The 72,089-nt window shown below is 42.3% G+C and overlaps 2 protein-coding genes across 2 annotated transcripts; one reads left to right on the forward strand and one right to left on the reverse strand.

The window, feature by feature from the left end:
* Positions 1 to 24,385: 24,385 nt before the first annotated feature.
* LOC131476139 (ADP-ribosylation factor-like protein 4D) lies at positions 24,386 to 28,031 on the reverse strand. Its single transcript, XM_058654661.1, has 3 exons — positions 27,840 to 28,031; positions 26,016 to 26,692; positions 24,386 to 25,182 (listed from the first exon to the last, which is right to left on the reverse strand). The coding sequence occupies exons 2-3, from the start codon at positions 26,457 to 26,459 to the stop codon at positions 25,018 to 25,020; spliced, it is 609 nt and encodes a 202-aa protein (XP_058510644.1). The 5' UTR covers positions 26,460 to 26,692; positions 27,840 to 28,031; the 3' UTR covers positions 24,386 to 25,017.
* Positions 28,032 to 32,096: 4,065 nt separating this feature from the next.
* Positions 32,097 to 37,994, forward strand: LOC131476040 (primary amine oxidase, liver isozyme-like). The gene is made up of 5 exons (XM_058654496.1): positions 32,097 to 33,927; positions 34,348 to 34,466; positions 35,815 to 35,981; positions 36,575 to 36,707; positions 36,811 to 37,994. Exons 1-5 carry the CDS (start codon positions 32,370 to 32,372, stop codon positions 37,099 to 37,101), a joined length of 2,268 nt encoding a protein of 755 aa, XP_058510479.1. The 5' UTR covers positions 32,097 to 32,369; the 3' UTR covers positions 37,102 to 37,994.
* Positions 37,995 to 72,089: the final 34,095 nt, after the last annotated feature.

Here is a 72,089-nt window from a genome sequence, read left to right on the forward strand (position 1 = left end):
TGTCTCACGCCTGCTGATTCCTCTTCTCTCCAGTGCAGACCTCCACTTCTCCAGGCTCTCTGGTTCTGTGGAGCAAACAACACTTTTTAAGAAGATTTGACTTGAATGTTATAAAGTGAAATACTAAAACTAGAACCTTGATGAGTATGAAGTGAATGAACGTCTCTCGTCATTGTTGCTGAGCAGATTCCATCGCATACTATTCTGGTGTTTCCCTGCGAGGCATTAATGATTTACATCCATAACCATCACCGTGGTCGTCTCGCTGCACTAAAAAAACAACAACATATTACTTTGTGTGTTTCTGTTGAACTGAACCTGTGTCACATGATCCACTCTATGAGAGGCAGAGTGAGTGTGTGTGTGTGTGTGTGACTTTGTCTCAGCAGAGCATTTGTGAAACGTGAGCTTTCAGAACAGAACAGCGGGTGTGTGTTTATATGAACCCTGTTTTTCATTTAAACATAATCACACGTGAAGCCTCTATAAACCCATTTACAAATGTGTGTGTTTGTAGACACACACACCTCCACTCCCAGCTGCAGCACGTGGGGGTTGGACTCCTCGTGACTGCTCTCACTCGTGGAATCCTTTCAGCAAGACACACGCCACTTTACACTGCCACTGTGTGCACCACAGACGTGTGTGTGTGTGTGTGTGTGTGCGTTCATGTGTGTGCACGCTGAAAACGGCATTAAAACAGAGCAATCGCCCATCTGTGAGCTGTTACACATAATGGTATGCATTGAGGTTGTTCAACGCCTCGTAAAATGTGTACATGTTCGTTCGCCTGCTGTGGAGGTGAGAAAAAAAACGAGGGAGGGAAAGAAAGACAGAAAGAAAGAAAGAAAGACAGAAAGAAAGAAAGAAAGATAGAAAGAAAGAAAGAAAGAAAGAAATGTGATGTGTGGCATTTATAAGATGTTCATATCCCAGTTTCATGTAATAAAATTCAAACTCAAATGAGCATCTAGTCTGGTGAGTGAAAGTCCAGCTGTTTACAGTTATATCACTATAATCCATCAACAATGTTCATGAAGGAATTTCAGAATAAAGGTCTGACCGAGTTCACGGCCCCTTTACTGTAATCCTAAACGCTGACACATGAAGATAATAAAATGTGTTCACTTCATGTATTATTATTATTTATTATCATTGTTAATATTATTATTATTATTATTCATGTATTATTATTTATTATCATTGTTAATAATATTATTATTATTATTATTATTCATGTATTATTATTTATTATCATTGTTAATAATAATATTATTATTATTATTATTATTATTCATGTATTATTATTATTTATTATCATTGCTATTATTATTTTGCTGCTTGTTTGTTGTTGTTTGTTGTTGTTGTTGTTGTTGTTGTTGTTTTTCGGGGGTTCATGTCAGCGTGTTGCAGCAGACGTGCTGACACCGTGTGACTGTGCCAGTGTGTCACACAGGGACAAACCCGTAGTTGTGTGCTGAAATACGATGACATCTGTAATCACAAAGCACAAAGGAGTCTATGTTTGGGATGATCATGTTTTCTGTGGACTCCACATGATGCTGATCTGAACTCTGACAATGATTTGAATTAAATTAAGAAATGAAGCCAATCACTGATGCATTTGTTATTTCCTTTAACATCCTGGTGCTTATGACTCATAAAAGTGATAGTCAACAGATTAAAGGTGGCTGTTTTAGTTGAAAAGGCCAAGTTTGTTCTCTTTCTTTGTGTTAATTGTTCATTTCAACAATTCGTCCTCATTGTGTCTCGTGTGTGTTTACACCTGTACTTACAAGTGGTCGGAAGATATCTGATTGCAATCTGATCACAGAACACGTGTTTCATGCCAGGTGTGAAGGGGACCTTTGTCACAGTGAGCTGCTATAGTTACTCTAATTAGACGTACATGGACGCAGTAAAGCCAACGTTGAAGTGCTGAAAACTTGTATTCTCTTGAATGGCCATCAGAGGGCGACTCCACTGGTTAGTCTTTTGAACATAATGAAGCATTTCCCTGAGGAGTTCATGGTATTTATAGTTTCAGGTCTTCTTCAATAGAAGATACTTCAATAGAAGATGCCACCCTCCCCACCTGACTGGTCAGGCACACCTACGGCACCTTGGCAATCAGGTGGATTGCCTCAAAGCTGCAGGAATGGAAGCAGACGGGGCCAGTGGGCCAAACCGCCAGACAGTGAGAAGCTGTTGGTCGTGAACGAGAGCTGTGTGCTGCGCTCTATCCTCGACTTGTTCATATTCGCTCGTAGTGTTAACCCTTGGTTTTTCTTGCATGGCCCACTTAAAGTGTTAAAGGAAAAGTTCTTGTGTAATATTTCTCCACAGACTACAGTTCAGGATTTTGTATCCCAATGTAAGGAGCGTTTACGTAATGCTTCTGCGCTGGCTAAAGTGGCACTCTACTCCTCGCAGGAGAGTATGAAAGAACGGTTTGATCTGAAGGCAGTTAAGCGTGAGTTTGAACCTGGTGAGAGAGTTCTGGTGCTGTTGCCGACACCTGGCTCTGCCCTTACTGCCCGTTTTTCAGGCCCATATGTCATAAAAAGCAAAGTGTCCGACACAAACTATGTCATTCACACACCGGAGCGCAGACGTAAGGTGCGGTTGTGCCACATTAACATGCTAAAATCCTATCATTCCAGAGAGGCCAACCAGGGGGAGCAGGAAAAAACTCCGGAGACTGCTGCCCCTCGTGAAACAACTACCTCCTTGGTTTGTGTGGAATCACTGCCTGACGATGGGTTGAATGTACTAGGAAGTGACCAGCAGAGTGGTAGGCTGTCTAACACAGATTTCTTGGCGAAAATAGACACCCATTTGAACTATCTCCCTGTAGATCAGCAACGAGATATAGTCTCTTTGATGCGCTCCCATCCGTCCCTGTTTAGTGATGTACCATCTAGCACCAACGTATTAAAACATGACATCGATGTTGGTAGTGCGTCTCCCATTAAACAGCATGCGTACCGATGTCCTTTAGCCAAAAGAGAGCTTATGAAAAAGGAAGCTAATTACCTATTGGAAAACGGTTTAGCTGTACCTAGCTGTAGTCCTTGGAGTTCCCCTTGTTTGCTGGCTCCAAAATCTGATGGCACCCCACGCTTTTGTACCGACTATCGGAAGGTTAACGCTGTTACAGTGCCAGACTCATTTCCCTTGCCTCGCATGGAGGACTGTATTGATAGTATTGGGCCGGCCATGTTTATTACAAAGCTCGATCTGCTGAAAGGGTACTGGCAGGTTCCACTAACACCCAGAGCCTCTGAGATTTCGGCCTTTGTAACCCCAGACCACTTCTTACAGTATACCGTTATGCCATTTGGAGTGAGAAATGCGCCTGCCACGTTTCAGCGTCTAATGTGTCTAGTGCTAGGAAATGTCAAGAACTGTAATGTTTACCTAGATGATGTCGTTGTGTACTCAGCCGATTGGGCCAGTCACATTACTAGCTTAACGGAAGTGTTTCAGAGACTTGAAGAGGCGGCCTTAACTCTTAACCTAGCCAAGTGCGAGTTCGGTAAAGCGATGGTTACGTACTTGGGAAAACAGGTTGGCCATGGGAAGGTCCGGCCCGTGGATGCTAAGGTCTCAGCCGTGCTGTCCTACCCGGTTCCCATGTCAAGGCGTGAATTACGGCGTTTCTTAGGCATGGCTGGTTATTACCGGTGTTTTTGTAAAAACTTCTCTGTGGTAGTTAACCCTTTAACCAGTCTGTGTAGTCCCAAGGTTCCTTTTGTATGGAGTACTGAGTGTCAGTATGCCTTCGAGGCAGCAAAGTCTCTGCTCTGCAGTGCACCTGTCCTGGCCGCACCTAACTTCTCTCGCCCTTTTAAGCTGGAGGTTGATGCGAGTGCTTCAGGAGCTGGTGCTGTGCTGATACAGGATGGAGAGGGTGACGTGTGCCATCCAGTATGCTACTTCTCGGTCAAGTTCAAACACCATCAACTTAACTACTCCACCATTGAAAAAGAGACCCTAGCTATGCTACTTGCACTTCAACATTTTGAAGTGTATGTTGGTGCCAGCTCATCTCCCGTGGTTATATACACTGACCATAACCCTCTTGTCTTTCTTGCACAAATGTATAACCACAACCAGCGACTGATGCGTTGGGCCCTGTTGGCGCAAGGTTACAACCTGGAGATTAAGTACAAGAAGGGGACCGACAATGTGGTGGCTGATGCTCTGTCCCGTGGGTGAGGAACAAAAAAAAAAAAAAGTTTAAGAAGATAATATTTCGGTGTAGCATGTTAGTGATAACAGGTGTGTGTGTATAGTGTTTAATGTAGCAAACTATAAGTTTGCACTTATGGGAGTGCAGTGAGTCGTGAATTGCATCAAATCGAATAAACTCTTAGTACACGTTTGATGCGTCTACACACGTGTATCTCACTCAAACTTTTACCCTCACCTAACCCATACAAAAACACTCACGGACCACCTAACTCAACTCAACCCAACACAATATGCCAACTTCACCAGTTCACAAATTACAACGTCCTCAAATTGAACACAACAACATTTATGTCGCAGGCAGTTTGAGAAACACTGACATTTAAAATTTTAAAACATGATATGACTGAATCAAATGTTAGGACGTGTTTGCTATTGCTTAACTCGACGGCCATGAAAACTGAAGTGAAAGGACACGTTTTAAGTTTGTGAGGTGTAATGTAAAAATAATACAAGACACACTAATGCAACAAATTAATTCTCCCATTTATCACCAGTTACTGACTCTTTGACTCTTAAGCTAAGACAAGTCCCTTTATCTGGGTCCAGTGTCTTCAGCTGAAATTCCTGATTACTGACCCTTTTATTTTCCATTTCAAGTGCAATATCTCAAGCACAGTCCTGGTTAACACTGTAAATACTAAGCTTATAATGAATATATTCTAGTTACTTATGTAAATACTCTATATTATATTCTATCTTTATAATCTTAATAGTTGATATCTTTTTATATTGTACATTCATAGATGTGAAAATGCACGTTTGTTAGTTATTACCTTTACTGTGTTTGCCGCTGTGACACCGTACGTTTCTTCATCATGAAACTTATCTTATCTTAAAACTAGAATCTTAAAAAAAAAAAAAAAAAAGGACAGCTCCAGGAGGACGGAGTGGCTTGAAGTTAAAAAAGTGTTTTTACATTCTAGCGACATGTGTTTGAAAATCAAGTACAGGAGTTTGGTTAGTGCCTGGCTTGTGATTTGACTTTGGTTTTGTTTTGTCTGTTCACGTCTGCTCGTGCTGTGTTTCAGGGTCTGTCCTGTCCTGGCAGCTCTTGTTTTGACTGGAGTTCGTCTTGTTTGTGGACACGAGGAGCCTGTTTTTCTCTGCTGGAAAACATACACAGGAAAGAGTAGTTTTATTACCGTCATGTGTATCCTGCAAAATCCACTTCATCTGTGTCTTGTGCTTTAAATGAAGAAATCCATTTCTGCAGATGTCATCAATCTAAACGATACTGTAAAGCTGTAAAGCAGTCAACCCAGGCCAGATTCACATGTAGAGCAAATACAACATTTCTTCTTCTTCACACATTACACATGTTAGAAAATAGTGGCTGAGAACATGTGAAGATTGTTTTAAGGCGTGTCTAAAAACATGGCTTGATGACGCACCAGAGCCATAGTTAGCGTAACTCCCTGATGGAGCTTTATCAGTGGTTAATGTGTTCACTCGTGACTAACCGCACCTGCCCTGACTGTCTCTGATTTACTAGCTCAAAAGTCTTTGTCTCTCAAATGTGTCTTGACGCACAAACTTTTCATCATTCACATTTGGTTGCTTTTTTAACACACTTTCATCACTTTACACATACGTGAGGCTGCCATAAAAAGAGTAGAGATCACTTAAAGCCATGGTGTCACAGAACATGATGTTTGTGATTCAGGCTCAGACGTTATCAGTCTTTATCTGTCACATGTGTCACAATCACAACACGTCCTGTTCCCATATCAAGGAAAGAGCACTTTCTGTGTATGTTTCTCCATTTTGATTGTGAAATATTGGACCAGTGAATCTGTGCTACACACACACACACACATCATTCAGCAGACACTTTTATCCAAAGCGACTTACAAGGTAATTGAGTACAATCAACCAGGGGTGGAATCGAACTTGCGACCATGATGTCTTTGGCACACAGGGTACCGGTCTTAACCACTGAGCCACTCCACACACGCATGCGCGAGTGACTGTAAAGCAGTTGTTTACCAGTTGTTTACTGAATCAAATCTAGAATCAGTTCATTAAAAGCATTAGTTCAGTTCTTCCACCATGACCGGAGCACAGACTCTGTCTGACACAGTCACTGCTGATCATGAGTGATGCCACTCATGATCAGCAGTGCTGTCGCTTAACACACCAGACTCCTCTGTCGCTAAACGCACCAGACTCCTCTGTCTCTAAACGCACCAGACTCCTCTGTCGCTAAACGCACCAGACTCCTCTGTCGCTAAACGCACCAGACTCCTCTGTCTCTAAACGCACCAGACTCCTCTGTCGCTAAACGCACCAGACTCCTCTGTCGCTAAACGCACCAGACTCCTCTGTCTCTAAACGCACCAGACTCCTCTGTCGCTGAATACACCAGACTCCTCTGTCGCTGAATACACCAGACTCCTCTGTCTCTAAACGCACCAGACTCCTCTGTCTCTAAACGCACCAGACTCCTCTGTCGCTGAATACACCAGACTCCTCTGTCGCTGAATACACCAGACTCCTCTGTCGCTAAACGCACCAGACTCCTCTGTCTCTAAACGCACCAGACTCCTCTGTCGCTGAATACACCAGACTCCTCTGTCTCTAAACGCACCAGACTCCTCTGTCGCTAAACGCACCAGACTCCTCTGTCGCTAAACGCACCAGACTCCTCTGTCGCTAAACACACCAGACTCCTCTGTCGCTAAAAGCACCAGACTCCTCTGTCACTAAACACACCAGACTCCTCTGTCACTAAACACACCAGACTCCTCTGTTAAATATTGAGATTTTAGACATTTCCCTGGTAGTTGTTGGAGATGAACCCACGTTTTTAGGATTGTTAAGTCTTTTTAACTGATCTACAGGCTTGATTTCGGTGTCAGACGTCTCTTCCTGTGACGGCACTCTGACCAATCAGTGGCCGGAAGTCTGGCGACATCATGCATAGTATAGCAAGTGGAAATGCAACTTAAAGCGTGCCGTGCCAAGGCAGGAGGGCCAGTGGAAACACACCAACAGTGACTGAATTGAAGTGAAAGCTGCAGATGGATCGTCAGTCATGGGCTTTTGTCTGTGTGATGCAAAACTTTTCATAGACTAAAATATCATGTTGTGTGAAGTATGAATTGTAGTTTCCGTGTACACAAATGACAAAAACGATGTTTATTATGTTCAGCAATATTCAAATATGGTGGGGCTGGTTGTGAGGTTGGACTTTTATTTTGAAAAACAAGAGCTGTGGCATGAGTTGACCTTTAAAAAATAGTTTGGTGCTGCTAGAATCCATTCTTAACTGAAACAATAATGTGTTCACACTGTGCACGTGAACCCTCTCATTCATCATTGTCTGTCTCTTTTTTACAACCTCCCTGCCCCTCCCCCTCCCCCCTCCCACACACAGTGGGCACCTCCCACTGAGACTGTCCCCATTGCAGGAGATTAAACATGGGGGTGGTGGGGAGTAACACTCAAACACATGTTCTTGTAGATGAGACATAATGCAGTTTTACCCTTACCTTAAACCTCACAGTCAAATGTAAAACCCCAACCCGTAACCTAAACCTCATTCTAACCCTAACACTAAAGATCACAAAGCTCTTTAAAGCTGTGAGGACCAGACAAAGTGTCCTCACAAGGTCAGAGTGTCCTCACTTGCTCTGGTTTATACACTTAGTGAGGACAATCATAGACATAATACATCCTCTGGATCCTATTTTAACACTTAACCTAAACCCAATTCTAACCATAACTCAAAATTCAATCTTAATCCTTAAAAAGCCCTTTAGATTTCTGACACACACACAGACATGTGTCTCCTCTACGAATCCTTAAAGGTCATAAAGTGAAGGATGCTGATGCCTCGGTGCTGACAGGAGGTAACACCTCCTCCTCCTCCTCCTCTGCTGCTCTCTGCTCCTCTGTTGCAGTTAGACTTTGAACATTTTGACGCTCCTGCTCGTAAATGCTCGACATGCATTGTTTGGAGGAGAGCAGACATTTTATGGGATTTGTTTAGGATCCATTTAGTCAGGGGAAAAGAAAGGGACATTTCTAAAAAGCCTGATGTTGAACTGGGGATTTGTTTGTCGGGAAGCCTCAGATGAAAAACTCCTTCTCCTGAAAACATTGACTTGTTTAGTTTGATGTCTTTTGTGTGAGAGTCAGGAAACCACACAGAAACAAATGTTAAAGATCTTTTTCTTTGACGCTTTGCAATGTTCTTTGTAAACACAGCATCATTTCAGGAAATGTCTTCATCCACATGAAACATCTGAATTTACTTGGAACGTCGCAGTACATATGCCAGGCCTGCACCCAGGTGGAGAAGACCATGTTGATCATGTGTGCTGTGTAAAAGCTTTAATAGAATAATATACATTTTAATGTGTAGAATCCCAGAGACAGAGACAGAATGATGGCAATGAAAGAGAAAATACCAAACAACCTCAAACACAAGAAGAAGACGTCTGTGAACATAGAGACAGCAAATGCATGCGCAAGGGAGAGGCGGGATTATGACATCATCGTTTTCCAAAGTAGCATATGGGTTGTCTACACGAAAAGGTGTTTTCAGATCAAGACTGCAAAGACTCCCAAAAGCAAAACAATACATTCAACTCAGTGTGTCAGAGTTCATGTTCGTGTTTGTGTTGGTCCCGAAGACACTGATTCCAGAAAGTCAATCTTTTGTCTGCTGTGCTGGTTTTTGGACTCGTTGTCTGTTGAAACCTCACTAATTACAACACAACAGGACAATAACAATAGACGCTACATCCACACCGACTCTATCTTTGGTGCAAGAAAATACATTGATTTACATTTTCATGTTGTAAGAAAAATAATCTGCCTCTGGAGTAACTTTCACTTTAGAGAATATTTAAAACTAGCTTCTAAATGTAGCCACTTTCAAACTTTAATGTGCCTTAAAATGAGGAAAATGTAAGATAATTGCACTTATCACAATGAAATGTTGGGCGTGCGTGTGCTGATGTTAAAAGGAAACTCACATCTGCATTTCCTGGTCACACCTTTAACAGGATCTGTCCTAAACATGAAAGGCCTGTAAATTTAAAACAAGTCTCACAAGTCTCTGAAAGCTTTCTTTTCAGAACGCAGTTAGAGATGCCACATCAGCTTACGCCTCAGACATTAGGTTGAAAAACTGTCTTCTTCTTTAGGCCCTTTAGGGAGATCATCTGCCTCCATCTTGTCCCTGTGTGTCCTCTTACACCAACTGTCCTCGTGGCCTCCATCACTACATTCATGAACCTTCTCTGTGGTCTTCCTCTTTTCCTCCTGCCCAGAAGCTCCATCTTCAACATCCTTTGTCCAATATAATGACTGGGAGTAAATCACTGGCAGTAAATACAGAACTGACAGAAGTTCAGTTCTGTATTTACTGCGGGTGGAGAGTTGGTCTAACTGCACACACACACACACACACACACACGGTCAGTTTTCCCCGCCCCTTATTTTACGATTGACTGACTTTATTTACTTTTCATTGACAATCTCCAAACACAAGAGTGTGATGACAAGGATTGGGACAGTGAATGTCTTTTTTTTTTTTTTTTTTACTTTTAATCAAGAATAGAAACATACAGACATTTAGCCATAAGGATATACAGAAATGAGTATATACAGATTAATAAAATTAAAAATAAAAATAAATAATGCAATTTAAATAAATAAACAAACAAAAAGAAAAGCCATAATGTCTTACATAGGGACTACGGAGAATAATTCATCGCTTTTTTGTTTGACATAGAGGTTAAAGTATCTATGTAAAGGGACAGTCAAAGTCAGCACAAGAGAGAGGTGGGACTATGACATCATCGTTTTCCCAAAGTAGTGTTTTGAGGTTTTCAGGCCTCCAAAAGACCGTTTCTATCCGTATTGAACCCCACACGTTTCTGTGTGGACGGGCTCTAAAACTTGACTAAATTGTGATTTAAAAAGAAAAAGAATGTTCAAGGATTCCTAACAAAGTGCTTACATGAACATGTCTCATTATAATAATATTGGAACAGCGCCATGCACTGTGTGTACAAATAGGTCACTGGCTGTGTACAGAGTACATATATTACGTCAGCCTTGTGAGCAGTAAATAGTACACACACGTCATCGCTGCAGACTGTTGGAAATATTAGAAAAGCAGCAGAAATTTACAGCAGTAACTCGAATTACCGTCCAGTGAGTGCGCTCAGTCCTACTGCACTCCTTTACATTTGAAAGTTCAGAACAATTATTGCAGTCAGTGGAATGATGATGAGGATACACTTCCCTCGATGAATGTGTGACGGCAGCAAAGATGGGGAACGTCGATAGATGACAGCAACAACGATGAATGGATGAGGTCCCAACTGTGGACTTCACTCAGAAAACCATCCTGCACAAATGTACAGTAGAATTATTCGTCCAAGTTTTAAATATGTTATATATCAAATCATAGCATACATTATCTCAAGACTCTGTACATGGACAACATCAAGGAGAGCAGAGAAACCCAACAGTTCACACAATGAGCAAACACTAGGCATCAGTGGAGAGAACCAGACTCACAGATGTGCAGCATCTGCCTCGACCGGTCGGGGTGAAAGGAAGGTGGAGACCAGGAGCAGATACACAACAATTATATCACGTTCTAAGTTTATACAGGACAGCACTGAGTCAGTGATGACATGTTTATAGGACTATGATGTCATTTATATGAGCAGCAGCAGAGACTGTTGGTAAAACATATTCTGACAACAACTTTAATTACAGTATAATAATAATAATAATGGTGATGAAATGTATGATAATAGTAGTCTTGAACATCAGAAGCCACAAAAACAATAACATATCTCACAGTATAGATCTGTTTTCTACTACAGTCAACATTAATTACTAACTTTTTATTAAACAACTCAACAATGTAGCTGAAGCTGTTAACAACTAAATTGAGTTTAGCCACGTGAAACGTGTCGTCTCAGTACTGCACTTAACTAGCCAGCATCCATGGTAACTAGCCAGCATCCATGGTAACGAGCCAACATCCATGGTAACTAGCCAGCATCCATGGTAACTAGCCAGCATCCATGGTAACTAGTCAGCATCCATGGGTAACGAGCCAGCATCCATGGTAACTAGCCAGCATCCATGGTAACGAGCCAGCATCCATGATAACTAGCCAGCATCCATGGTAACGAGCCAGCATCCATGGTAACTAGCCAGCATCCATGGTAACTAGCCAGCATCCATGGTAACGAGCCAGCATCCATGGTAACTAGCCAGCATCCATGGTAACTAGCCAGCATCCATGGTAACGAGCCAGCATCCATGGTAACTAGCCAGCATCCATGGTAACTAGCCAGCATCCATGATAACTAGCCAGCATCCATGGTAACTAGCCAGCATCCATGATAACTAGCCAGCATCCATGGTAACGAGCCAGCATCCATGGTAACCTGCCTCATCAGATAAGATGATTTACCAGATAAACAACTACCCAAATGAATGAAGTCCACAGACACCTACTGTGACTCTTGTTCACACTATCCTGACTGGTTTTTATTAGCATACAAGGCTCCTGGGTGTTTTAAGTTATGCTACTACAGTTAGCATGCTAGCATGCTAGAGTTTTTCAACAAAGTCACAGCTCCTCAGTCGTCTCCTAGGTTTCAGGATTTTATTTCTGCCTTGAAACAAAGACCACTCCGCTCACCTCGTCTTCAGCTGCAGTGAAAAGAGTCAAAGCTACAGTCTAATCGATCTTGTGTAAAACACAGCGTGTAACTATCTGGAATTAATTGTATGTTTGAAAATAATCCCCAATCTAAACATTAATGGTGGATTCACAAGGTAAATTGGAGATGACCTGTGTGTTAAATTGCCCTGGTTACACAGAGAGACCCAGAGTGTGTGCAGGAGTAGGAGATGGACGTCAGGGTTAGAGGAATGCAGACATCAACACCAGCCATGCTACATTCTTTGAATACCAGACACACTCCCTCCACCTGCTGCTGCTGCTGCTGCTGCTGCTGGTGTGTGTGTGTGTGTGTGTGTGTGGACAAGAACCTCACACTCAGGACACCAGTCTAAACAACTCAAGGTCACTTTTCACTGCTAAACATCCACAATGAATTCTACTAGTGTCTCAAATGATAACCAATCAGAGAACGACAGTATATGAAGAGAAGAGTCCACTTCTTGTGACTCCCACTCTTCATCATGCTGCTGCTGCTGCTGCTGCTGCTGCTGTGTGGCGTGTTTCGCTGGAAACAGCTGTTCTGGATAAACATGCAGGAACATAGAGAACATACTGTCTGTACATCATGTACTACATGTTTAGATTTTACAGGAAATATCATGGCGAGCATCAGTAGAAGCTCTGAGACTGATGTGATCTGATCCAGCTCACTGCTGAGGACAAATACTGATCATGGAATAAACTCAGTCTATGGTTCAATCCCATTTCCCCCCGCTCTCTGCCAGTTTAGCTCGAGCCAATCAGAAGACGAGCAGAGACATGACATTATTGTCATCATACAACTGAGGGTTGATCAGAGCCCACGATAAGACCCGTGCGACACACTCCACACAGAAGGATCCCAGACCGGGAATCAAACCCACCACCTCCTCGCTGTGAGGCAACAGTGCTAACCACGACGAGCCACTGTGCCACCGTGCCACCCCCTTTTTAGAACAGGTTAGAAGTGCTATCTGTTGTTAGCAATACCAGTCATTAACAATGCTCTATATGTTATTTATAGCATAGCAACAGAACTACTGTGTGTGTACGACTGATTTATTGTGAAATACATTTAACAGACGTGCTATTATGCACGTTACTGGAAGGTCCTCGGTTCAAATCCTAGGAAGGACCAAGGGCTGGAGTGCCTCTGAGCAAGGCACCCAATCCACCATTGCAGATAAGTCTGTGACCTCAGAAATTCAGAGTTCTGACTACAAACAAATCTCAGATGTTATGTGTGACTACGACAGACTCCTGGTTTAGTGTCACACAGGTGCAGAACATGTGTGCGACCATCACAGCGGTGTCCACGCACGTGTGTAATCATCTTTATGACACACACACTTATCAACACAACATTTTTTCTTTCCTCATCTCCACAAGACTGAAGCCTTCTGTTATGTTCGGCTCTGTCCATCTGACTCAGCCTCTCCTCAACACACACACACACACACACACACACTCACACGCACACACACTCACACATACACACACACACGCAAACACGCACGCACCCACACACACACACACACACATATATATAAACGCTCAGATTTAATTTTCAACTGTTTTTATCATTACATCATAAAAGTCCTACCAGCTGTTTCCCACATGGGATATACAGACTCACTCTGTGTGTGTGTGTGTGTGGGTGTGCGTGTGCGTGCGTGTGTGTGTGCTTCTGACCATCTTTTTCCAGACAGATGTTGTGCAGCTGTCTGGGAGACATGGAGTTGTTGTAGCTCAGACCTCTGAAGCAAAGTCAGACTGTCACACATTTGAACTCTTTGCTGGTTAACACACTGTTACTTAACTAACTGGAACTTCTTCTTCCTTCATGTGAAATGTACAGTGAACAGTTTGGCAAGAGCATTCTCCTGAAGTTCACTGTCATCTCCACCGTCTTCAGCAGGTTCAGCTCCAGGTGGTTCTGACTGCACCAGTGGACCAGATGGCCCCCCTCCTGCCTGTATGTGGACTCGTGATGATTCTGGATCAGACCAATGACGGTGGTGTCGTCCTCAAACGTCAGAGTTTAACAGACGTGTCTCCTGAGCAGTGAGGAGAGCACACACCCCTGATGGATTATTGACGATGATGTGAAGCTCCCTAGCCTCACCTGCTGCTGCCTGTCCATCAGGAAGCTGGTGATCCTCTGACAGGTGGGGGCAGGAACAGCAAGCAGGGTGAGCTTCTGGTGGAGGATGTCTGGGATGATGGTGTTGAAGGCCGAGCTGAAGTCCCTGGTTGGTCGAGGTGATGCAGGATAAAGTGCAGTGTCATGTTGACTGCATCATCGGCCGACCTGTTAGACCGGTAGGCAAACTGTAGGGGGTCCAGCAGTGGCTCAGGGATGACCTTCAGGTGGCTCAACACCAGTCAGGGCGACCAGGACGTCAGGAGCCAGTTGTTCGGCTCAGACTCTCAGACAGGAGGCTTTTTCCTGGTCTTCTGCCTCTGAACAAGGACGTTTTTCATTCCTAATCAGAATCTTTTTGATTGGATTGAAACGCGGCTCAGTAGACACGGGTCTTCATGGTCGTTGGCTCTGATGTGGCTCTCACCACACTGCTGTGAACACCTCTTCCATTACTTCTGCTTTAGCGTGTCTGCTGCAACATTGAGATGAACAAGCACAAATCTAACATTGTTCAGTCACTGCTGATTCAGAAAGATGTAAAAGTGTAACCATGGTAACATTATCACCAATCTCTGTGGTGTAGTGCTGTCTTCTGGAGGACCTCAACACTCAGGAAAAGAAAAGGACAAAGTCTTGTACTGGCAGTGAGGAAAGTATCAGTTAATGAAGACAGATGTGTGCAGGAACCTTCCAGAAGCTTGAGAAAACAGCTGATATTTGGTTGAGTCTGATTCACTGTCTGGAGACTTTAAGTGTGACACTGATAAATGTTCTCAGGCAGCAGCAGTGACAATGAGCCGCAGCGAGGGAGGATCATAAAACAACATATACAACCAATTCATGCACGATCTCTAGTTAACAATGATCAGACTTTTTCAGGGTGAATGCTCTGTTTCAGGGTGAATGCTCTGTTTCAGGGTGAATGCTCTGTTTCAGGGTGAATGCTCTGCATAGTTTAACATAACATCTCATTAAAGTGTAGCATCATTTTAAAGCACATGTTGTGAATCTATGCTCATTGTGGAATATCATGAAATTATGCACACGCTGCTTTTGGACTGTCCTGTCTTTTCAGAAATGCACGAGAGCAAGAGAATAAAACATTAAAAAAGCAATTTCAATTTCATACAGATATTTTCTGCATGCATGTAAATTATATGTGTATATATTCCTTATAATACCCCATTCTCACTGGTCAAAAAACCCATGTAAGCCCAGGTTTGAACCGGCTTTCTGTCATTACATGTTAAATTAGCATTCACTCTGCAGTGAACATGAGTTTGGTTCATTAAAGACAGTTAGGGACATTTCTGGGACATTTCTGGGACATGGTCGGCCGTGAACGATCCTCCCAACATATTCTTTGGAGTTGACGGATGAAACTGAAATGGAACAGCCTGCGTCGCTGTGCTGTGACATTTTAACGACACCCAGTCGATGTATGTTGTCACACTCTGGAGGACGCAGTGTCACATATAACATAATGCTGTGTCTTTAATCTGCAAACAATATTAATGTGGTTATTAAAGGTGGTTTTTAGTACTAAAATAATGGAGGTTTTTCTTTTCTAAAAATTCTAATTCAGTTCAATTCAACTCTCATTATTTACATATAAATATTTACTCTCAACACGTGTGTGAAGGGCCTTCATCAGATCAGCCAGTACAACCTGAACCCACAACCAAAACTACAAACACTGATCTGCTCTGTGCCCAGAGGGATGTCTCTGTATATCCCAGTATCTACTGTACGTAGAGCCTGTTTCCAGCTGGCAGGCGGGTGTGTTGGGTGTGTTGGGTGTGTTGGATGTGTCGGGTGTGTCGGGTGTGTTGGATGTGTCGTGTGTGTTGGTGCAGCAGCCCATTATCATCAGCATTGCTGTGACGTAGTAACCTACACACTGTGCAGAGCTGACACACCTGAATAACTTGAATGAACTGGATCTTCATGCTGTGACATGAGCATCATGGAATGCACGGAGTGACCTTTCCTGTCTTTACTCCCACATAGTTTTGTAATTGGTGATGAGACAAGAGACAAGCATGTGGAATGCTGGACTTTTAAAAAGAGGAGTGGTTGGAGGAGATACTGACATTAAGGGGAAAGTCTTTTAGCCACTATTTTAACAATATGTTCACCCCATATTTTTGCTGTAAGACACTTTTCCAAGTGCCAACCATGGATGTATTATAAGAACTGGATAGAGCACCACCCCCTCTGCCTTGAAAATATTGTTTCCAGTGGCCACTCGTGGTACTGCAACAAAAAATACTCATGTGGCCCAAAAAGCAATTTTCCCATTGACCACAATAGTAAAAGAGACTGTAAAAGTGTCCACAGGACACCTGGAGACATGGACACAGGCATGTATAGATCTTTATATTCTATTTTTTTAATTCATGGAGTTTCATATTTGTAAAACCTTCCTAAAGGTTAATCTTATTTCCCAGAGTGACATCACAGCGGTGTACGAGCACAGCGAAGCGCGGTCATGTGACGTCTCAGAGACGGCGTTACTGTCAGGGATCCGTACGATGTGAAAACCTCTGGTTGGTCATGAACAGAAATGAAAACAATACTATCAGCGCTGCCACAGGTGTATACAGTGGTGAGCGGGGACAAGAAACATGGAGCAGTAGAAATCAATGTTACTGTTTCCTCCATCAGTCAAATCTAAAAACTGCTTTGCTGAGAACACAGAGCGAGTGGTTAGAATGTAAAATACACACTACATTTACATGGTTTCTGCTTTTTCTTACCTTTTCTGACTGGAAACTGAAAGTCTCATGTTCCACAGAGAAAATCAACTATTTTATTTTCAGGCAGTTGTTGATCCTCTGCTGCCTGAAGTAGAAATGGTGTTATTTTGTGACTTTGCTGTTTGAAATATATAAGTGACACAAATGTAGTACATAAAGCAGCAGTCGACCAGCAGTTGTGCGTGTTGTGGTGGTGGTGTGGTAGTAGAGTGAGTGGTTTACAGCACAAACATCCATTCACTGTTGGAAAAGTCAGTCTTGCAGACTGTTGGCACGTTTATTTTGCGTTTCCACTGGCGATCGTACCTGGTACCAGATCCTTTTGTTAGTATCTGCTCTGGCCAGGCGAGCTGAGGCGATACTATGCATATGCATGCATGCACTGTCCATGGGTGGAAAAGGGGCTTATGTGTCTGTGACTCACACAGCGACTTAATTATTGTGTTCATGGACCAAATGAAAGAAAACCCTGGAGCATGTTTGTTTCCAGATCTTTGTAAAAGGTGTTCTCCCCAAACAGTTCCTGCAAATGCTGCTAGTTTCAGGGAAGTTTGATTTTGAAATATCTCAGTATCATGAGTGACACATTTGTTCTTTTCTTGTGGGTAAACTTGCCCCGAGGCACCACTGAGATTGAACCCAGGATTTCTTGTTCAGACAGTGACCAACAAAACCATTGAGAAGATGAGCAGTGCTCTCAGGTCTCATGTCATTCAAACACAGATTTGAACTACACCAACAGCAGCTTTAACATTAATGCAATAATAGAGATAATACTAAGAGCTGCACATGTGCTTTAAAACATGCTTCTTTCATGAATGAGTGAAAGAAGCAAACATACCAAACATGTGGTCTGTACCTGTAAGTGTGTCAGAGCAGCTTCACATACCAGCCTGTGACGCTGCTACACGTCCAGTTTAAATCATCTAGAGATTGATTCACTGTTAAACCTTAGACCTAAGAACTCTAGTGCATGAGAGAATTGAACCTGTTTATTACAGTTTGTGTTGCCTCATCAGAACGTGACAATATGATGGTTTGTGTTTTCAGCTTTTTCTTCAACAATTGGTTTATTGTGGTCAAGCAGAGATACAGTGAACCAAATCCCCATAATCCACTCTGATACAACACAAAGAAGGATGAAGTCCTGGTTTCCATCCACGATGTCAACAATCATTAAGAATCGTTGGATAAATGAGACAACACATGTGACATTAGAAACTAGTGTAGAAAGCTACTGTTGCTGTGATGCATGATGCTGTTGACGCATGATGTAGAAACCTGTCATAACACACCACAAGTTTTTCTACACAACTCTGCGATGAGACGCATGGAGGACAAATGTCCTGCGGGGACACAAACAAAAGAAGACACAGAGACACGGAGTCACTTTACACATGTCTCTCAGAGCCTGTGGGTCTTTCATTATATTAACTGGGAATGAGTTCAACATGTTCCAGTTGAGAAGTTGTTAGCTATTGTTAGCAATGCCAGTCGATACGTGCTATCTATGGTCGACATGTCAAACAGTACTTTGTGTAAGACTGATTTACTGTAAAACAAATATGACAGCAGTACTCGAAACAGTAAAAGTAGCTCCAAGTTTACGAGTTCAGGAGGTCACAAAGTTCCTGTGTAAGGAATGACCGATGAGTTTCTCTCAAACTAAACTCTCCCTGTGCTGAGATGAAGACATGAAGCACACACACTCTGGGGAGGCTAAAAACAAACGTTCCCAACAATATGTTCACTGCTTTAACTTTTTCATGGAAATAATGTCACAAGTTCTCCTGGTTTTTAACATGTCAGCATATTGAAGTCACTAGTCAACGAGTGACTAGTGACTTTACACCAGACTCCTGTAGTTGTTGGAGATCAACCCACGTGTTTAGGATTGTTAAGTAGTCGTAACTGATCTACTGTTCGGCTTGTTTTGTGTCCACACGTCTCCAGAGTACAGACTCCTACTCCACAGACTCCAGCGGTCTGTGATGTCTCTTCCTACACCACTCACCACAGACTCCTCTGTTAAATACAGAGGAGTCTGTGGTAGTTGTAATATATCCTGACTGATGCCAAGTAAACTGACTAAACTGACTTTAACACATCGGTACTTGAGCTGTACAGATGTGTACAACTACAATTTAGCTCTCTATATAGGTGTTTGAAACGTTCATTTAAAACGTAACTAAACCCCTAAACTACTTTTTTGAGGGTGTCTAGTAATGTTATTTGTTGATCCACGTGTAAATCTTTTCAACATTTGAATTTTTTTTATGAGCTTTCTTTCTTCCTCTTGTGTCACTGCTACAGTCTTTCTTCACACACTCGTCCAATCCCTGCCCCCACTCTCTGCCCCGCCTCCTCTCCCTCACGTCCATCTTCTCAACATATTTCATATTTCAAAATCAGGCAATGTCAATGGGTGTGTGTGTGTGTGTGTGTGTGTGTGTGTGTGTGTGTTTTTTTCCAAAAAAAATGGAATATTTTTGTGCCATTCCATTCCCATTGTCATAATAAAGTGTTGATTCTCTGTCGACCAATGGACAGACAGTTGTCTAGCTCTGCCTTTAACGTGCCAGACCAGAGTTGTAGATAACTCCAACTATTCTAACTGAACTGAGCTTGAGCATCAGTGCATGAATAAATCCTGTAGACCATGATGTAAAGTCACTGTTCTTGTCAGTGTGGGGAATGAGGTGAAGAGGTTAATGAGGGTGTTAAGAAAGTTACCTGAAAAACATTTAAAAAAAGCTGCTGTGGCACGATAAAGCTGAGCCGGTGAACCCTGCACAGCCCCCACTTCACAAAAGCCTGAATTATCACTTCAAGAAGATATCACAACTTTTAGATGATAGAAAAAGCGTCTACATGTCTCACTGTTTGTATGAAGAGCTTCAGTAGCAGCAAAACACAGGGATTAGTCACCAGGCAGGAGTGGTGCTGGACACATGGACGGCTTTGTTGTGACGCGTGGCGACATCTGGACTGTGGTCATGAGGTCCAGAGGGACGTGTAATCTTAACCTCAGATCATGGAATACAGCTTTACCCTGAGAATAAGCCTTGACTTCTGTGTTGGACACTGTATGTTATTGTATAGATATAGATTTGTTAGAAGCATAAATGACAACTCTATGGCATGACCCAAGTCTTTTTCAACTCCTGGATCTGAACCTTCCTCTAGATCCTGACCAGAATGTAACAGATTATTCCTTCACTTCCTTCATTTCTCCATCCATCCACAACGTTTCCTAAAAAACAACAACATGTCCGTGGCAGAGAATGAATAAGTGAAATGTTATCAGCAACAACTTGACTATAAGCTGAGAATTTAAACTTCCTCAGTCTCGTAATAGAAATCCCTGGTCTTACTTTGATGTACCTCAGACAACCACACTTACAAATATAACAGAACTATCCCTTTAAGGGTACAAAGATGAAGGGCAAGAGGTGAGACTGTGTTCTACTGACAGCAGTGTGGAGGAGGGAGACATGTCGGTGCCAAGGAAAGAGGATGAGAAGGAAGAAAAGAAACTGTCCATCAGAGAGATGAACACAGGTGTGAGGGCATGATTAATTCCTCTTTATTATTTCAATTATTATTATATGTTATTGTACAGACTGAGCTCGTTCTGAGGTTATATTGTTAATGTGTTCATTCCTTGCCAGTAAGAAGCCAATCAGAACTCATACGCAGAGAAAGAGACAGATTTGACAGCATGACACAGCTCTCACTGTTCATTGTGCTGACTCACTAATCCTGCTTCTTACTTATTGCTCTGACAGCTGAGTCGCAGCAGCAGGGAGGCTCCAATCAGGATAATTGGATTGAATAAGCAGCAACTGGGCACGGAAGGGTTTGATATCATCACAACAAAAGTCCTGCTGTGAGCCAAGATAGTAGATTCACTGCTGTATTCACAGCTGCAGGGAGGGAACACGGTCTCTTAGCTTGTATCAGATATTTTTATCACTGCAGAACTATGTGCTTTGGGTGGAGTGATCTGCTGCTGGTACCAATGAAGCAAGACACAAGTCAGAAATACCAAACATGCCTCTGTCTGTTATCTGCGGGAACAGCAGCAGCAGCAGCAGCAGTAACAGCAGCAGCAGCAGCAGCAGCAACAGCATATTTGTGGACAGCAGCCAAGTACACTTGCTGTAACACTATTGCTTAGGGATGTTCCATATTGGCTTTTTTACCGATTATTGTTGTGCCGATATTGTCCAACACTTAATTTCCAATTCTGATACTATGTCAATACTAGTATATGTAAGCTTTTTTCCACAAAACTAATTTGAGGTCACATCACGTATATTCTGTCGTAGAATTAAAACATAATGACTACTTTTATTGTGATGCCACAGACAAACACTGTCTGTACGAAGTAAGAAAAATCATGGAAAAAGTGCCATTTATTTATCGGTCAGTTCTGTTGGAACCTCACCAGAGCAAGTACCAGGTACCAGGTACCAGGTACCAGGTACCAGGTACCAGGTACTATCTATCACTAGACCAGTGATCCTCTGTCTCTAAAAGTTGTTTATTGTGAACTTGACTTAGTTGAACAGTTAAATTTGCTAATTGATGCAAAATGAAAAAAGTCATAGATTGTGAGTGTTGAACCTCATTCCCACACATTTAAACTTTTTATCGGGTTTGGCTCCGATCACCATCGTTGGGAATGAAATCACAGGTTTCTTTCTCGTCATCTTCATTCTTGGCAGAGATACAATCTCTTGCATCATTTCTGGTACAACACTATGACTGGCCTTCATCTTCTGGCTGTTCATGCTTTTAGACACAAAACATCCAAGATTCATAGTGGTGTTGTTTTCTTCTTCCTGAACTTCAGGGTATAAAGGTTTGTTATTGTTTATAGAGAAATAAACATTTTAACTTTCTTGTTTCTCAGCTGTAAATTATTTCTTTGTCAGGAACAATAAAGAAATGTGTTTTATCAGAAGCCTTCTCTTTGTGTGTGTGTGAGAGGTGTGGTATCAGTGACATGTGGGGGGTTGGGCGGTGATGTCATCTCAGTATCTACAGCTGTGGGACTGCATGGATGTCTCACTGGAAAACAGGATGAGCAGCTGATGGACAGTTCCACTACATTAAGTCCATCAGGGCCAGTGTAGGGTTAGGGTTCCATCATGACATCACGTTAGCGTCTGGTTTGTGTGTCATTTTGTGTCAGTTTGCTCCAAAATGAATCCAAACGTACACAAGTAAACACACAGTACTGTTTCATTTGTAACTGCAGACATGTTGCTACACTGTTCACATGTAGAGCGTTGTTATTGACTGGAACGTGAACTCTGGGGTGAATGAAATGCAGTATTGTATTTGTTATGTCTTCAGGACTTTTCCTGGCATCAACATCGTTGAAGCAGAAACTCATTTCTGAGGAACTGGTGAAGTTTAAGCCTAAGATGTGACGTTAGTCATGAACTGGTTATGGTTAAGGTTTGATTAGGTCTGCAAACTGCGGCTCGAGAGCATGTGGCTAAGTTTTATATAAATGTATATATATACATATATATATATATATATATATATATATATATATATATACATACGTGTATATATGTATATATATATATATATATATATATATATATATATACGAGATGTTATCTTCATTTCATGGGTTTTGTGGCTCTTCTCATACTACAGGTTTAGCTGGTTTAGTCTGTCCAAATGAATGGACGTCAATGCCGTGTCCTAGGAAGATAGCTGTGTGTGTGTGTGTGTGTGTGTGGTTGGTTTGTTTGAAGTCTTAACCAACAGCCTCACTTTGATTTCTCTTTGAAAATCCTCATGAAAAGCTGAAAGCCTCTTCTGTTTGATCCTCCAATAACACGTTAAAGATGTTTGTTTATGACTTCAGTGCTTCTTTCTTTCCTTTTTTCTTTTATAGTGTAGCAGTGAGCAGTTTAAATGATATCTAATAAAATGAACTGTGAATGAATAAATAAATCATTCACTGAGGCTTTGTAGTAAAAAACAAATATGAAATTTCATTTGATTGGTGATAAAAAAAAAAGCTGCCTACACTTTAACACATGATGATGCACCAACTGTGAAATTCTGACCAATACTGATGTCTAAAATAATATTTTTGCTTGTTGGATTTTTGAAAAAAGCAAAGTGTCAAGTGTTGCTTTCGTCTCGTCACACAAAATTCAACCATAATGTTAAATGCATGATTTGTGTATCAGTGAATGTCATGTTATGATAAGTCAGTGCAGTGTGAATCCTGGAAGGTAAGACTGTTAAAAATGACTGTGTTGTTATCACTATTGGTCAAAGTCATCACGTATCATCACCTGCCCAGTGATCTTGTTTGTCCTGGTTCGGGACCGGGAGTCCACTGGATGCCAGTGTTTCTGTCAGAACTCTTTCTCATGTGTGACCTTTGCTTGGAGAGGAGTGGGATTTTTATCACTACTTGTAGCATTTAAATATACTTGAATCCACTAAAGTGGGAATATCTGCACCTGGATCATCAAATAACATTACTATATATATATATATATATATATATATATACACATGTACAGTAACATAGATACTAGGTATGAGCCAATATGCTACTAAGTATTGGTACCGGTTTAATACTGGTCAAAATGACTGGATCAGATACCTGAATGTGAAATCCAATACAATCCAAAAGCTCTAATACAGTGTATATATTGCATGCTTAATGTAAATAAACAGCAACAGCATTTTAGCTGAGTCATGTTGTCGTCTGCTTATTTCTTCTTTATGGAGAACATTTGTTACAGTTTTTGTGTTTTTATGTCTTTAAATCAGTTGTGATGTCTGTGTGAGACATGAAAAACTAGACATTTTAACTGGATTTCACCTTAAAAAAGTGGTTTTAAAAAGTCCACGTTAAAGGATTTTTGTACTTTGTCTCAACTTGAATCTTTCCAGATAGACTGCCGGCTTTCTAAAGTAATCTGAGGTGAATCATCTTGGAGTGGGTCTCCTGGTCTACCAGCCTAACCATCCATCCATCCATCGTCCACCACGTAATCCTTACAAAACTCACTGACAACCAGAGCATTTCTGCTGCTTTTATACGAGTTGAATTTCAAATTACCTCCAAAAGTGGAAAATAAAATATTTCATTTGTTTTTTTTGCTGCACAAACTTTCAGAAAATCTATATAAAATCTGGATTACACGAAAATGACTTTTTTCTGCCATGAACAAGGCTTATGTTCAGTATGGCTTGTTTTTATGCATGACTGGCTAGAACTGAGACAGGCGTGACTCAGGCGTGACGTGTCCTGACTGCGTGTGTTTGGGTTTGACATGTTTGCTCACCTGTGTTGACTCGTGGCTCACGAGTAAGAAATGAGGTCGACAAGGGAAAATCTGTCCAGTTTAAGCTACTGTTGCAACTTTCAGTTTCTCTTCGATTTTAAAAAGGATTGCATCGTCTTCGTTCTCTACCATCTGTGTGAGGAATATGACGTAACACAAAGGACACAGTTTCCACAAATAATGCCAAAGTTGCTCAATAATTTATTCATTTGGTAACGTCATACGAATCGCTATGTGCACAATGTAAAAACTATTTACCCCAACCCTGAAACACACCCACATGTGACCTTAAAAACGTGTGTCTCTGAATTGGGGAGCCGCCGCGTGTCACGTGTGGAAATGTCACGGCGGTCGTACAAAACATTAGACACTTTCAAACTAATGAAAAATGACAGTTCGTCTTCTTTTGATCCACAAAAGTGTTTGCTTACTCTTCCTGAGCAGGGTGAACGTGGGCGAGAGGGAGAGTGAGCGAGGTTCAGCGCCTGCAGGATTCTGTTGAACTACAAAGTCTATACACGTGATGGTACAAAGACAAATATCCTTCAATGTTGGAGTCAGTGTTTGTTACATATTGCACTGGTTTTCTCTCCGTTGTTCCCTCAGGAGTTGTGTCCGTGCACCGCAGTCCATCCAGGACTGAAGGTGAGGAGAGGGACGAGTGTTCAGGAGGAAGGAAACGCTCACAGAGGAAGCAGGTGAGGAACAATGCCGCTTTTGTGAAGCGTTGTCAGACTATTCTTGTGGTTTCACCCACTAAAGTTTCAGGAAACGACCTGTAATCCCCGGCGTCACTGTGAGTCCACTTCCGCTTCATCTCTTCTTCTTGCTGTGCCGGAGCATCTTCTTCCTCTTCAGGATCATCTCGTAGAGTTTCTCAAGGCCCGGCTGCAGACCCTGGCCGTCCATGGCCGAGCAGCCCTGTGTGTGGTGCAGCGTGGACGAGCTGAGCTCGTGGAGGGCCAGCACCTTCTCCACCTGCAGCACAAGAGACACGAGCGCTGTCAACGTCACGTTCACTCCCTGACTGTGACTGCTTGATTTCTTGGAGGGTTAATTGATTTACTGACAACAAATACTTTTATACATGCACATTGGATTCGGATATTTTCATACAATACAGCTGAATTAAACTTTATTTTTGGATTCTTCATTAAGATAAAATTATATTTTTACAGTGTGGATGTACAAACATGTCTCACGACATGTTTTTGTGAGTGGCGGAGCTTAACATGAAGGTGTTTTTTAAATCTTTAACATCATTTTTAAACAACGCAATGAGCAAAAATAAAGAAAAAAGGTTTTATCGTTCAAATTTCAATTGATGTTAAAGAATTCTTATCTGTAAATTCTCACCCCTTCCTTAGTGTGCTCGATAATATCTAATCTACAGTAAATACTGAACGGACGCTTGACGTTCAGTTAACCTAATTATTTCTTCTTCTGTATTTATCTGCGGCTGATCTGCCTGTGAGCTACGTTCTGTTGTTAACTACAATAATTAGAGTATCTTAATCCTCACTTAAAGAGAAGTGAAAAAACCACTGACTGGTTTTCATCCATGAGTTCATTAACCTGGAACGAAGGTGGCTTAACTGTGACTGGTATAAAAAAGTCATGTGATCCAGAACAATAAGTGTCACATCTATAAAAACGTGAAGCTGGACCCAACTCAGCCCACAACAAAACTACAGTCAGCCATGTTTAGGTTTCATTGTTGCTTGACCGTAGTGAGGAAATAAAAGCTCATTGGCCTGTAGCAGTATCATGGTGCATGTGACGTGAAGTAAGTATTGAGCCACAGTGATTACCTCTGAAGCTGACATGGCTCCGTCCATGTCCTGTTTGTTTGCCAGGAGCAGTATGGGGACCCCGCTGTTCTCTGCAGACCTGGCGATCCTGTGGAGCTCCACTTTGGCCTCCTCCATGCGCTCCGCCTCTGCTGCGTCCACCACAAACACCAGCCCATCTGTCCGTCTGGTGTACGACTTCCAGAGGGGCCTGAGTTTGTCCTGGCCGCCCACGTCCCACACCTGGAAGGTGGTGCTGTTACTTTTGGTGTTCCCCATTGGCACCTTGATCCGCTCCATGTTGAATCCCTTGGTGGGGATCGTCTCCACAAACTCCCGCAGCTTGAGTCTGTAGAGGAGCGAGGTTTTCCCTGCAGAGTCCAAACCGATCACAACCACATGCAGGGACTGGAAGCTGGGGAGGAACGAGCTGTTGGGGGCAATTTCTGTGAGCTGGTTTCCCATGGTCAGGTCCTGTGTAGTATAATTTTTCCTCCGAAGAACTGAAGTATTGCCTTTATATCCTGGAATCCTCCTTGACTTTGTTTGTCCTTGGCCACAAATTGAATGTTTCAGGAGAGACTGTGAATGTGGCAGGAGGGACAGGGAGAGGTTCACACTCCTGGCTTCACTTCAAAGGCTGGTGATAAGACGGGTGGTGATGGGGGACAGGCAGCCTTGCTGCAGTCACCAAACACCTGAGATTGAAAGAGATGGGGGGAGGAAAACATGAGTCAGCGTTTCAGTCTGTCAGGAGAGTGCAACTGTAATCTGTAGTAATGAAAAATCTCTGTCATTCACATAGACAGACATGTTAATTATATGCATCAGTACAATAGTACAGCATTTCAAAACACCTTTAAACACTTTTAATGTTTTACTTTACTTTTTAATGTTTTATACAATTTGCAACTAATTACTTTTTTGTTATGAGGATGAAAGTCAATTATTCTCTAGATTCATTGATCCTTAAAATGTCAATTACCGGGGACATATCTAAAATCTCAATATTTAAGGGAGTTGTCTGGTGTATTTAGCTGCATCACAACCCTGCCGCTGGGGACCATAGGTGGAAAAGGGGCTATAGTTTCTGGCCATACACTGTAAAAAGAAAATGGTTGACCGACTTTAAAAATGAGGTATATTCAAGCTACATTTACCACGTATTAAGAAGTAGTAATATTCTTAAGTTTGTCAAGAAACCTCTACAGTTCCTTCAGCTTACCCTCAACAACATCTCTCAACATGATCATTGATAAGAACATGTTGTTTACAGCATCACTGTGAGAGGAAACACTGATACACACAAACTGCATTCTCAGCAGGGTTATAAAGGTTCTTTTTTTCAATACAATAAGAGAGGTGCAATAATAATCTAAAACTCTTCTGTAAAATATGTTCAAGAACTCCACTACTTTGTGAATCTGTAAACGTCTGGAGAGCTTTTGTTCTTGACTGCACAGTGTGTGTGTGTGTGCGCGCGCGTGTGTGCGTGTGTGTGTGTCGCTGCACAGAACTGGAAAATCAAGGCTCAAAGAAACACTCACACAACACTGAGTCTTCTGCTAAGGCTAGTTTACCAAGTCCGGTCATGTTTGTTGTAGCGCAGTAAAAACACAATAACCGGTCAGTAATAATAACACTAAACCTTTTGATTGTTTTCCTGTTAAGTTATTTCGTTAAAAAGTTGAACATTTTGATGCTAAATTACGAATATAGTCCTTCTCTTTGATCGTCCGCCCGGCGGAGGAACCCTCTCTGAAGTCGCGAGCGTCTCCGCGCGACAAAGTCACAACACTCCGGTTTTAAAAGCACTTTAAAGTCCAAATTGTTCACAAAACTCACCTGCCAGCAGCGCAGTGCTCCCCACAGTTCCCAACATCGTTCAACTGCGAATAAATGTCAGTAACCAAAATAGATATCCAAGGATTAGCGTGAAAATAATCCCGACCGGTTTGATTTAGGCTGCACGGAGCTCAGCGGAGATTACAGGCGTCAGGAGAGCCGACCGAGGCACACTGGAGCGAGGGAAGAGAGAGATCCGGGGAAAAGCACTCCCAACCCCCGCTGCTGACGTAACACGGCCGCGAGGGAGGGACCGTGTAGAGGGAGATCCTGCTGGAAAATAAGATGGGGGAGCAGCGACCCCTGTGGGTCATTGTCAGTAGCACTATTGTTCATCTATCTCTGTTGTTTTTTAGTTGGTATCCCATCAAGCATGTGTCTTCTTTAACTTTAATTTCCTTCTTTAAGCTGACAGAGTATAACTTCTTGTCTGAAACTGATGATTCACCATGATCGCTGTTGCTTACTGTTGTTTTTGGGTTCAGTTGAATGTTTGCATGCAATAGCGATTCAACGTCCAAGCCCATTATTTGGATGTATAATTAGTCGACTTTGAGACATTTGATCTGGTACAAATTCAGTTGGACTAACGTGTTTAAATCTATTTTAAAAATCCAGTTTTAGTCAAACTAGTTCAATAATTCTATCTTCTAACACAATGTTAACGTACTGACTGTCATGTTTGTTTGCTGACTGCTAACATTTTGATTTATGAGTCTGAATGTCATTCTTCTTTTTGTTTCATAATTCATGAACATGAACAGTGAATTTTCTTAAATGTTTTTGAGTGACAGTGACTGAAAGCTGTGTTTGTGTGTATTCTTGTGTCATTGCTTTTAGATTTGTCTAGTTTTGAATGAAAATCCTTTTGTACGGACTTTTATAGCATGTTTTATAACCATGGTCACATACATTAAACACATTAAAGTACCAGATTGTAATATTTAGGTGACGTTATTTTCATTTGGCAGAAGTTGAAGATAAAATAATGACACTTAATTCATACAATCATCTGATTGTATGAATCGTTGTTTTTCATTATCCCCAAATGAGTTATGAGGTGCCCGGTCAACTCTATGTTAAACTGAGAGGCATAGTTTGTAAAAATGTGTTTCAGAATGGTGAGGAGGTGAAAATGTTCTGAGGGTGGAGTTTGCATCGTCGGCACCTCTGACCACAGAGAAAGCACATGCCTCAGTATCCTGGTTTCTGTCAGAGTGCACACATTCACACCTGACTCTGAAACCAGGATGTTTACAAGTGCACAGTTTGACCAGGATCCTCCACATACCTGTTCACAACCACGATACCATTTGTTAAATAGGTCAGCGATGACAAGATTCCAGCCTTGAACAGAGTGTGGTGTTTTCTCTCCATACACATAACACATGTGATAGAGAGGCAGAGGTTCACAAACACTGGGTCACGGGAGATTTTTTTGGGTCCCCAAACACATTTTTCCAAACCTTTTAATGAACATTTATGTGAATATGCTTTAAATAATTTACCAGACAAGAAATGATTTGTTTACCAATTCAGAATGATATTAGGTTTTACAGATTTGGCTGTAAATGAGTTACTGATTTACAGCCAAATGATTAGTTGTGTGTGTGGAGCATGCACAGTTTGTCTTGAAGCATTACAGGGCATTATTTTGAACTTAACAAAAATCCTTTATAATAATTTGACTGTTTTATGGACTGGAGATGTGATCAATGATCCCTCTGTCGTTTCCACAACTTCAGCATTTTGTTTTCAAAAACTTCAGAGTTTGTTTGAGCAAGAGACAACACAAGAGTTAAAGGAAACTTCACCGATCTGCATTTAGCTTTGTATTTTTGAAAGACTGTGCCTCCCAGGTCCCGCCCCCCTACGAGCGGGTCTAAAAAGTGCAGAATTAGCGTTATAGTTTCAAGCCTCGGACCAAGTAATAAAGTTAAACATGGTAAAATGATTATAAAAAAGTAGAAAGATTGAAGACTTAAACAAGTAAACATTAAAATATAGGATTTAGGTTAATTAATCAGACTTTTTTCTTGTGATCATGCAAAACAATACTGAGAAAATGCAGCTAACTGCAATTATTGGTATATACCAATAATTCAAATGAACAATTAAGTTATTGTTCATAAATTACTAAATAATTAAATTTGCAGGTTAATGTGTCACGCATCAGAAAAAATAGCTGTTTTTGAATAATGTAAGCAAAAAAAAGTTCTTCAAACTTCTAACTTTTATTCTGCTTCTCCACCTGCAACACTTACTGAGTCTCATGTGGAGAAGCCTCACAGTGGAAGTGGCTGTGACGCCCCCTGCTGGTTGCACTAAAACACTAACACTTCATTGTGAGGAAATGCATCCAACTTCGACAAACTGATAAGTAAAGAAAGTTTCAGTAGAAATGAAACAAAAACACTGGTGACCTTACATCTTATCTTACTACTGTAGATTAAACTATGCTGAATAATTCATTTCAGATTACAGTTAAGTTAATTCTGATGTATTTTGAACCTATGATGGTTGTAATTCATTTGATGTTCCTTAGGATGGTAGTACTTTGTTGATGGTGTTTGAATTAGACCTTGTTTATTTATTGTTTTGTTTTACTTGAAGTTTTCCTTCTGGTTGATTTTGCCATGAAAACAATACTCATGTATTCCACATACTCATCTCTAACTTTCATATACTCATGTCTATTTATTCATATGTAAGTTCATGAATCCCTGCATCCGTATGCTAATACAAATGTTCTTGCTGGAAAATGTCTACCTTGATGTCCCTGTACCCAGGCAGGGGCGGTCCTAGACCAGAGCTTGATTGATGGGGCCCCTTCCCCACGAGAAAATAACTCATGTCCAAAGAATTGCACATTTATTCAAACAATTATAATACAAACAATATAACAATATGTCAGTCATCAGTCATCATCTACCGCTTTATCCTCTGACAGAGGGTCACGGGGGGTGCTGTGCCAATCTCAGCTACATCGGGCGATAGGCGGGGTACACCCTGGACAGTTCGCCAGTCCATCGCAGGGCCACACACAGATAGAGACAAACAACCATTCACTCTCACACTCACTCCTATGGTCAATTTGGAGTGTCCAATTTACCTATCCCCACATTGCATGTTTTTGGACTGTGGGAGGAAGCCGGAGAACCCGGAGAGAACCCACGCACACACGGGGAGAACATGCAAACTCCATGCAGAAAGGCCCTTGTTCCAACCGGGGCTCGAACCCGGGTCTTCTCGCTGCAAGGCGAGAGTGCTAACCACTACACCACCTAGTGGCCCCATAACAATATGTGCAAAAGAATAAACCTGTTCAATAATAAATATGCAAAAAACGTTTAACTTTAGTAGTGCAACGCCTGAGAACAAAAAGTGCACACTAAAGAATCAAGACAAAAAATTAAACTAACAATAAAACATTGTGTGCAAAATTAAATATTGTAAAATAAGATTCATATAACCTATTAATCAAAATATAATATACAAAATAAACAAATAAGGTTCAAATTCATCCCAAGTGAATAGAATAATATATTCTACTACACACACAATATCACACTTCATTTACATGCCACCTTTCTGCCTTCCTTGCTGCAAAGTCATCTATAACCTCCTGAGGTTAGAATTGTCATTTATAAGTTTAATTTATTTTGATGTCAACGTATTGTTGTAGATCCTCACTAGATGGCGCCCTAGGCAAGCACTTATGTCGCCTGTAGGAAGGACCGCCACTGTACCCAGGTGTAGCTGAGTAGGTTCCTCCGCCAACACCTTACCTGGAGCTGTGAGCGGGGTGACCGGGCAATGATTGCGAGGCGGGGCAGCGTACAAATACCCCCAGGTTGAATTTTTGCCTAGGGCCCAAGAAACTGGACATTTTTGTCAATAATCGTCAAGCACAGGTGACTCTGGTGTGGTGGGAGGGATGGCCTCCAAATCAAATTCTGCTTAGAGCCCCCTAAAGGCTCAGGCCGGCACTGGCCCATAGTGGTTGATAGAGCACCGCCCTCCTTAAGCCACACGAAAAAAGAGAAATAATAGTTGTTTTGCCGGTTTAAGTTTTAATAATAATGTCCAATCAGCAGCCCGAATGTCGCTGTGACATTCAGCATCCTGAGTTTCACCCCCCCCCCAAAAAAACAAAACAGTAGCCCCTGAACACTTGTGAACACTTGGACATATTCTTTGTTGTGTACGCAGATGGAATGTCACTGTGCAGTGTTTGACTTTTTGGAAACATTGGATATTTTAATTGTTTGTTTTCTTCATTTATTAAATATTAGATCACGTGCGTAAAACAGTCCAATAAAATAGGCTTTGGAGGGAGCAGATTTTGGGAGGAAAAAACAACACTCCAGGCAAGGCGGAGGATTAGGAGATCCAGAGAGAAGGAAAAAGGAGGGGTTTGTTGAGGGAGCAACTCTGCTCTCCAAAATCGCCTGACCGCGCACTCTGAGCCGGACGCATCCTCTGCGCGCTCTCTGTCTCCAAGCTCGTGTGTAAAGACAAAGCTGAAAAATGAACTCTGCAGTGAAGTGGTTGCTTATCCTCTTCGCTCTCGTTTCCATCATTCTCAACATCATCCTGATCAGCATTTACTCCAACACGGCGCCCAAATGTTCCGCGCAGCGCGTGCACCCGCTGCGAGGCAAGCACGACGAGCGCAGTCTCGTATTTGCGGACCTCACACAGGAGGAGTACGCGCAGGTCCAGCGGTACATGCTCCAGCAGAAGGACCTGGACATCTCCACCCAGCAGGTCACTGAGCCGGGGGCAAACTTCTTGTTCTTAATCGACCTCTCTCTGCCCAAAAAAGCGGACGCGCTGGCTTATTTGGACGGCAAAGGTCCTCAGCCGGTGAGGGAGGCGACGGTGGTGGTCTTCCATGGCGCACGGGGCTACATCAAGGAGTACGTGGTGTGGCCTCTTCCCAACCCGAAACACCACAGAGATGTGACCACTGAGAGGTACAAGAGGGAGCTGCCCATCAATGCGCGCACGGTCACCGTGGGAGAATACGTCCTGCTCTCTGGGTTCATTAATAACAAAGTGTTCTCCAAACTCAGCAAGCTCTTGAAAGAGAGCTTCGACGTTAACGAGGGCGAGACGCTGTATACTTTTGAGCAGGTGCCGCGCGGACTCAGATCTGGACACAGGACGTCGTGGCTGAACTGTTTAAAGGACGTGAGCGGCGTGTACGTCAACCCCGTGGGTTTGGACCTGCTCATCAACCACGAGAGCGTTAATGCATCCCACTGGAAAGTCGAGCGGTTGTTTTATAACGGCCAATACTTTGACAGTGTGGAAGAGCTGAAGCGGAAATATGACGCTGGGACTATAAAGAAAATAGTCTATAAGGACTCTCCAAACCACGCCTCCCTGAAAACCAGGACCAAGCCGCTGCAAATGGGTCCGCAGCTGTTTTACGCAGAGGGGAAGCGCTACAGCATCAGCCACAACCACGTCCTCTACCTGGACTGGAGCTTCGCTTTCGGGCTCAGCTCTCTCACGGGCATGAGGGTGTTTGATGTGCGCTTCAGTGGAGAGAGAATAGTCTACGAGCTGAGCGTGCAGGAGGCCACGTCTGTCTATGGTTCTGCGACACCAGGCATGATGATCACAAAGTTTGTGGACTCCAACTTCGGAATAGGACGCTTTGCGCACGAGCTGGTTCGTGGCGTGGATTGCCCCTCGGCAGCCACGTATGTGGACACATATCGCTACATAGATGTGCCAGTTCCGGTCCGATACAGGAACTCCATCTGCGTATTTGAGCACAACATGGGTCAGCCCCTGCGGAGGCACTTCTCGGATTTCTCGCACCACAGTTACGGAGGCATGGCTAACAGCGCGCTGGTGATGAGAACCATCACAGCCATTGCGAACTATGACTACATGTGGGACTTTGTCTTCTACCAGAATGGAGCAGTGGAGGCGAAGGTGCACGCGACCGGCTTCATCGCTTCTTCTTATCTGGTGGACGGCAGTCTGAGATACGGACACCAGGTAGCAGAAAATGTCCTGGGAAACATCCACACACACTTCGTCAACTTCAAAGTGGACCTGGATGTCACGGGTGAGTGGCAGAACGCAGGTGCGGCACAAGCCTTTTTAGGGCCCAAAGCACAAACTCATAGTTTGGACCTGGTACTCCTAGTGACGCATCAGATTCATGCCCACATCCACACACGACTGCCCCACAGTCTGTGTTATCTTCATTTAGTAATAATATACAATATAAAATAATATTCATGGCTGAAAGTCGTGAGGCTGAAATAAGTGTGGTCGAAATTTATGTAAAACTGCTCATGTGGAGTGAAAACAAATGGGTTGTGTTGACTTCTGTGTGAGCAGCCTGAATAAACACACATGACATCTATATCTATATTTGATTGTTTATTATGTTTTTTTTGTCTTTACTCTCAGAGTGAGCGTTTTTATGTGTCCAGCTGGTGCCCAGTGACTTTTTTTTATATATGTTTTGTTTCCTTTGCAGGAGTGAAGAATGTATTCCAGACCAAAGACATGCAGTTTGTGAACATGTCACTGCCATGGCGTCCGGATCGTTACGCCATGATCCCAGAGCTGGTGGAAAAACAACTGAAAACAGAGAAGGTCTTTGTCTTTTGTTTCTCTACCTCTGATGTTCCTGTCATTGTGATCCAGAGATCAGTTAAAAAGATGCAAAAACCCAGAAAACATTGAGTCCAAACACAACCCGTGAAACTGTAGTTCAACAATTCACATATTTTTTAACTGATTCTAATGATTCAGTTACACTGAAAACAACTAGTTTGTGTCGCTTATAAAACGTCACAGCTGCGCTATGATGACCCCGCCCACATTTAGGAGGTGCTATGAAGTAGTGGAAAATGACGATACCAGACCGAGTAGAGCTGAGTAGTTACTACTGTATAATGGAAACGTGCAGTTAGAGTCTAAGATATATGCTGCGTTCATTTCCATCAGAACTCGGACGTCAGAGCTGGGAGTGATGTCACCCAGCTGTGATGTTAGCAGCTGATAACAACATTGTACATATTATTTTGTGCATCTAAAATATGAACAGTACTATGTGAATGAGTTATTTACAAGCTAAGTGCTACTCGTGTTTGTATGGTGGCAGCCATCTTGGTATCCCATCAGGCTCGGTGAGTTCATGACAGATTCACTACAGATGGACACATCGATAGAGGTGCATTCAGTGAACCTCGTACATTTCAACACTTACCACACAGAAACTCCAGCCTTTTGCAAACACATTAAAGGAACCTCACTTCTGCACACACACACACACACACACATTGTCTTTTCACTAAGCGTGTTTTGTGGACACATTCAAGGAACATTGTGAATGTGATCATTTCTGTAAACACTGATGCAGTCCACTAAACAAAGGCCTGCACTTCCTCAACCAGAGTCATTCTAAGAGGCTGATCACACACAAAACACTCACCATGTGTGTGTACATCCTGTCCTTCACCAGCTGACTGGTCTGGAGTGGACAAAGACCAGTTTGACCTACTTGTTTGGTCCAAATATGAAAAAACCTGCTGTTAGCGCTGGCTGCATTCAGAAAATCTAAATTATTTTCATATGGGTGAAATATGGACATTTATTTTCTCTTGTTTGAGCTGATGAAGGATCTTTTTTCTCTATTGAAAAAGAAAACCAGTGCCGAGAGTCGTGCTTGTCTTTGATTTTTGATCTTTGAGGAATCTTTGATTTTAGATCTTTGTGGAATCTTTGATTTGAGATTATGCACAAACTAGAAACATACAGCACCATATCTGCATCACGACTGTTTGTGCATGTGTCTCTAATGTAGTGGATCTTTTTCTGTGCACATGTCACTACTGCAATAATATTCATGTACAGTATATGGTTCATGTTAGAGCCAAAGAAAGAGCCCGACTCTTGAATCCTGAGCGTACGCCTGCTCTCCACTGTGACACTTCCACAGGAGGCCGCCCTGCGTCACCACACTAAGACTCCTCGCTACCTCCACATCGCCAGCAACAAGACCAACCGCTGGGGTCACCAGAGTTCCTACAGGCTGCAGGTGTACACCTTTGCAGGGGACAACCTCCCAGAGAGTGAAGCTGAGGAGAAGGCCATGTCCTGGGCCAGGTGAGACATCAGCACAGTGCTTACATTCAAGAAAGAACACAATCTCAAGGTTGAAAGAGTTAAACTGAATGTTACCATTGAACTGTCATTCATCTCACTATCCAGTGAAACAGTGGGTAGCCTTGTTGCCTCACAGCAGGAAGGTTACCGGTTTGAATCCTACATTAATCATTTACATGAGTAACTGTGCTGTTATAGCTGTAACCATAACAACATTCACTCTGATATATTAAGATGTTACTGAGATAAACTTTCTTAGAAATCCGATCATGACGTCATCAGTGTGTAGATTTTTTCCAAACTCGGGTAACAATAATAACGCACATAAAATAAAGGCCTAATTAAAACATGTGAGCAAACATTAGTGGGCGTCACCCAAGCACTGCTTTGTGTATATGTGTATGTGTACAGTGTGTGTGTGTGTGTGTGTGTGTGTGTGTGAACAGTCAACCAAAGGCATGCAAATAAATCTAAAAGACACACAAAGTGTGAACATCGCTGAAGCCATTAGTGCAACAGAGCCAGGAGGATTGTGGGTAGTGTGCACTTGTCCTGTCATAACCAGTATTGGAACCTTGTCTGTCTTGCTCCAGGTATAAAGTTGCTATCACTAAACATAAGGACTCAGAACAGACCAGCAGTAGTGTGTACAATCAGAACGACATGTGGAATCCTGCTGTCGACTTCAGCAAGTACATGGAGGACGACGAGAGCATTGAGAATGAGGTGTGTGTGTGCGTGTGTGTGTGCGTCCAGATGCATCTACTGCAACAATAACAAACCAGTTTACATCAGAACTAACTTGTGTGGTGTGTGTGTGTGTCTGCAGGACCTGGTGGCCTGGGTGACTGCTGGGTTCCTCCACATCCCACATGCTGAGGACATCCCAAATACTGTAACCGTGGGTAACGGGGGCGGGGTCCTGCTGCGGCCCCACAACTACTTTGACGAGGATCCGTCAGTCAATTCTCCCGATGCGGTGTATTTCAGTGCAGGTGATGAGGACAGCTGTGAGAACAACAGGATGGCCTGCCTTGCTCAAGAGACCTGCAGCCCTGTGCTGGAGCCGTACACTTATCACGGCTTTGAGGGAGTCGTGAAGTTTGAGGACTGGCAATGATTCACTGATCACTGCTGGGTATTTGCTTTTAACACCTGAGGATTTCACAGATGGACATCAGTATACACTGTCCTCATATCAGTAAGGTTTGGTCAGCTGTGTCTTATTTTGGATTGATTCTAAATTGAGAAGATTGATACCATTTTAATGGTCCATGAAGTAGCAGAGCCAGCATTGAGGGATCCGTTTATCTTTGAAGGAAAAATGTGTCGCGTCGATTCATGTTCAGAAGCTGATGACACGAATGAAGACAAATGAAGAATAATGAGATCCTTTCTTGTATGAAAATGCCACCGTCAGCAGGGAGGTGCTTGGTTTGTTCCAGTCTGCAGTCTCACTATTAGATGTCACTAATTCTTACACACTGGACCTTTAAATAAAACATTTGTTTTCTTTTTCTGAGCTCTTCTCAGGCTTTTTGACAATCATGAACGTTCCACTTTTTTAAAGTGGAACATTTTCTCATAAATATTGTAATGTCCATGTCATTTTATTGTGAAATTCCCTCTTATTTTGAAGTCTTTTTCGTCCCTTGTCTGTGTGCACTTTACTTTTCCCCTCTGTGATCACCTGTGTCTTATTCGTCTCTCCCTAATCCCTCAGCATATATAACCCCCTCCCTCTTCCTTTGTCTGATCGTGAGTTTGTTTGTTTGTCTTTGTCTTCCGTCGTCAGTGTGACATGCACCGAGCTGTTCTCTCACCGTCCAATGGGATTTATTCTGTGGATTTTTTGCACCTCTGTGCTTCGGTGGATTACTCTCTGTGTTTGCCTGTTTTTTTGTGTGACTCTGTCTTGACTGTGGATCTCGCTGCCATCTATTTGAGGATCCTCGGGTTTTGTACCTTTGCCTCTGTTTTTGACTTTGCAAATAAACTTTGTTTCTTACCTCCGCTCTGCATCTGGGTCCAGTCCTGTGCGTCACAAATATGAGGAGAAACACCAACGTTCCACAGCTCATCATTGAGAGAATCTGTGTCTTATCATGGATCTCACTCATTATTGGACTGCAGACTGTGATCAGGTCAGCAAGTCAAACATCTGGGACTGAGCCAGACTGCTGCAACAGCATTCACATCAGCCAAGTCATTATGTGTGGAAAAGAAAGCACAGTAAAGAACTTTTTTAAGGATCTGCCTTCTTGGAAAAGGGGTACATAAGAACAGAAAGGGGTGTTGCCCGCCCACATGAGTGGAAAAACAAAAAAAAGACAGGAAGCAACCGACATACAACTTTAAAAGACAGTCAGTGTAAGTCACGTTCAACCATAGCATGACCTCCATGCAAAAAACATACTAGTTATGTTGTGAAAAAGTAATTCTTCTCCAAATATAGGAGACAGCACCTAATACAAGAGACAGAAGCAAAGCAATACATCAAATACAGACTCCTGCTGGGCCCCATGAGGCAGAAAAGTAGAGTTTCATCCTGTTAAACACAGAAATCATGTCCAGGGGACCAGCGTCAGAATTCTTGAAGGTGTTCCCATTATTCTGAGCAGTAAAAGAAAAACACAGTTGACAAAAAAAAGCATCTGTTGATGAGAAGCAGGCCCGGCAGGAAACAGAGCTCAGAAGATTTATGACAAGACTCCAGAGAGCTCTGACTCGAGATACGCACCAGTCCTCAGTTAGGACTGTTAATAGAAACCGTGTGTGTGTGTGTGTGTGTGAAACCCTGACTGTTTAACCTTCACATATTGAATGAAACGTAGAGAAATGAATCGCTGGAGTCTGCCATCTGGAAATAATTGAATAGAAATGGCTTCTATGGCAGGACACGACGATATGGAAGATAAACAAACACAGCAGTGAGAGCAGCATGACATGAATGAAACGCTTGGAAAGTCTTTTGTAGATAAGCAAAACTAAACTTGTACAATTTGTGACAAATGTGCAACAACAAGAACAAAATCAGCATCAAGGGAGCGTCATGGTTTGGAGCGTTGCTGCCTTCACAGGCAAAAACTGGAAAGTGACTGTGTGCGTGTGCGTGCACGCGCATGCGTGTGTGTGTGTGCGTGTGTGTGTGTGCGTGGTGCAGGAGAGTGGACGGTGACACAGACCTCAGAAAGTCTGTCATATGATGAGATACAGCTTCCAACATGTATTTTCAAGATACATTACACTTGTAAATCCATATGATTCCATGGTGATTCCATTTGTGAGCATCCCTACTCTCTGAGTCCATGCACACCATATCGACCAACTAACCAACCTAATGTAACACAATTTAGTTCTCAAAAAATACAAGAGCACACAAATGATTGTGATCTCCTGGTAAGAAATCGCTGTTTTGGAATGGAATGTGTGGAACACTAGATTTACAACCACCCTCATTTTAGTCTGACAGTCATTGCACAAGCGTTTCTCCTCTTTCCTGGGAACTGGTTCAAACCCAAATACTGTATATTTATTGTCAGAGGTCTTAGACAAGTGGGAGAAAAGCAAACAAGTCAATCCACGAGAAACAGCTTATTCACCAGCCAATTACAACTTAATGTTGCCACTGTGGCCACATTGACTTGTTTAAATGAGTCTAATCTAATAAACTTCTGTAGAGGTGAAGAGTGTTGTCGCCTGCCAGAGGGCGTTAACTTTGTTGCCAGAAGTTGTTTCTTTGGAGAGTAATAATCCATCATTGATACTATGATTTTCAAGGATTGTTTGGGGTTTCATTCATAAATCGTGTCACTTGAAAAAGATGTCACACAAAATCTCTTCACTTTGGAACAATCTTGAACAATGCATTGACAGACAGACAGACAGACTGACGACTTTATTAATCCCTTTGGGAGGTTCCCTCGGGGAAATTAACATTGGGAAATAATGGTGTTTGGGAGTCTAGCGGCGTGTTTCCAACGGCTCAACTCGACCAGCCTCGCCTCACCCCGGGCCGGCACGGCACAGTTATTTCATAGCATAGTACCTGGACCTGGTACTTTTTTAATACCTGCTGTGGCAAGGTTCCAAGCAAGCTGAGGCGAAACTATGTGCTGTATACTGGTATATTTTTGAAAGAGATCTGTAGTTGAGACAATATCGTTTCCTTGCGAACACTATTTATCCCTTTAAGCCCTAAGTCTATTTTTTAGGTCTCTGTTTGAAAATTGCACACTCATATTGAAATGAGTATATCTCTGCAACCACAAGGTCTATTTGAATACTTTTAGTGAAGGGATTTGTTCAGATGTGTAAATATCAGTGTAAGTGTTACTGGTGAAGAGTAAATGAAGATGGCACACAAAAAAAATTATTCAGCTTCACCTAAAAGAAAGAAGCAATTTCAGGGTGAATATCTCTGTGGAATGATGGAGAATCAGCTGTAAACTCACTCAAATCAAAGAACAACCTGTGAACATCATCTCTGCAAAGTCTGACTCAAGTCTGACTTTGACTCAAGTGAAGCAGAACAAAATTAGAGATTTTAGAGCAGAAGTTACAGACGAGGACTCATTTGGCACATTTTGGAAAAAACTGTGCCATTAGTATTTAAACCATGTATTAAACTTTCTTCACTTTTATATAACTATTAATGTTCAATAAAACAATTTATGGCCTTGTTTCAAACTTCCTGCAGACTTTGATATGTTTTCATTCCAAAAACAAACACCAGATGGCTCCATTGAGCAGTGTCTCTCTTTGCTGGCCTGTATCTGAGAAGGGTCTAGCTGCAGACCACTCAACGATACACCCCTCACACTCAACGAAACACCCCTCCACTCAACGAAACACCCCTCCACTCAACGAAACACCCCTCCACTCAACGAAACATCCCTCACACTCAACGAAACACCCCTTTACTCAACGAAACATCCCTCACACTCAACGAAACACCCCTTTACTCAACGAAACACCCCTCCACTCAACGAAACACCCCTCCACTCAACGAAACATCCCTCACACTCAACGAAACACCCCTTTACTCAACGAAACATCCCTCACACTCAACGAAACACCCCTTTACTCAACGAAACACCCCTCCACTCAACGAAACACCCCTCCACTCAACGAAACATCCCTCACACTCAACGACACACCCCTCCACTCAACGACACACCACTCCACTCAACGAAACACCCCTCACACTCAACGACACACCCCTCCACTCAACGACACACCCCTCCACTCAACGACACACCCCTCCACTCAACGACACACCCCTCCACTCAACGACACACCCCTCCACTCAACGACACACCCCTCCACTCAACGAAACACCCCTCACACTCAACGACACACCCCTCCACTCAACGACACACCCCTCCACTCAACGAAACACCTCTCCACTCAACGAAACATCCCTCACACTCAACGACACACCCCTCCACTCAACGACACACCCCTCCACTCAACGAAACATCCCTCACACTCAACGACACACCCCTCCACTCAACGACACACCCCTCCACTCAACGAAACATCCCTCACACTCAACGACACACCCCTCCACTCAACGACACACCCCTCCACTCAACGAAACATCCCTCACACTCAACGACACACCCCTCCACTCAACGACACACCCCTCCACTCAACGAAACACCCCTCCACTCAACGAAACATCCCTCACACTCAACGAAACATCCCTCACACTCAACGACACACCCCTCCACCCAACGAAACATCCCTCACACTCAACGACACACCCCTCCACTCAACGAAACACCCCTCCACTCAACGAAACATCCCTCACACTCAACGACACACCCCTCCACTCAACGACACACCCCTCCACTCAACGAAACATCCCTCACACTCAACGACACACCCCTCCACTCAACGACACACCCCTCCACTCAACGAAACACCCCTCCACTCAACGAAACATCCCTCACACTCAACGACACACCCCTCCACTCAACGACACACCCCTCCACTCAACGAAACATCCCTCACACTCAACGACACACCCCTCCACTCAACGACACACCCCTCCACTCAACGAAACATCCCTCACACTCAACGACACACCCCTCCACTCAACGACACACCCCTCCACTCAACGAAACATCCCTCACACTCAACGACACACCCCTCCACTCAACGACACACCCCTCCACTCAACGAAACACCCCTCCACTCAACGAAACATCCCTCACACTCAACGACACACCCCTCCACTCAACGACACACCCCTCCACTCAACGAAACATCCCTCACACTCAACGACACACCCCTCCACTCAACGACACACCCCTCCACTCAACGAAACATCCCTCACACTCAACGACACACCCCTCCACTCAACGACACACCCCTCCACTCAACGAAACATCCCTCACACTCAACGACACACCCCTCCACTCAACGACACACCCCTCCACTCAACGAAACACCCCTCCACTCAACGAAACATCCCTCACACTCAACGAAACACCCCCTCACACTACCCGACACTCTGATTGGGTCTCAAGAGACTGCGTCTGAAATGTGATGACGTTTACGTTGACTGAGTATGAAGAGAGAACCCGAAAAGTAACACGGGAAAAACACGGGAAAATGACGGAGGAAAAGGTAAGAATGGATAAAAAACACATTTAGATATTGAACACTGGATGAATAGTCATTATTTGTATCCATTAAATCAATTAAGTGCGGTTTATTAACCAGTAATGTCTGCATGCTGTAACGATAGCGATTGTAACAGCAAGCAAGACGCAGCGATTTTCTCCCTTTTTTTTCTTTTTTCCCTTTTTTTCTTTTATTTATATGTACAGGTTATAACATTGACAATATAACATTGTCTCATTTTCAACCAAGAAACATATAAGATAAACTATATGATCTCTATATATTAGTATTTATCTGTTTTTTAATCTTTAAATGACTCTGAGAAGTTGCACACAGCTTTGCTCATTTGAAAACGTGTGACCTCAGTTCTACAATTGTTAAGATAAAAGATTTGATGATGAATAATATTTTTCATGTTTAGAAATAAGAAGTTCTGTTGAATCACAGTCAACAGTGTCATTTGATTTGATTTATTTTAGTTAGCCTGCATATATTTTAGGACAGGGAAAGTCTTACAGGCAAATGCAGTCCAGTTCATTACTACTTGATTCTGGATTAAAAATGTTCCCATGTTAAAAATACAAAATACTATTTTAATTTACATTTTCTCTTATAGAGCAACACTACGTTCAGTGATGAGCAGACCCTGAGCTGAGGAGATGCGACTCGGACACTGATCTGCAGAAAAAAGGGGAGCTATGCAAAGCTTGTGTCCCATCTGCAGGGACAACAAAGGTCAATGGTGGAGTACGGTGGTAAGTCCTAAATTATCAAATATTTTTTCATTTCAACGCTGAAAGGCTTTAATTTCCCCATGAGCCTTATATTAAATGTGATGTTATTTCTGTTTGTCCTGACCATGGATAACTGTGACCATCAAACTATTCAACTCATCCATTTGAGTATCAGAAACTCAAAATAAGTAAAGTAAAGTAAACTCATGCTGGAGCACTTTCATCTATGTGTACTGTACTTCATGTGTGTAGAATCTTAAGTCCATGTGTATTTTATTTTCACTCTTGTTATTTTCAATTTCAAGATTCCTGCATTTTTATAGATGCCCCTGATAATAATGATTGTTCTCAGAAGTAATGTAACAATTTGCCTCTCAGACAGGGTTTAAAGAAATATTGTTTTGTGTGTTTCTTGAAACGTCTGAATCATTTTTCCTATCTGTCTTTTAGGATACAGTGTATACAGATGCCACCTTGACTGTGTGAAAAGCAGCCACTACCACTGTTGGTTTTGCACAACAATCATTGCGACCAAACAATATTTCATCAAGCATTTCATAACCTGCTGCAAGACAGCATCCACAGCAACTCCACAATCCACAGTGACCCCAGCAGCCACAGTGACCAGTGAAGCACAACAAACATGCGGTTTTTGGAGCAAAACAGTGCTTAGAAAAAACCTCAAAACACACATTGAAAGGCAACACAAGTTGAAATCATTGGACATAACATAAACGTGATACTATATTGTATTGACGTGATAATTATATCACAAAAACGTGATACTATATTGTGTAAATGTGATCATTATATCACAAAAACGTGATACTATATTGTGTAAACGTGATCATGTCACAAAAACGTGATACTATATTGTGTAAACGTGATCATTATATCACAAAAACGTGATACTATATTGTATAAACGTGATAATTATATCACAAAAACGTGATACTATATTGTGTAAACGTGATGTTCAAAGAACTTTTCCAATCGGCATTTATATATTTTAGCAGTTTGGCTATAACATTTCATACTTTACAAAGTGACATTAATTATTCACAAATTTCACAGAAAGTACATTTCTGTGTTCATAAAAGTCAACACGAGTATTTATTCTTCTCTATTCCTGTCGCACCCCGGGATAAAAGTCTCTTGTCAACAAGTGTCTGTGAAATACGCGTGTGTAAATAAAGTTTCAATAAAAGAAGACGTTATCACGTTAGTAAACGTCATCACGTTAGTAAACGTCATCACGTTAGTAAACGTCATCACGTTTCAGACGCAGTCTCTTGAGACCCAATCAGAGTGTCGTGTAGTGTGAGGGGGTGTTTCGTTGAGTAAAGGGGTGCTTTGTTAAGTGGAGGGGTGTGTAGTTGAGTGGTCTGCGGGTCTGCAGCTGGACCTACGTGCTGTATCTCAGCGACGAGGGAATGGTCTACATGAATGGACGACATCTCATTTACAGCCAATAGAAGGCCGCTGTTTCTGAATTTTGATTGACAGCTTTGTTAGCCAATGAGAAGCAACAGATAATGCTAGAGGGAATGTTTTGAATGTTGTTGTTTTAATTATTGGATTCATTTTTCACAGAGAAACATCAAAGGTAAGAGCAGTGTTACAGTTGTCTGTGTTCTTTGGCTTTGATCTTTGAGTCTCAGCTTTCATTTGAGCCGTATGGAGTGTGTTTTGGACAAAATCGTAGTGATGGGCAAATGAAGCCCCGTGAATCACTGAGGCTTTCCAGCCCATTGCTTCACCAAAAGGTTCACTCATCGAGGCCTCAATGAAACAGTGAATACTGCCATCTGCTGGACAAATTAAATTACAGTCAATGCCATTGTACCACGACTTGAGCTGAAATGTATGATTTACTTATGTGTGCAGAAACAATAAACAATGGATATTTCTATAGTATGATCATGTGTAAGTATGTGGACAACAACACAGACATGGAGCTCTGTTCTTAATTAAAATACCAATGACAACATTTCAAGAGTTTGTATTTTTATTCAAAAACACTAGTTTTTCCAATGTTTTTGGATTCAGGCGGTTCCTTTTTTTAGACAACACTTCTCCAGCCTTCGAAAAAACCCTCTCACATGGCACTGAAGACGCTGGCGAACATAACCAGGTTACTGCCAGTTTGTGAAGGTGTGGATACATGGCTTTATGTCCATGCCAATATACGAGTGGATCCTCATCCCTTGAAATATTCATCTCTGCCAAGTAACGATCCACTTCAATCACGGCATCTGCCACCACACTTGAGCTGCTCCCGCTGCTGTTTATGGCGTCATCCAACAGCCGCCAAAGTTCACCTAATAACAAAAAAGGGGGGTGGGGTGTCATGCACAATACCACTGTCATAATCAAGGATACAGATGGGGTTACTTACTATTGCCACCAGATTGAGCCACGCGAGTGTTTTGCAGCTGGTCTGGGGGGGCAGATGAGGCTTCATGCCTTATTACATTTGCACACTCATTTTTCAGCCGGTTCACTGCTTCTTGTCTCCTGGTAGCATTTTCGAATCCTAATTTTTTAAATCTTGGATCCAATAAAGTTGGCATTGTCAGGCCACCTGCTGACTCCAAAGAACTCATGTGGTCCCTCAGACGTCGAACAAGGTTGTCCCCCAGCTGCCTCGCAATGGTGGATGCATTCATTGTGTGCATCTTGTTTGTTATTGCATGATGCAACATCTTCATGAGAGGTATCACTTTTGAGGAGGATACCCTCTTCTCAGCAGAAACCTCAACTGTTGCTTGGTGGAATGGGGCGAGTACACTCAGAGTGTTGTTCACAGAGTCATACTCAGCTGCTGTAAGGGGGGTAATGTCTGTTTTCAGTGAGTCCAGGGCTGCCCCCACTGGCTCTCTTAGCTCATACAGCCGCTGCAACATAAGGAATGTGCTGTTCCAACGCGTGTCTACCTCTATTATCATTTTGTAGGGCTGCCTTCCCATCTGCTCCTGCACTTGGACCAGTCGCTCTTTCGCAGTAGTGCTTGTGCGGAAGAGGGTCACCAACCTCCTACATTTCTGCCTTAATTCATTTAGTCCTTCCACATCATCGAAGGACTTGCGAACAATAAGGTTTATTGTGTGAGCAATGCATATTGCATGCCTCACATTTAGTTGTCTCACACAAGCGTTCATGTTTGATGCGCCATCAGTGACAAGACACTTCACCTTATCTCTGATGCCCCACTCCTCCATGAGCTGTACATGCCCCGCTGCAAGGTTTTCTGCTGTATGGGCCTTTGGAAAATGTTGCACCCCAAGCAGAGTAGTGCAGAGCTGGTCTTCATCGTCAATGAAATGGCACGTCACTGCCAGGTAGGCGTCCATATTGATGGACGTCCACATGTCAGACGTGAGACTGACAGCCACAGCCTTCTGGACCTGCTCTCTGGCCTTCTCCTTGGCCTCCTGATATTTTATATCCACCATTGCTTTCAGAGCCTGAGGGTGAAAAGAAGAGCTGTTATGATGACCAACATAAAAATGACCACATTGGCTCTGTTCACACACCTTTCTACTGGGGAGAATATAGTTGGGATCCATTAGGTGCATGAGCTCCCTGAAGCCCACATCCTCCACAACGGAGAACGGCTGGGAGTCCTTGATGATCATGTTGACCACAGCCTCATCCACCATTGCTTTTCTGGAACCTGTAACAGTTATCAATTAACAGTGATGCTGGTGTGTTGTAGGAGCTGAACACGAGATTTTGACAACATGCCAAAAAATATCTGATGGTACTTTGGCTTGTATCCGGCCTGTTGGCAGGCTGGGCATGCTCATGCAGTGCTCTGTAATGGCGAAGCATGGAGGAAGTGTTGTTGCTGTATGTTAGCTGTTTATCACACAGCAAGCACCTCACCTTTAAGGAAGTCATACATATTAGGACTGATAGTTCAGTGTATAGCGAGTATACAATATTCACTATTTTATGTATATCATTACACATACAAACCTTATTATGATCAGTCAACTCAAAATACTCCCATACAGGTGAGGACTTCCTCTTTCTTGCTGGCTCCATCTTTGTGAAAAGGAATTTGAGGCAAAACAAACAAAAATGGATCTGGCAGGAATGTTAATGCTCCTACAGTGCTTTGTAGTAAAATCACGCTTAACATATACATGCACCATCACATGAATAAATCATTCCCCAACACCAGTGTTTATTTTTTCAACTCAATTTATTAATGATACACAAAACAGTTGTACATATTTCACTTAAACATGTTATCTTAAAGAATGAGTAACACAACACTGCTGTCAAACTGTGGCTTCCCAGTGACGTCTTTACGTACATGAGTCAAAGTAGAGTGTATGTGACTGAAGAAAGTGACAGAAGGTGCACATATATACTCAGGAGTGACATTTACAAACATAATAACTGACATACACACAAACAAACACAAACCAGTGTAAAAGGAAAGAAAAATATATATCTCACATCAAAGCCCTACAGTGGGGGAAATGATCTACACTACTCCTTCTACTTCTCCTACTCTCCTGCTACTGCTACTCTTATTCTGACAAACTCTCTCCAACTCTCTCTAACTCTCAGTAACTCTCTCCAACTCTCTCTAACTCTCAGTAACTCTCTCCAACTCTCTCCAACTCTCTCTAACTCTCAGTAACTCTCTCCAACTCTCTCCAACTCTCTCTAACTCTCACTTACTCTCTCCAACTCTTCTCACCATAAACGCCTACAACACCCACAGCGTGCCTCGAGGTTTGAAGCGTTTTATTGGGAAGTGATACGGTGAACGAACCAATGACGTGATCTGTCCAAACCGAGGCCTCGTTTGTCATCGGTTACGTCATTTTCCGGAAGCGATACAGGCCTCGAAGCGCGGCTTCATTCGACACGCCCACTTTTACTCGAGACAAGCCTCAATGCCTCAGTTCATTTGTCCCATCACTACAAAATCGTGGAGCGTTAGCTCCAGAAATGTGGCATAATGTGTAATAAATTTTGATGCAGCGGTACTTACGAAGTTTGATACGTAGTTATTCATTTAGAAGTTATTTGAGACATGTGAAATAGGTTTATACAGCCTTGTAGCACATCACAACATACAATTGAACAAAAATGTGGTGGACACGGTGCAGGCGGAGACATACATTTACCCTTAACCATCTTCATTACTACAAAATAAAAGGTTAGTTTTTGCTTATTGTTTTTAGCCGCTCAGCTGTTAGCCAATGAGGCTGTTCGCCTACAAGTGGACTTAAAACACACCAGTCTCGTTGTTTACTGTGTCCGACACTGAGGCTCTGGTCTCCTGTCTCTGGGTTTCTGGTCTCCTGTCTCCGGGTTTCTTGTCTCCTGTCTCCAGGTTTCTTGTCTCCTGTCTCCGGGTTTCTGGTTTCCTGTCTCCGGGTTTCTTGTCTGACACCTGATTACGGCAATTGGAGGTCACTAAAGTTAATGTTAAGTCTGTGTGTAGGTACGCACAATCTATGTCTGACAACGTAATCTTCTCTGGTCCTTTGCCCAATGTGACCAGTGATGACATGTATAGCCGCATGTCGTCATTCAATCGCTGGCGGTAGAGGTGGTGTCCAGAAAACAACATTGGGTTTTTAGATAACTGGCAAACCTTCTGGGGGAAACCTGGTCTCATGAGGAGAGACGGCGTCCATCCCACTTTGGATGGAGCAGCTCTCTTATCTAGCAGTTTAGGACATTTTATTAGAAACCCATGACAATCCAGAGCTAAGACCAGGACACAGAGTTGCAGTCTTTCATGCTTCTCTGTGCTTCTTCTCGAGCAGTCACCAATTAAAAACCCCATAGAGACTGTGTCTGCCCCTCGACCTACTAAAGTTAAAACTAAAGTAAATAAAGTAAATAAATCAATAACAAACAGAAGAGGAGTTAGACATTCTAACTTAATAAAGATTAATACCAACAATAAAATAGAGTCAAATAATACCACTTTTAAATGTGGACTATTAAATATTAGGTCTCTCTCCTCAAAATCAGTTTTAATAAATGATCTCATTTCTGACAATTGTATTGATTTATTCTGTGTAACTGAAACTTGGTTACATGAAGAAGATTACGTTAGTCTAAATGAGTCAACTCCACCCACTCATGCTAATACCCATATTCCTAGAAGCTCAGGCCGAGGAGGAGGTGTAGCAGCCATTTTTAATACTAGATTATTCATCAATCCCAAGCCCAAACCAGGATATTCATGGTTTGAAAGCCTTATTCTTAATCTATCTCATCCTAGTTGGAAATCACAGAAACCAATTATGATAGTCACAGTTTATCGTCCACCTGCACCTTATTCAGAGTTCCTATCAGAGTTCTCTGAGTTCTTATCTGAGTTAGTGCTTAAGACAGATCAAATAATAATTGTAGGGGATTTCAACATCCATGTAGATGTTGACCGTGATAGTCTTAGCTGCGCATTTAACTCGCTGTTGGAATCAATAGGTTTTATTCAACACGTTAATAAACCAACTCATTGCCTTAGTCACACCCTCGACCTTGTTTTAACTTATGGTATTGATATTGATAACTTAAACATAGTTCCTCAAAACCCTCTCCTTACTGATCATTATTTACTCACATTTAATTGTACAATAATGAACTACAATAACATAAATAAGAAATACTGTCTGATAATAATATGAATACATTCAAAGAGACAGTGCAACCTTTATTTAACTTGGTGCCAGTACATCTGAAGGTACCTTTTGTGATTTTACCCCCGCCCTCATAGATAACCTTGTTGATAGTACAGCAGCCTCACTGCGTACTACATTAGATTGTGTTGCCCCTCTGAAAAAGAAGGTGGTGAATCAGATGAGACGAGCACCATGGTTTAACTCCAATACTCGTGCTCTTAAACAGACGTTACGTAGATTAGAAAGAAAATGGCGTTCCAATAACCTAGAGGAATTTTATATAGCCTGGAAAGATGGTTTTGTAGCTTACAAAAAAGCCCTACACAAAGCTAGAGTTGCCTATTATTCTTCTTTAATTGAAGAAAATAAGAATAATCATAGGTTTGTTTTCAGCACTGTAGCCAGGCTGACACAGAGCCACAGCTCCACTGAACCATCTATTCCTTTAACACTGAGCAGTGATGACTTTATGAACTTTTTTGTGAATAAAATAACATCAATTAGAGAAAAAATGGATCATCTCCTCCCTCATATTGGGACTGACTCATCTTTTAGCACAAGAGCTTTAGAAGCACCAGGTGCACAGTTAGACAGTTTCTCCCCTATAGATCTCCCTGAGTTAACATCATTAGTTTCATCATCTAAGTCATCAACCTGTCAGTTAGATCCTATCCCCACCAAACTGTTTAAAGATGTGTTTCCTTTAATTAACAGCTCTATATTGACTCAAATTAATCTATCCTTATTAACTGGATATGTGCCCCAAACGTTTAAAATAGCAGTTATTAAACCCCTTCTCAAAAAAGCGACCCTTGACCCAGATATTTTAGCTAATTACCGACCTATATCTAATGTTCCCTTTGTTTCTAAAATCTTAGAAAAGATGTCAATGATCAATCAATGATGTGAATATTTGCACATTAATGGCCTGTTTGAAGATTTTCAGTCAGGTTTTAGATTAAACCATAGCACAGAAACAGCACTAGTTAAAGTTAGTAATGATCTTCTCTTGGCCTCAGATAATGGTCTAGTTTCTTTACTTGTCCTGTTAGATCTTAGTGCTGCATTTGACACCATTGATCATAATATTCTACTGCAGAGATTGGAGCAGACTCTTGGTATCACAGGTGCTGCCCTCTGCTGGTTTAAATCATACTTATCTGATAGATTCCAGTTTGTTCATGTTAATGATAAAGCCTCACTACAAACAACAGTTAATTGTGGAGTTCCACAAGGCTCAGTGCTTGGGCCTATACTTTTTACCTTATATATGCTTCCTCTAGGGAACATTATTAGGAAGCACAACATACACTTTCATTGTTATGCAGATGACACACAGCTATATTTATCAATGAGGCCGGATGAAATAAATCAGGTTGTTCAACTTCAGGAATGTCTCAGAGAAATTAAGTCCTGGATGACCTGTAACTTTCTACTTTTAAACTTTTATACTCGGCCCTAAACACCTCAGAGAAAAACTTTCTGATCACATTGTCACTTTAGATGACATCACCATGGCTTCCAGTTCCACTGTGAGGAACCTTGGAATTACTTTTGACCAGGAAATGTCCTTTGATTAAACACATAAAACTAATTTCCAGAACAGCCTTCTTCCACCTGCGGAACATTATGAAAATTAGAAACATTCTGTCTTTACAGGATGCTGAAAAACTAGTTCATGCTTTTGTTACATCTAGATTAGATTACTGTAACTCCTTATTATCAGGATGTTCCAACAAGTCTGTTAGAACCCTTCAGTTCATTCAAAATGCTGCAGCACGAGTTCTGACAGGAACTAGAAAGAGAGACCATATAACTCCAGTGTTAGCTTCTCTACACTGGCTCCACCCACAGTTTAGAATTTCATTTAAAATCCTCCTCCTCACGTGCAAAGCACTTAATGGTCAGGCCCCTTCATACCTGAAAGACCTAGTCTTACCTTATCACCCTAACAGACCACTTAGGTCACAAAATACAGGTTTACTTGTGGTTCCCAGAGTCTGTAAGAGCAGAATGGGAGGCAGAGCCTTCATTTACCAGGCTCCTCCTCTCCTGTGGAACCAGCTTCCAATGACAGTTCGTGAGGCGGAGCCTCTCTCTGTATTTAAAGTTAGACTTAAAACTTTCCTTTTTGATAAAGCTTATAGTAAGAGCTGGTTCAGGGAAACCTGGACCATCTCTTAGTTCTGCTGCTATAGACCTAGACTGCTGGGGGATTTTCCTGTGGTGCACGCACATTCACTCTCTCACACTCAGGGTATGAATGTGACTTTTGATATGTCATTAACCTTGTCTCTTTCTCTCCCTAGTTTGTGTCCTTCCTTCCTTTCCTCTCTCTCTCTCTGTATTCTCATCTTGCAGGTTGCGGGATCCAGATCCAGTTTTCGAGGCTATCCATATCATACATATCATCACCATTATTATTGTGCTATAATTAAAAGTCGATATCATTGACTGTATAAACTTGTAACTTGATACAGTTGTTGTGTATCTGCTCCTGGTCTCTCTCTCTCTTCTGTCTCTACCTCATCTCCCTCTTGTCCTTTCTCTCCCCCCTTTCTGTCCCCCACCTCTCCGCTGTCCCCCATTTTCCTTTCACCCCAACCGGTCGAGGCAGATGACTGCACATCTCTGAGCCTGGTTCTGTCAGAGATTTCTTCTTCTGTTAAGAGGGAGTTTTTTCTCTCCACTGATTCCTAGTGTTTGCTCATTGTGTGAACTGTTGTGTTTCTCTGCTCTCCTTGATGTTGTCTATGTACAGTGCCTTGAGAGAATGCAGGGCCGGCTCTACCTAATTTTGTGCCCTAGGCGAGATTGCTCTCCGGTGCCCCCCCCCCCCCCCCACACACACACACACGAATTACACCAGCCAAATGAACAATCACACATGTTTAATTTGAACAACAACAGCAAACAGCAAAAAATCACAACTTTCAAGTATTGAATTACAGCAACCACAAGAACAATCACAACAGTTTCATTTGAACAACAACAACAAACTTTCAGGTAACTCTTTCCAGCGTGTCTTTCACTTCAACTAAAATTGTACACGTCTGGACTTCCTTGCAGCAAAAGCATCTATGGTATCATCAAATGACACCTGCCTAGACACTTCACGGTTGATGCTCATCAGTGCTTCTATTGTGTGGCCACCCAATATACATTTTAGGAACATTATTGTTTATTCATTTGTTAATAATTTTCTTTTTTTTTTTTTCCGCGGTGCCCCTCCAGCAGATGGCGCTCTAGGCAACCGCCTATATCGCCTATGCCAAGAGCCGGCCCTGAGAGAATGTATGTTATGATTTGGCGCTATACAAATAAAATTGAGTTGAATTGAATTGATTGATCCTAAAGATGCACCTGGACATACAGGAGTGGTATAAAATACAAAAACTGTTAGAAATCAACAAAACATTAAAAAAGATTTTTTACCTGTCCTGCCCAGTACCCAGGACATGTTATATGGTTGACTGCATGCCTTGTGGTGTCGGACAGATTTGTTATGTGCAGGGCGAGTCTGTGATACTCGGAACTGCAGTATTTTTATTTATTTGTTTTATGATTATGTGGTGTGGGCAGCCGGACCGGACAGGTAATTAACATGTAATCTGCCATTCCTAACAATGTTCAAATGTGTGCTTAATCTGCGTGGTCGAAGACAAAAAGGGCTCCTGGTATGGCTGAGGGTGGTCAAACTCTCAAACAAGATGTAGTACAGATACATCTGAATACTGCAAGAAGCATTTCTTACATTACAGCACATTTTTACATTTCAATCAGCAGCATCAGGGACCCTCTTAGATCTGCGCACCAAGATTCCCAGGATCTTCTGGTCGTGACATCAGCCCAGTCAGCTGATTAGTTAAACTGATATTGATTTTTTAGGTTTTTTTTTAGGCAGCTAAAATATGTTACTGTTGACCCCATCCACAGCATTACATTGCTGAGTGTTAGTGCTAGTACAAGTGCATGTTTCTCCACACTGTGGTTAGGCCAACAGCTACCTACCGACTACACATTAAGGAGCTCATACAACCCTTCTTCAAAGATTATTCATGTACATTGACCTTTGAAGAAACTCCATTGAGTTCCACTGGGTAGTGCATATTGAAGATGTAGAAACACATGAACATGCATCGGTGAAGCTCTTCAAGTTAAAAAAAAGAGTCATCAGTGAATCCATCCATTTTAATGCCTCTATTTGCATGTAGGGCACACACATTCTATTGCCCCTCACTTACCACATACAACAATGCATGGTGTGGGTGGCAGTAGTTCTGTCTCAACCTCCACAGCAATGCATGTCCTATTGACCATGTGGAACATTCTTGCACGATCCTCTTTGAAGTGTGAAAGTAGCATCAATTCCGCGCCACAGGGTCCACCTCCAGCTTGGATCACTGCTCTCTGTTTTGCAGCTACATGATTTTTCCAATGGAAGGGACTGAAAATATTCAAGGACTCTGGCCAATTTTGTGGCCATGGTCTCCTCCAATCCCTCATTGATGTGGACACCTGCCAAGAGTTTGAAGTGTGCCTTCATGCCAACAAGTGAGAAGAGGAGAGACCATTCTTCAGTAAGGACCCGCCAGTCACTGCCTAGTTGTCTTGTGCGTGTGGAGCGTTCACTACCAGATGGAGAGGAGAAGCGGCTTTCAAATGAGATTTGACAGGATGCTCTATATATGTATATACATATATATGTATATATATGTATATACATATATATGTATATGTATATATATATATATATATATATATATGTGTATATATGTATAAAAAAAATCTATGTACATGTTTTGTAGAAACAATATATTACTTCACAAGCTGCTTCACATGGTAGCTTGGTAGAACCAGTGCGGCTTTGAAAAGATAACCGAGTCAGACCACTTAGAAAATCTTACAATATATTATTAGCAAAACGCGAAATTATTAATTAGTGAATACCCCTGAGCAGCAGCGCTGTTTTTTGCTCGTTTGGATGGATGCTACTGACCAGCACAAAGATAATGTGCGCGGTAAAACAGTCTTTCAATATCTACTCACAGTCACCAAACATACAACTCCACATGGAATTAAGCTAGAAGGTTTATTAACGTTACCCACCGAGTTCGCCACACTGAGCAGGGTCACCGCGTCCGTCCGTTCTTGCTGCAGCAGATAGGTTCATGCAGAGTTCGCCTCCCAACTTTATTTTCTTCTTTTTTTTTCTTTTTAGGTTTGTTGGCGGTTGGCAAACAACGATTTTGCGCATTACCGCCACCGTCTGGTATGGAGTGTGGATCAAAATGTGGATCTAACTGAACTATTACTTACAAAAAATAAAAATAAAATGATAATATATATGTATACATATACAGATATACATAAACACAATATTAGTATTATTAACAATAATAATAACTGTAATAATTAGTGATGGTGAGATGAAGCCTCATGAGGCATTGAACCACTTGAGCCAATTGGTTCGAGAAAGGGTTCATTTCTCGAAGCTTCATGTGCACACGAAACCACCTACTGGCCAAGTGTATAATCACAGGCAGCTGTATCTGAACCACATAATGTGTGATGAATTGAATTTTTGTGTCTGTTAGAAATGACTATGAATTACAAAAAATGTATGACCAAATAATTTCTGTACATATGTGTTTAATAAATTTTTTGAATGTATTCTGTGTGTGTAAGTCTTCCCAAAATGGTAATATCATAATATGGCAGGTTGTGCAATGTTTTTCTGAAAATGGCATGGGCGTAATCAGGCAGAGGACAGTGAAAGTGCTTGTGGAACTAGGAAAAGGGCACAGATTATGCTTGTGAAACTTGGACAATGATGAGCCTCGCTGGCTCCATCCTATATCACCTATCCTACTCTCCTCCCTCTCCTAAATCTCTATCTCTCCCTAAACTCTCCAAACTATATAAACGCTGTCCAAACTCTAGTATCCAAACTCTCCAAACTATCCAAACTCTCAACTGACCGCAACTCTCCTTCAAAAACCCACATTTTGAATGGAGCCTATATAGGGGTCTATATAGCTGTAAAACATCGCGCTAAATCTGAACCACTTCACGAAGTAATCACGTGGTACAGCCGGGCAGCGAGGCTTCGGACGTCATCATTTTTGTCTCCTCCCCTAAATGAAGCAAGCCTCGATACGCGCATCGCGGAAACGCCCCCTCCCCTACTCGGCACACGCTTCGAAGCCTCGAAACGGAACGTCACATCACTAGTAATAATAATGATAATAATTGTTAGTATTATCAGAATTATTATCATAATTATAATAACAATAATAATATACAAATTATACTTACCGTACACACACAGAACCGATGATTAAATCTAATTCCTCATCACGGTCTCTCAACTTTTGATTCATAACTTCTCTTTCCCTTTGATATTTCTGACATTGAGTTATAACATGCATGTTTCCTCCTGCCCACAATGATCACATCTGTATAGTGTTTATTGATTCTGAATAGTGTGTTGTTTTATCCTGTATGGCCAAATCTGATCCTTGATATGATATTTTCCTCTTTCCTGCTTCTTTCTGTGCACCTAACCTCTCCCACTTTTCTTTGGATTTTGAAAAAAACTTTTTCATTTTCTCTCCTCCTTCTCCCATTTTTTTTTTGCCACCTTTAGTTTTTGTTTCATGATGCTCTTCATTTCTGTTTTGCTTTATTTTATTGCTCAGTCTATATTAGTATGTCCTGTTGCTGCTTTTGCCACCTGATCTACTATTTCATTTCCTGTAACCCCAATGTGTGCTGGTATCCATAAAAATGTAACTGTGAGTTCCATCATTTGAATTCTGTATTGTTTTCTGTATTTCTATGATGATGTCTTGTCTGCTTACAGTTCTGACTGAACTGTAAGCTTGTGAGTGATGAACTTGAGTCTGAGCAGATGATTGTTCTTAGTGGTCGTATTTCCTCCACCTACTGGACTGCTAATGAAATCGCAATAAGTTCTCCTGTGTATACTGACACTGACAGTATCACTTATCCGTTTCAGTTTTTTAATTTGAAATTGTGGTATGTAGACTCCGACACCTATTTTTTTGTGACAGGTGTTTTGAAGCATCTGTGTATACTTGAATACAACTATGGCAAATGTCGATATAGGCTTGTATTGAATATGGATTCTGGCTCAACATTCCTCTGGCTCAACATCTGGAAGTTTTGACCAAGTTTCTATTGAGCCATCACCATCACCAGGTGAGAAGTTTCACTGGCTACAGGGGAGTGGCCAACACAGCTGTAACCAATCAGCCCCTAATCAGGTGTCTTTTTAAAAACAGCACTGACTTTGAAGCGGCAGCTTCAGTGGCAGACTCTTCAGACGAAGACTCAGGAAGACAAAGACAAAGGAGTCTAAACCGGAGTCTAAGACTCAGGAAGACAAAGACAAAGGAGTCTAAACCGGAGTCTAACGAGGAGGATAACGAGGCTAAGTACCTGTCTGCAAGTGTTTTCTACCTTTCACATATGTGCCTTCTTTCCATTCCTGTTCATGTTTCTTCTCATAGATATTACAAACCTCACAATCACTCACAGCATCACCGTAACCTGTCCTCACTTATCTATCCCACCCGCTCCACACACATCCAACACCTTGTCGCAGGGGGCCTGTGGAACTGCCAGTCAGCTACCCGCAAGACTGAGTTCATCTCTGGCTTTGCTACTGAGCAATGCCTGGACTTCCTTGCTCTCACTGAGACTTGGATAACACCCTCCAACACAGCCACCCCTGCGGCTCTCTCCTCCGCCCACTCCTTCTCCCACACACCCAGATCCACTGGAAGAGGTGGCGGGACAGGTCTGCTCATCAACCCCAACTGGACTTTCACTCTTTACCCACTGCCACACTTCTCTTCACAGTCGTTTGAATTTCATGCTGTAACTGTAACTCACCTCATCTACCGTCCACCAGGCCCATTGGGACACTTCTTAGATGAACTAGATGTCCTCCTCTCAAACATCCCAGAAAATGGCCCACCACTTGTTCTTCTTGGTGACTTCAACATCCAGTCAGAGAAGTCATCCGATCTACTTCTTCTACTTTTCTCTCTTTCTCTCTCACTTGCTACTTCTCCACCAACTCACAGCTGGCAACCACCTTGACCTCATCTTCACTAGAAACTGCTCCACCTCCGACCTCACGGTAACTCCACTTCATGTCTCTGATCATTTCTTCATTTCCTACTCTCTCCCACTCTCCCAATCTGATGATCTCATCTCATCAGATACTGCACTTGTCCATCGCAACATTCGCTCTCTCTCTCCCTCCTCTCTCTCCTCAACTGTTCTATCAGCACTTCCTTCAGCTGACTCCTTCTCCCTCATGCATCCCAACTCTGCCACAGACACATTCCTCTCTACTCTGTCCTCCTCTCTTGACTCTCTCTGTCCTCTTACTTCTTGGCGGGTTCGTAAGTCCTCCCCAGCCCCGTGGTTGTCTGACTCAGTGCGTGCTGAGAGAGCCACGATACGGGCAGCAGAAAGGAAATGGAGGAAATCAAAACACCCTGATGACCTGCTTTCCTATCACTTTCTTCTCTCCACCTTCACTGCCTCTATCTCTGCAGCCAAACAATCTTTCTATCAGACTAAAATTCAATCCTCTTTCTCTAATCCCAAAAAACTTTTCTCGATCTTCTCTAACCTCCTTTTTCCCAACATGGTTTTAATGATGATTCTGATTATGACCCTGTGGTCTGGTCCAGTAATATGAGTTCTGAATGCTTCTTACTTCTAGTGGCATTTCCCCCATTTCTATTTGGAGTGCTGATGTCGGGGTTGTCTTAAAAGCTCCTGTGCATAATCTTAAAGACTTAAAGTGTCAACTTTTTTGAGATGTGTGCTTGCTGCAGATCCATATACTACAGTAATCCATCATATATAAAGCTCTTAAAGCATTTCTATCTGCTCCCCATTCCCTACCAACTAAACATCTCATTATTAATTAGAGCCATTATTATTATTTTTTTAATTAAATTCATGTTTCCTCCCTCTTCCAAATTGCCCCATCATCTACAGATAAAGAACATCCAGAACCCCTACTCTAACTTGTAGTGTTGTTTCTCTCAAAGCATCCTTGTCATCCCAGCCACCACACTGTCTTTGTTTATTTGTGCTTTTGTAATTTCATGTGCCTCGTAACTTTGTTTGAAGACTGCATTATTTACTTAATTCCCTTCATGCAATCAGAATAGGCAGATTCAAATTTCAAACTTGGCGCCTATTTCCAGTTGGCTTCGTCCCGCCCATAACGACCAACCTGCATGTTTGGGCATGTCATGAATCATGAACATGAAAGATGTGCGATCATGGACGCATGAACTTCAAGGATGTATAACACTGCAGCTGGTCTTATCTTGGTTGAAGCCACAGCGGACATGTCAACTAAACGCAGTGTGTGTGCCAATCTAAATTATAGAGCAGTCAAACAGAATGAATGAATTAAAATGACATTTTAATTGAATTAAAGCAGAGTAAAAACATAAATCAGCTTAAAAGATTATAGAAAATACATAGAATAAATAAATAGAAAACTTTTTTTTAAAAAACAGGACAGTGATGGAAATGGTCGTGTTTACTTTTACATTTAACATATAAGCATTTAGCAGACACTTTTATCCAAAGCCACTTACAAAGAGGAATAAAACATGAATACAAGAATAAGGTCCCTCATCACCATGGCGGGGAGTGGCCCACGTAAATCGTCCGCCAAGGGTTTGCGTCCCGCAGCGTCGGGGAGGTGGAGCGTGAGCGGGCACGATACGACCCGAAAGACGGTGAACTACGCGCAAATTCTGTGTCTGCGTGAAATTCCAATTCACGTAGATGTTAAACAAACCTTACTATAAAACAAGGCGCTTCAGCTCCAGTGGATCATAAGGACGCACGGACTAGACGATCCAGTCAAGACTTGGCAACAGACACACAGAGATTTCAGGTAAGTCTCCACTACATGGTCCCGCCTCGCCACGCCTCCGTCCGCAAGCGGAGTCATCACTGCACAGCTGCGTGAAAGTTGTCGAAGTAAATCTGTGCCATCTGAGTTTGAATTGGAATTTCTAACAATGAATTTTTCTGCATCGAAATTAGACTTTGACTAAAAAAATCAAAGGCAAAAAAAAGTGCTTGAAATGTAATGGTTTTCAAAATTCATAGTTTAATGTTGATGCAAAAAAATTCAGTGTTAGAAATTCCAATTCAAACTCAGATGGCACAGATTTCCTTCCACAGTCCTGCTGTGACTTAGTGATGGGAACAGCAGTTGTTTTGACTGAACTGAGTCCTAGACTCTGTTCTTTCAAATGATTTGCTCACAGAATTGTTCAGTGCTTAGCAGGAGCAAGGAGATATACAATGAAACTGTTATTTTGTCACATATAAACAATAACATTGAACATCACTTTATCGTTTGTTTTTTTAAATGTTTGATTCTTAAAAAATGAAACTGTTTTGACAGCTGCGAAGTTTAATGTTCTCCCGCTCATTTCCACTGCTCAGGTGAAGACTGCTAGTGAGGAGTGATCCAAACGTGAAAAAACAATGGAGCAAAAGAGCGGTGCTGATAAAACTAGTGAGATCACTCGAGGTAAGGTTGTCAAATTGAGAATGTAGTTTAGTTCCAAAAGATGAGAAAAGTGTTGACAAACTGAGATACATATTTAATAACTAAATGTTGAATTGTGTGCTCAGTTCCCTCTCCCCAGATCACAACGCAGGCGGAAAGCATTGTGGTCGCTCCCCGCTTCTATAATTGTAATGTTGGCATCTTAAATATCAACTCAGCTTCTCATGGTAGGTATAATATATATATATATATTGATAAATTGATATATTATATAATTGAAATCCTTTACTTACCTGGTTGTTGTTGTTGTGTGCACATAATTGCCCTACATTAACAAATCTGATTTGGTGTGAAATACTTACCCAATACTCCATGGTGATTGTTTAAATGTGAATGTATTTTTTTGAGCATCTTATTACGCAAATTTTAATGCATTGTAATGTACTACCACATGTATGGAAGATTCCCCTGTAATGACATGTTGTGGCTCTCCCCCTCTGTCGGTGCTGGTTTGAACCGGATGTTGGAGTGTGGGGGCGGGACTTAGCCGCATCTCAGGCTGTCGCTCTCCTCTCCTCTTCCTTTTCGCCTGTGCTGGCGATGGGGTCACAGGCACTCGTGAGAGCCCCACATTTTTTCAGACAGGCTGGCCTGATGAAGATCCAATCTGGGTCGAAACGTTGCCAGATGGCCTGTCTGCTATTGCTCATGTTTCTACTGTAAAGAAACTTAAATAAAGTACCGAGTGTCAACACAGAAAAAAAGTCTTTTAAGCAAAAAAACTTGTCAATTAAGCCAATTCAGGCACTTTTTGAACTTAATTTTTGATGTTTTCATTCACACTTCACCATGGATTATTGCCGATTATTGACGGAGATCGTAGCCGCCACCATGCTAACCGTAAGGCTAACCACATATCTACCAGGCCCAAACCACAGAGGGACGCCGCACGAATCACACCTCATCCCCACGACTCGCGCTCACCAGGGGTCAAATACCACCTTTACCACCATCAGAGGGGCACGATGACGTCACTACTCATCCGAGAGTCTTCATGATCATCCTCTTCAGGCTCTCCACAGCCTCAACGACTGCTGAAAAAAGAATTTCTACAATTTATCACCTCATACATTCTCATTATGGTCTGTTTAACTTATAATTATTCACATTTCTTGCTTAATAATTGTTGTTTGGGGGATGTAAAATGCAATTTAATCACTGCTTATGGCTTTATAGATGCCTTTTTTGGCACAACTGCATAATAATGCTTCACATCTGGGTAGAATCGAGCACGTGATTATAGTTTTGTCCACTAGAGGGCCCTCAAGGATCATTTTCAGCACCAGAGCTCAGGTGACAGCCTGTGTTTGCTTCTCCTGATATTGCCTTGACCATAAAGTAAATTGACTGGGTCTTTAAAGATATTTTTTTCCTGACAGACTATCCATGTCTCCTCTTTCTAACCCTAACCACATTGTTGTACAGCCCTAAACCTAAGATCAGTGTTTACCTGCTAATTGTTTTCCCTTACCCTAACCCTAAATCACAATAATTATTATGCCTAACCCTAAATTTAGATCTATAATTGGCTGGCTTAATCTTTAAATATTCTTTTAAAATAACAATTGCCCCTAACTATTCGATTAATGCCTAAGCCTAACTTATACTAATGTTAAATAAAAAACTAATTCCTGTTTAATCTAAATTAAAATTTTATTCCTGGTCAGAACCTAATGACTTGTTGGTGTGTGTGGGGGCCCGCTCGGTTCGGGGCCAGTGCGGGCTCCCCCTTCCCCAGCCCTTACCCTAACCCAGGGGCTCCCAAGCCCCTCCCTATCCCTACCCCTAACCTGGCTGGAGTTGGAGGCAGCCCGGACAGAACCCCCCGGACCACACACCGCAACCCGACCACACCTTGACTGACCCAACACGACTTATACCTTTTATTTCCACCTTCTCCCACAGAACCACAGGACTCCACCGGACCATCAAGAATAACTTTTCAATTTTACAGCAGCAACCAGCCTTTCACAATCACAGACCAATTTCAGCCTACAGGAGAAACTGGAATCTGCACAACATACTCGCACAATCCAAATTCTCGGATCATATACCCCAACCTCATCCATCACTGGGCACTTTCTCTCTCAACACCACAAATGTCATTTACATCATCACATCACATCACAAAACCTGCAATAAACACTACATAGGCGAAACACAACACTCCATACTCACCCGCTTAAAGCAACATCTCTACAACATTGGGGAGGGCAGACTTCAGACTCCACTGGTCAGCCATTTTCAACATCACTCCCCCACTCATCTCATCATCTCCGGCTTGGAGAACAATGACCACTGGACCTGAAGGCAGAGAAAGAGGGCGGAGAGGATTTGGATCCACAGGTTGGGGACCACCACGCCAGGGGGTCTTAATGCAGATTAGACCACATCCTACTGCCTCCCCCTGGCGTGGTCGTCCCCTCTTGACCCACTTTTTTCGGCCACTTGGGGCTCTGGAATCCCCAGACTGTTCACTCCCTCTCTTAGGCAGGACGGCATTAACCCCCCCCCCCCCCCCCCCCCCCCCCCCCCCCCCCCCCCCAGGGCCACCTGCTGGTGAGTACGAACTATTTTATACGTTTTTTTAGATTCTAGAATTTCCCCGCCCCCCTATTTTTTTAAAAAACTTCTTACCCATCTAAGTTTTATCTTATATCCTTTTAAACCTTCAACATGCTATAAATGCACTTTTTATTTTCCCTGCCACAATCTTTTATGATCTATTAAAAATTCTTAATCATTTTACCCAATTCAGTTTTATTATTATTTTTATTTTTACTTTACTCATTTCTTAACATTAAAAATTCTTAATCATTTTACCCAATTAAGTTTGATTATTATTTTATTTCACTCATTTTTTAACATTTACTCCCCCCTGTTCTTAGGATGCCATCCTCCCCAGGGCCCCATGCGGCCGAGACTGGCGTTAAACCCGGGTCGCCCACGCCACAGCCAGCGTTGCTGCCACGCCACCATCCTCTAGCCCGCTTCACAAATCCTTTTCCACTCTTTTAATATATCCACATACCGTTTATGCTTACCTTCCCCACATCACTTACCTTCCCACCCACCTGACGGCGGCCTGGCCTCGACTCCAGTACTCCTCAAATTAATTATTAGGTTTATCCTCAAAATTATAAAATAAATCAATACAGTGGGCGCCCTCTTCCTGCCCAGGGCTCTGCCTGGGGATCGAACCCTGGTCTCCCAGCTGGCAGATGGGGACTGGATCGCCATCACCACATACCGGATCAGTAGTCCTGTGCACCAAAAATGGACCTTACATACCCTAACCCTTACCCTAATACCTACCCCTACCCCTAACCCTTACCCTAACCCGAAAGGAAGCAATTCATCTGCTGTTTGGAAAGGAAAATGTTGGTTCACACTTACCTCATTTTAAAATGTCTGAGCTTACAGTCAAGCATGTACATATTTACCTGTTATTCTGAGGAGACGTTTTCACTCACCTGTGGTAAATGGATAATGATCCCTTTTGTATATATGTAAGAAAATCCCGGTCTTTTTCAGAGGATGCCTCATTTATTAGCTTGTTATTTTATGTTTTAACTTTTGAAAAAAGTTTTTTTACAATAAAAAAAACCGAGTATCAACTAAGACGAATTGATTCCTCATCTGTTACACTTGAGTGAAATCTTCTGCCTAAGCCACATTTTGGCAACAAAAGTATTTTTAAATACTGAAAAAAACGTTTTTTTTGGAGGTGCTATAACGCGGACACTTGTCCCCCACACAGAGTGACGTCAGACGATCCACAGTTTTCCCACAAAGTAAGGATAATTCATCGCATTATCAAAACCATACACCATCTCAAAAATGTGAATAACAAGGTCCCTAACTCCATTCGAGGCATCACCCTAAATCTGATGGACACTATAAAGCCGGCTTATCCGAACCCACAGACGGTGCTGCTGATTGAGGGAAATGCTCGCTACTGGGAACAGAACACCATCATTAACTTAAAGGACCACTACGAAAAGGTCAGAGATGATGCTATTGATGAACTGTGCAATTTTTCTGGTGTCACATTGGAGGGTCCTTTCGAAGTGGCCAAAGTTTGGGCCCGCAGGAACCTGGGTCGAAGGTTACAATATGAGACTCTTGAATACTGTGAAATATACCTCACAGCCAATGTGGTGCAACTCTCACCTTCATCCACACGGGCCGCAGCAACATCTTCTCCTCCTCCTCCTCCTGCCTCGTCCTCGTCCTCCTCCTCCTCGTCCTCCTCCTGCAGCAACAGCCCCAGCAGTGGCCACAAGGACGGACTGGAACACCACTACCACCAGAGAGGAGTTCACTCTGCCTCCACCCACGTTTCTCGCCTCCCGGACGGACAGCCCTCTTCTCTCTCTCTCCCACAGAGGGCAGTGACCAGACGGAGGGAAACCAACACCACAGAGAGCGCTGTGGTTACTACAACGCCAGCTGAACCAGCCTCATCGCTCACTCCTCACCCTGTTTCGCCACACAATCCATGTGTCGTCCACAGAGATCCAACTATGAGTGACATCACGCCAGAGGTCAGCAGACCGAGACAGAATGAGAGATTAGAAGCCTTCATTCCCAGGCTCACGCCTATTCGGAGCCAATCGCCAGCCCGACGACGCTCCGCCTCTGCGTCTGACCTGGGGAGCACCTTCCATGGCTTTTCTACCCCTGAAATATCGCCTGCACCATCGCTCTATCCCATCTTCTCACGATGTGAACGGCAACAACCACCATCTCAACAACGCCCCGTGGAGACGTGCAGACCCACACGACACCTCAACACAAGGAACAAACTGGAGGAATGGAGCCCGTGTGTTCAAAGGAAATTCCTCATCATGGGAGACGCCAATGTGTCGAAGTTTTCTCCTTTTCAACACCCGGATCTCCAGATTGACAGCTTCCCTGGTGCCACATGCTGAGTCCATTCTGAGCAAAGCGGTGTTCACCACCACACCTGAGATTGTGATCCTGTCTTTTGTACTCAACAACAGGGCTCAGATGAATCGCACAACAGCCATGAAGCAACTGGAGGCGGCGCTCAGAGTGGCAGATCGACTGCCACACACTCAACTGTTGATCCCTGAAAATAACTTTTCTCAGTCTCTCCCACACAGGGAACAGTTCAACCTAAGACTCATCAACAGCCACATCTGAAACAACTGTGACTTCCTCCCCCTGTTGCCCGCCTCGGCCTTCAAGGTCACACATGATAAGGTCCACTGGTCCCATGACACAGTACTGCACATGTTAAACCATTGGTCTGAATTTACACAGGTAAACTAGTGGTCCCCACAAGCCGGTCACAGCCGGAGGGGTTCAAAAATGTTATGGTTTTATGTAAGGAAAAGCGACTCACTAATTCTCAACTCTCACTGCTTAATAGGGGCTAAAACTTTATTCCGACAAAAGGGTGCAATCGTAACGTTCAAAAACAGGCCAGATATGACTTGCAACAATACCACAGTAAACTTAAACTAAATGCTTTTTATGAGGAGAAGAATGTTAATTCTGAACCACTACCTTTCATTTCAAAATCAGCTTGGACTCCCCCTGAAATCAGTTTACCCCCCCACATCTCTGAACTAATCAAGTTAGATGCACAAGTCTTTGAATATTCTTTAAAAAAAACTTTACATTGAACCAAATTTATCGCACGACAAGGGTCTAGCTCTGAAGAGCTCATTAATAGGAACGATATTGTGATTAAACCAGCTGACAAGGGGAGTGTGGTGGTGGTGATGGACAGAGAGCAGTACCTGTGGGAAGGCAATAGACAGCGACGTGACACCAAATATTATTCTTCCTTAAAAAAAAAACCTTTGTATTTAGAAACAGTCCCTCTGGTCATAAAAATCTTTCAGAAACCATAGGAAAAGAAATTTATTAATGCTAAACAGAGAAATTATTTGATTGGCGACTCTAAACCCAGACCCAGACAGTTTTATCTTTTACCAAAAATCCACAAGGACGAAGGCCACCTGGAGTAAGCCCTAGTAATTCCACCAGGCCGCCCTATAGTGTCAGACTGTAGCAGCGAAACGTGCAGGTCGGCAGAATTTATTGATTACTGTTTGAACCCACTGGCCAAGAAACATTTGAGCTATATTAAGGACACTTACGAATTTGTTCCCAAAATTAAAAACGTACACATCCCCGAGAATTCGATATTATTCATGATCGACATGGATAGCCTGTATACTAATATTGACATCCAGGAAGGCATTCAGACTGTGAGAAACACTATTTATAAATTTCATGACAAAAAGAGACCAGATAAGGAGCTTCTGCAATTATTGGAAATTAATTTGATGAGAAACGACTTTGTGTTTGATGGCAATTTTTTCTGCAGGTAAAAGGGACAGCTATGGGCAAGAAGTTTGCCCCTGCTTATGCAGATATTTTCATGGCTGAGTGGGAGACGGCCGCACTAGAAAAATGCAATAAAAAACCGCTTCACTATTATAGGTATTTAGATGACATCTGGGGTATTTGGACATATTCGGAGCAGGAATTTAACACGTTTTTTGACACCCTAAACAATCATAATCCCTCTATTAAATAAAAATTCACCATTGATCGTAATTCTATTAATTTCTTGGATACAACAACATTTAAAGGTCCCACTTTCACACAACACAATAGACTAGATATTAAGGTTTATTTCAAGGAAACAGACACACACATGCATTATTACACAAAAGTAGCTTTCACCCAAAACACACATTTGCAGGTTTGATTAAGTCACAATTACTTAGATTCCACAGGATATGCACACTTGAGCAAGATTTTACCAAACTGTTGTTCTCCGCCTTAGCCACTAGAGGGTACTCTCGGTCTTTTCTAAAGGACTGTCTCAGGTCATTTTTGACAGTAAAGCCAATCCAGGTCTCCACTGCTCTCCCCCTCATCATCACCTACTCCCCTTCCACAGTCAGGCTGGTGGGGAGGATTAAAAAGAATTTTAAGAAGATTATGGATGAAAAACAGCCCAACATTGATCTCAGAATTATTGCAGCTTTCAGGAAGAATAGAAATTTAAGAGATTACCTGGTTAGAGCAAAGATTAAGTCAAATGATGAACAGAAATCTGATCCCAAATACAAATATTTCAAACAAATTTATTGGATTCAAAATTCACAAAACAAGACCCAAGTGTTTAAGACCCATTTGAGGGGCAATGTTATGTCAAAAAATGGTGTATATGTGATTGTCTGTAAGACGTGTGGTCTCAAGTATGTGGGTGAAACAGGCAGAACCATTCATGCAAGATTTCATGGCCATAAAGCAAATATCAGTAGACAGAAAAATACTCACCGTTATGTTGTGCAACACTTTATCTCCCATGGCTGGGAGTCAGTACGAGCCTCAGTCCTGGAGTGCAATCCCACCTGGACCCCACAGCAGAGGTAGAGAGCTGAGAGGAACTGGGTCATTAAATTAGGTACGCCTCATCCACTGAGTCTGAAAGAATGTCTTTTCGCCCATGATTTCTTACCTGTCAATTTTGGAGATGACCTAACCATGTTTTCTCTGCCCTTACTATAACCTTTCGGACCCTATGCCTAAACCTAGCCTATATTTGATCTGGCCCTAACCTTATTTTGATCTGGCTCTGACCCTGCCAAACTACTGATACTAATTAAGGTACAATCTAACCCTGACCCTTTTGCTTACCTTACCCTCTCTGGTGTCTTGCCTAACACCTAACCTCTATGTAATCTGGCCCTAATTCCAACCTGAAAAAATAACCTCTAACCTATTTTTGATCTGGCCCTAACCCTAACCTAACTTTGATCTGGCTCTGACCCTTTAAAACTGCTGATCTCCCTCTCTCCTGCAGGACAGATGCTGGGGGACCGGGCCCTGCCGGGGATGTCCTGGATGGTATGTGCACCGACTCCTCTGCTCCTTGTGGAGTCCAAATAATTGTTTCCTAACCCTAACCCTTACCCTGTCTTCGACGGCAAGATTCCATTTTTTCTAAACCTTACCCTTACCCCTTACCCCACAGTTTCGGTCGGCCCGGCCGGCCACCTTGGGACAGCCTTTCTTCAAAGTTTTTGGTTTGTTGGCCAATCAACTGCCCACATTTGACTGCATGTTTGGAAGCACATTCTTACTGTTGGTTGTGTGCTGCAGTTTTCTATCGATCGCTGGGGCTGTGGCACATTCCTCACTCACTGGCACACCCAAAAATAGCAATTAAAAGATCAAATAGGCAGGGATGTCCCCTCTCCTCTCTGCTCTACAGCCTGGTGGCCGAGCCCCTCGCACTATTAATAAATCAGAACATGAACATTCAGGGCATACTGGCAGATAATGGCACTTCCTGCAAAATGATTGCCTATGCCGATGACACAAACATCATGGTCAAAGATGAAAAAAGCCTAGAACTAGCTTTGAATCTTGTGAATATCTACTGCTCAGCCTCTGGTGCCAAAATCAATGAAAACAAATCAACTATAATGTACTGTGGTGATGAGGCAAGGTCACCAGGCAGATGGGCTTTCATAGAGGAAAAGGCCAGTGTAAGGGTCTTAGGAGTGCATCTTGGCCTGGATCAAAGGGACGCCAGAGATAACACCTGGAAAGAGGTGCTAAATAAAATGAACAACACCTTGGGGTTGTGGAAAATGCGGAAGCTGACCCTGAAGGGTAAGGTGGTCATGCTCAACTCCCTGATGCTCTCCAAAGTGAATCATGTGCTACAAGTCTATGATCTCCAAAAACAAACTCATTCAGAAATAAATCAAATGATATCCACCTTTCTGTGGGGAAGCCGCCGCAACATGATAAAACACAGAACAATTGATAAATACACAAACGGTGGGCTTAGGCTAATTGACATAAACACAAAAAAACACTCATTCAGAATCAAAATCATCAAAAAGCTGTTGGACAATAAAACGGACCTTTTTTGGAAACATCAATTGCTTGACACCATTAAAACATGTGGAAACAGTGGAATTTACAATCTCTGTCAAATCCCATTAAAATCACAAGCTACACATATCTCACAGTTCACACAAGAGATCTTTGAAGCATGGGAGTTGGCCAGACCGCACCTGGTAACTATAGTACAAAACAAACACCAGTTGCTGCAGCTCCCCGTTTTCCATAACCCAGACACACACATATCTGGGCAGGCCCATCTCGGGCGGGTTGATGCCGCAAGCAGGTCTATACACATTAGGAGACTTCACAAACAATCAAGGCGAAATAGTAGTGGAAGAAATCTTGAATCGGCTCAGAGCCAAAAACATATAATGCAAACGGTTTGCTGAATCTACATGTCAGAAAATTGAAACTGGAATTGCCGACCATCTAAAACAGGCTTTTTACAGGACCAGTGGCAGTGGGCAGAATGATACCCTTGATTTTCGTCTAAGTGCTCAGCCCGATGCGAAAACCATAAATCAATTAACCTCCAAGTATTGGTACAACACTTGGCTGGAAAACATAGTACAAAAACCGACATCAGAAACTCTTTGGAAAAAACGCTTCCCGTCAATAAATGCTTCCACCATGTGGAAAAACATAAATAGCCCCTATGCTCATTCTTTCGCCAACAACACCAATTTCAAAATCAGACAAAAACCAATTTTTCTCGGGTATCATCCTGCACCAAATGAACAGTGTTATCTATGAGAGGGTTTGTAATGTCTGTAATAAAAATGACGAAACACCTGAACACATCTTTCTCACCTGTCCCATCTGCGAGGTCTTCATCGCCCGGGTCCAGAACCTCCTCACAGACCACTGCAAGCTCAGCAGTAAAGACATTACAGACTGGGAGTGGACTTGGCTTTTTGGACTCTCATACAAGAAAGAAGGTATAAACACAACCCTGATTAACATCCTACTCTCCATAGCCCGACGCACCATCTTCATTGCCAGGAACTACGCACTCTATGAGGACGTACAGATAAACAGATGGCTCTTCTTCACAAGCATGGTAAAAAGTCATCTCAGACTGCTCAAGGATGCCTTCAAAGCAAAATTCAAGGAAACTTTTCTCACCAACAACTCCTTATACGAGCTGGATCAGAGCGAGGAACTGATGTTTCATTTCTAAATGTTCTGGGGAGTAATTTGCCACGTTTTCATCTTTCAAGGATACTATCATCAATAACACTGTTTATTTTGTAGAGATGGTTGTTTTCTTTTTCATCTCCTCATTTTTGCTTATTCAATTATTTCCATTTGTTTCCAATCAAGTATTCTCTTTGATGTTTTTGCTGTAAAACCTGTTTCTTTAAGTCTTATTGAGTATAATGTCCTATTGGCTAGGGTTTTATCTATTTATGTTTTTTTTTTTCTTTCTTTCTTATTGGTTAATCAACATTTTGATTTTCCTTGAATATGTCTTTTGTTTCATCATTGAATCATGGTTTGAATGTGTTTTGTGATTTCTTGTGAATAAGTGTGTTCATTTTTGTTAATGAAAGTATTTTTGATAATAAAAAACAAACAAAAAAAAAGCACGCCCGATCTCGTCACATTTCACTCTAGCGGGACCTTCCGCCATTTCCAAAATAAGCATAATCGATTATCAAATAAACACGATAAGTGATCATAATTTCATCAAAATGTCCATATTTCCAACATTTCAACAAAAAAAACGGAGGTGTCTGGTGCTTCAAAAATAGTCTACTACAGGACCCTCAATTTATAAAAAAAATTAACAACTTCCTCCAGAATGTCTCTGAAGAAATGCGATGGGTTAGTGATGCTTTTGTCTGGTGGGATGAAGTAAAAAAAAACGCATCAAAAGACTCTCAATTAACTACAGCAAACACAAACGATGGCTGAATGATTTAGATGAAAAAGAGATAAAACAGAAAATAGAAGTTAAGCTTTCTAAAATTGCCCAGGTACCTAACATGGACCTTACAAATTACATATGGCTCAAGGAACAACTGTCCAACCATTACAAAATCAAGTGTGCAGGGGCAATCACTAGAAGCAGGGTACAAGCATTTGTTGAGGGTGAAAGGTGCACATCCTATTTTTTGGGACTGGAGAAACAACTGCAGAGCAAAGTGTCTATCAAGGAATTAAAAAACAGTGACGGCAACTCAATCACAAATCTTGACGAAATATTAACAGTTCACTCTTTCTTTCAACAGCTATACTCCAGTAATCCTGTCCATCAGTATGATCAAGAGATGGTAATTAAAGCAATCACTAACCAGCTCGGAACTGAGGACAAAGTCTGGTGTGATCAGCCTCTCACAACAAGTGAAATTGAAGCGACCATTTCTGGCCTTCATAAAAACAAAAGTCCGGGGTTAGACGGACTAACAGATTTTTTTCAAGCCTTTAAGGACAAATTATCGCCCATGTTGCAATCTGTTTTTCAGGAAATAGACAGCCAGGGCTATGCTCCTGAGACCCTCACATCTGGCCTAAT

This window comes from Solea solea, chromosome 16 (genome assembly GCF_958295425.1).
Source record: "Solea solea chromosome 16, fSolSol10.1, whole genome shotgun sequence".
In the NCBI taxonomy this organism is placed as follows: Eukaryota; Metazoa; Chordata; class Actinopteri; order Pleuronectiformes; family Soleidae; genus Solea; species Solea solea.

Excerpts from the sequence above, each read along its gene's own strand:
- LOC131476040 (XM_058654496.1), top strand. The coding sequence starts at position 32,370 with ATGAACTCTGCAGTGAAGTGGTTGCTTATCCTCTTCGCTCTCGTTTCC. Across the intron at positions 34,467-35,814 it reads AACAACTGAAAACAGAGAAG|GAGGCCGCCCTGCGTCACCA; the intron begins GTCTTTGTCTTT and ends ACACTTCCACAG. Across the intron at positions 35,982-36,574 it reads AAGGCCATGTCCTGGGCCAG|GTATAAAGTTGCTATCACTA; the intron begins GTGAGACATCAG and ends GTCTTGCTCCAG.
- LOC131476139 (XM_058654661.1), bottom strand. The coding sequence starts at position 26,459 with ATGGGAAACCAGCTCACAGAAATTGCCCCCAACAGCTCGTTCCTCCCC. Across the intron at positions 25,183-26,015 it reads GAGCCATGTCAGCTTCAGAG|GTGGAGAAGGTGCTGGCCCT; the intron begins GTAATCACTGTG and ends CTTGTGCTGCAG.